Source organism: Crocodylus siamensis, chromosome 1 (assembly GCF_052110815.1).
Source record: "Crocodylus siamensis isolate JL-2025a chromosome 1, ASM5211081v1, whole genome shotgun sequence".
Taxonomy (NCBI): domain Eukaryota; kingdom Metazoa; phylum Chordata; order Crocodylia; family Crocodylidae; genus Crocodylus; species Crocodylus siamensis.
Window position 1 is genome coordinate 74,243,580 of NC_143395.1, and position 72,089 is coordinate 74,315,668.

Sequence of the window (72,089 nt, forward strand, 5' to 3'; positions counted from 1 at the left end):
GTACATGAAACGCTGACTGTGCAATTCTTACTGCATAGTCATTTAGTACTTCTATACCCAAATACGAAATGACTGTGCAGTAACTGGCATTATTGTCCAGTAGTATCCCCACATGGCTCCCTGGTCATGCTGACTGTGCAGTAGCATGTTACTACTGTATAGTAGCTTTGCATCGTAGTTCATGCCCCACAACACTACTGTGCAGTAGTAACAAGCTACTGTGCATTAAGCATCTCATGTAGATGCAGCCACTGGCATGGAGAATTGGGGTTGAGTTACTGCCGACTGATCCAGGGCTATGCCACTTTGGAGTCTATAGTCCATAGAGAACTAGAGTGGAGATTTTTGGGGTGTGAAGAAATGCTTGAGAATCCACAGTTTCACACATTTTCAGTTCTTTGAACATATAAGTGGACACTTGACACTTTTGTCTCTTTTAGAATACCTTCAGTTTCTAGGTTAGATACAAAATTGTAAGCAGCCAAATGGATCCAACACCTTCCTTTACCAGCTCCCACATATGTGGTGAGAGAGAGAGGCAGGTATATGAATGGGCTGAATGGCTTTTATCTGGGCAAAAAGGGTGAGTTCATGTCCAGACCTTGATCCTTTCCTTGGATTAGGTTTTACCAGAAACTCAAACCCAAACAGAGAAACAAACAAACACACCACCAACAAAACAACACTCTGCTAAAGAATCCTCCCTGAACTAATCTGTATCTGCTTTGCTATCTGAATTGCCATCATCATTCTCTCCTAATTCTTAATGTCACAAGGTATTTATGTTTTACCATAGCCCAGTTCCTGGAGACAAGTAATTCTATCAGAATCTTCACTCCAAATTTTAAAAAAAAAGGGTTTGTAGTGTTCATAGCTATGGAGAAAACCTTAAACAAGCAAATCCACTTTAAAGACTTAAGATGCATTAATTAGACATAATGAAAATGCATTTAAAAATACTGTTCTTAAAACAGCTTCAATAATTTAGGGAGTCCTGATGTCTTTCCAGTGTTTAGAACTGAGACTACTGTTGCCTCTATCATTTCCTTTATTACCTAGCTCCCTGTTTTCCTTAATTCAAAGAGCTACAGCCTTATATCCAACATGGATTTAACAAGCTGCACCTGCCACGGTGAGTCAGCAGACTGTCTGCAGCTTGCTCTAAGGCATGCAAGCAAGTAAAGTTAATGGAAAAGTGCTACCACCCAGTTAAAGGGCTCATCTCTAAACAGTAGTCTTAATGAAGTACCACATACTCAGTGATTCCAGCACAATTAAAACATAAATAGTGCCAAATAGCTACTGTCCTTAGAAAACCATCACCCAGTCCACCGAGCCAAAACACCTGCATTCTGTAGGCAGTTTGGCTTCATCTCAGTAACATTAGTGCCATATTTATAACACTATTTTTGGCATCACAACTGCTTCCAAAATAATAGATCCATAAGGGAAACAGAAAATGGGAACATTTAACTAATATTATGTTGCTCTGAACACTGAAGCAGAGCATAATAGGTTAAAGAAGTGTATCATGGTAATACTACATCTCTCTTCACATACCAGAAATACTGTTCCATGGATCATAGCTCTGTTTTATCCTCTATAATTTTCTCGTATTTATTTGCTATCTGAAATTGTTTGCCAATCTCAAAAAACAATTTTTGGTTTATAGATGATTTAGGATAAAATGACTGTGGATAATCAGTATCTAAAATTGAATAGCATTGGTCAGTTTTGATTGAAAGTCTAAGACAAGTTATATTTTTTGTTCAAGGATTAAATCAGCATAACTTTTACTTTCATATTTTGGTGAAATAATTGTGTTTATAAATAACTTTCCAATATGCTTTCCAATACTTGATTTAAATGAACTCCCAAAGTAAATAATCTTCTAGTAAACTAGTTTGCAAAATACTTAGGGACAGTGAACACAAAGAATGCAGGACTGCCAAAGGTCATGTGTTTACAAAACTGAACAAATATTCATAGATATTTTTGCTGCATTCACCCTCCTTATGTTCCCACTACCAGAAATTGACTGCAGAAAAAATTGTAGATATTACCAACAGGAGAGCTCATTAGAAACATAGCATTTTGCTCTTGCTACCTGTTAGTTCAACTTCTACCATCTCGCATATAGAAGGTAGTTAGCTATGTTAGCAAGGCACCTTTCATATTAACTTTCTGAATGAATTAGTCAATAGGGTATCATACTGCCCTGCCTCTACAATACTATTATCTATGAAAAGTAAGGCAACATAAATATTTCTGTAATACATACTAGGATCATGTTATACACAACTTCATTCCAATTCATTCAACTGGATTAAAAAGATTAAAATGTTACTATTCTTTCCTGAGATGATTCTATATTTAGCATGTTAAAAGAACTCAAGGTTAGTAGAAAGGGTCATTTAAATAACATTAATTGTCAACTTAAAAGTCATCAGAGATACTTTGTATCTGACTTATACCCTGTTGGGTCTCAGTGTTTAGTATGTTGTATCTTGGTTCTGAGCAGCGCATATCTTTCAAAATTCCTGCTTGTTGGAAAGAACAGCAAGTACCATATGTACAGCAACAAGAACATCTGGAAACACCAAAGAAGCAGAGCAAGACTTTTGCTCTTTGTTGGCACAAAGAAGCTGCTGGAAAGTTTACAGAAGTACAAATCTCAGGAACCATGGAAATTAAGTTAGACAGCTGGCATTGACCAAGTGACTGATCCCAGTGACTGCAGTGCCAGGTCACTGAGGTAAATGAGAAGTTATTCTCAATGGTCTCTTACTCATTAAATAAAGTTCTGAATGAATAGGTTTCTTTTGTTTTCAGGTGTCACTATGAGATGAACATAAAGCTTTTTTTTTTTTCCCAAAGGTGATGTATTGGCTTTGGTCACTTTCAGAATCATATAGTCAGGGATATGCGAGTACAATTGACATATTTCTTCTTTTAAAGGATTGGTAGTGTCACTCTTGATGACTTCTGACATTGCACTCATCATATCATAAGAATTCTTGTCAGAAAAAATAAAAAAATAAAACCAGTCTCATGCTTTCTCTTTCTGAGTCGAGATAAATTACTTTGTATTAAACTGAAGATAAAAAGTCTTCTAAAATCCCATGACTAGATAAATTCTCAAGTGGATCTAATCATCATTACTTCACTTAAGACAGTCATACTGATGATGTGTCCCTCTACCTGTAAATTCTTTTTCAAGTATAGTCGCCCAGGGTACGCAGAGCCAAGTACTGTTAGCATTAGAGTAGCATTAGAAAAATAATAAAATAACCCTCTCCTGTATCTTTACATGGGTTTGCATATGGGTTTACATATACCTATCCCATCATCTTTATGCAAGCGACATTGCTCAGAATATTCCTGTGCATTTTTTTCCCCATGGACAAAAATGGAACCTGAGAATTTAGCCCAGGAAAAAGGAGTGGAGTGAAATGGAGAAAGGTCTAATACTCCATCACATTTTATTTATTTTATTTATTTATTTATTTATTTTCTAATAAATGCATTTGTTAATAGATGTATTTGCTGTCCTTCCCAAGAAATGCTCAGAGTTTTGCCATAAGAGAATAAAATAACAGCCCTGTTTTCTAAAACGCCTGCCCAGATAGGTATCTATCTTGCAGCACTTCTAGAAGAGGCCCAGGTTCAAGTTCTGGCAGACCTCTAAGGTAAGGGAATTCCAGAGCTGAGGAGTAACTGCTAAGAGAGACCTCCCTTCTGAGATTACCAGTGAAAATGAATCTGTTGGCTTTATTCATTGTGGAAGTGACATTCATCCACATTTTAAACTGATCCCAGTATCCTAATCCTTTTTAAAATCATATTTTGGCATAAATAATATTCATATGACTTCCATATCTGATTGAATTGCACAAGTTAATTACAGCCAGCATAAAAATGTATTTTCTTATATCAATATCATGTTGGTTACCTTTCAACTTTCTTGAAAAACCCCCTTGTTCTATATTATAAAAATGTTAACTTTAGACTAGCTGGCTTTTATTTTCTATAGAATATTCATTATTTGTGTGTTTTTATCATGGCCTATCTTTTATGCACTCCTTTAAACTACACAGACTGAGTCTTTATAGTTTCTCTTTCTGCTGTTTATATTTCTGCTATATCTTTTATGGCATAAAGTAGCCATAATTCAGCCCAATATTTCAGGTTAGTTTCCATAATACCTTTGTAATATTTCTACTATGATTTCATACCCCATCTTCTTATAACTTAACATTTTTCTTTGCATAATAAACAGCAGTTTTATCAAGCTGTTCACATGCCTTCTCATGAGAGACTATGTTTAATATGGGACAAGCATTGTGTATGAATACTTAAATACTTTTTTCTAATGTGCATTAACTTAGATTTGTCAACAGTGAATTTCACCCACCATTACATTGTCCTATTCTCAGCTGTGCTCGGCCCCTGCAAAGTTCCTCAACATTTTTTCCAGTCTTGACTAACCTAACTGTGTGCCCTATGCATATTTGCCATCTCATTGTTCACCCTTATTTCCACATCATTAGCCTATTGTCAGCACCAGACCTACCATTGATGCTTTAGCAAAGCACTTCTTAAGCTTTTAAAACTGCCCATTTATTTCTATTCTTTGTTTTCTGTCTTTAAGGAAATTTCTAATTCATGATCATAGTTTACATCGCACTCCATGGGTACTTAGTTTCTTTAATAGCCTCTTGTGAGAGACTTTGTCAAAAGCTTTTTCCAAAGACTAAGTAAATCATGTCAATTAAAGAGGCGTGATTTTCTTTTATTGAAGCCATGCTGGTTTATCATGTTCAGCTAGATGTTTTGTAACTTGATTTTTTAATGATCATTTAACCATGTTTTCAATTGCAGAATAATAGGTGAATCAAATTCACTTCTATAGCTGTAAAATAGTGTATTTTGGGGTCTGATGTTATCTTGCTCTGCTAGTAGTAGGGGTGTGCGAAGCAGGCAGTATTTGATTCAGATTTGGGCATGGCCCAATTCAGGGGACAGTGATTTAATTCGCTGATTTGCGCTGGATGTACTCAGATCAGTGGGCCCAGAAGAACTTCATCCAAGGGTGCTGAAGGAATTGGCCAGTGTCATAGCAGAGCCGCTGGCAGGGCTGTTTGAGCACTCATGGTGCTCCAGTCTAGAGTACTGGAAAAGGTCCAGTGTGGTCCCTATTTTCAAGAAGGGGAGGAGGGATGAACCAGGAAACTATAGGCCAGTTAGTCTCACCTCTATCCTTGGGAAAACTCTGGAAAAAATAATTATGGATCATATTTGTGGGAGCCTAGCAGGGAAATAATGCTTAAAGGAAATCAACCCAGGTTCATTGCAGGTAGGTCCCACCTGACAAACCTTATTTCTTTTTATGACCAGGTCACAAAATGCTTAGATGCAGGAGTTGAGGTAGATGTCACCTGCCTAAACTTTAAGAAGGGCTTTGATACAGTATTGTATTCTGTTCTTGTAAATAAACTGACAGGCTGTGATATAGATGATTACATGGTCACGTGGGTGGCAAACTGGCTTAGGGGTTGCACCCAGAGAGTGGTGGTGGTTGGGTCAATATGAACGTGGAAAGATGTGGGTAGTGGTCCTTGGACCGGTGCTATTTAATGTCTTCATCAGTGACTTGGACGAGGGCATGGAGAGCACTGTGTCCAAGTTTGTGGATGACACCAAACTATGGGACAAAGTTAACACAGCAGAGGGTACAACACTGATACAGGCAAATCTGGACAGGCTGGAAAAATGGGCAGAATGAAATAGGATGCAGTTCAACAAAGACAAGTGCAAAGTGCTGCACCTTGGCAAAAAGAACCAGTAACACACTTACAGGCTGGGGGATAACCTTCTCAGCAGCACAGCAGCAGAAAGGATCTTAGAACCATAGATGAACATGAGTAACCAATATGACAAAGTCTAACCGCACTTTATCATGCATTAGCAGATAAATGACGAACAGGTCCAGGGAGGTGATCCTTCTCCTCTATGCAGCACTAGTCAGGCCACAGTTGGAGTACTGCATCCAGTTCTGGGTGTTACTTCAAGAGGGATGCGGAGAATCTTGAGAGGGCTCAGAGGAAGGGCACTCATATGGTCAGAGGCCACAAGGAGAGACTGAGGGACTCAGATCTCTTTAGCCTTCGCAAGAGAAAGCTGGAAGATGATCTTGTGGCTGCCTATAAATTCATCAGGGGATGGCAGATGCTGTATTTACTAGGGAACCCCCCTGGAGTAACTAGGAACAATGGCCACAAATTGATGGAGAGCCAATTAAGATTGGACACTAGAAAAAACTTCTTCACAGTAAGGGCCGATGTTGCCAGAATCTGGAATGGGCTTCCAAAGGTGGTGATGCTCTCCCCTACCTTAGGGGTCTTCAAAAGGAGACTGGACAAGCATCTAGCTTGGGTCATCTGACCCCAGCGCTCTTTGCTGTCTAGGGCAGGGGGTCAGATTGATAACCTACTGAGGTCCCTTCCGACCCTAACATCTGTGAATCTATTAATCTATTTGGATCACTGTCCCAATTCAATTGAGCTGAATCTGAAGATTCGATTCTGATTTGGAAAATCACCGATTCAATCGTAGACACAGCTTTATATGTTTTTTTCTATGTACCTTGAGGTACCAGGTGTGGCTTGTGAATGCTGAGATGTTTGGGCAGATTAAATGTCCCATGGGAGCGCAGGGGGGAGGAGTCCCCTGCACAATCGAACCAGAAGTAGTTCTGGTCCACTTCCAGGCCTGCCGCTGAGCAAGCAGGAGACTCCCTACCCCCCGCACTCCCCCAGCTCAATGATCAGCCTGTGGGGGGACTCTGGGTGCTCCCTCAGACCCAGGAGGCACCAGTTGCCAAGCTGGGAATGGTGGGGGGGTGTCCCCTCCACACTTTGTGGCAGACCCAGAAGTGGACCAAAAGTATGTCTGGTCCACTTCCAAGTTGACCCCCTCCCCCATGCTCCTGGGATGCTCCATCTTCCCCACAATCTCAGACTTCATCAGCCATGCCTGGTACCTTGAGGTACATAGAAAAAACATATAAAACTGTGTCTATGGCCAAATTGGCAAATCTCTCTGAATTGAATCAGAGGCTTCTGATTCGACTCAGAGAGATTAATTGGTCTCCTAATCCAATTTGGATCAGAGATTCCACCACCGGATTGAGCCAAATCTCCTCCGTATCAAATCAGCAACTGAAACTTTGCATAGCCCTAGCTAGTAGGTAGAGGCAGAATTGGATGGAGAGTCTGGAACTTATCTTGCCAAACCATGTTAAAAGTTGATGTCATCAGACTAAAAAGATTTATAAAAACATTTTTTCTTCCTTGGAAAAACTAGGCTTTTAATACATTTGCTTACCTCTCTGTCTGAGGACTTTGAAGTATCTGTTTAAATTCCATGTATGAGAGCATGATTGTAATTTTGACTCAGGGATGTTTTAGTTAGCTTCTAAGATTGTTTGTCTAAATACTAAACCTGCAGGTTTCTGAATATGTTGAAGACACTTTATCTTCTAGTTGACCAATGAGTTGACCTAGATGACCACTTTATCTCCTTGTTGACTGAGATATTCTTACCCTTTAGAAGGGTACCCACTGCAGCCATACACATCCTGGCTTTGCTTATATACTGGGGTCTGCCAACACTATTCTGTTTGGAGGATCAGACCCAAGTATGAAGTACAGTACTGAGAACTCTAACTATATATAGGTGATGAAAAACCAAACCCTAAGTTATCTTTCTGAATATTCATTCCTCCAAATGACTTTCAAGTTCTAATCATTTTATAAATGACCTTTACATACATTTTCTGAACATTTTTGTACATTTGCTGAACATCTTTTAAATATTTGAGAAGTATGATTATAATTAAATAATTAGTCATTATTTAGCTTATTACTTGTAATACAGTAACACCTGAGAGTTCTAGCAATGAGCCAGTGTCCCATTGATCTAGACACTGTACAAATATACCAGAAAGGTAGCCCAAATAAGATCATAGGAAAACTAGGCTGGAAGGGAGCTCACAAGATCATCTAGTCCAGCCCCCTGCTTGTGGCTAAACCACCTCAGCTAAGTGTCTGTACCACCTGTTCTTGAAAATGTCCAGGGATGGAGTTTCCACAGTTTCTCTTGTCCATCTTCACATTCAGAAAGTTCCTTCTAATTTCCAATATAAATTTCCCCTGCTGAAGTTTGAGGCTATTGTTCCTAGTTTATTCTTTATGGCCTCAAAGAAAAGTCCATTTCCATCCTGTCTATAACAGCCCTTCAGGCATTTGAAGACTGTTATCAAATTCCTTTTCCCGTCCCCTCTTCTCCAGACTAAAAGGATGCCCCTAGTTCTTCAAGCCTTTCCTAATAACTCCCTTTCCCAGATCTTTCAACACTTGTGTTCCACTCTGTCCACATTTTCCTTGAAGTTCAAGGTGCAAAACTAGACACAGTACTGGTGAGGCCTCACCAGTGCTGAATAGAAGGGAAGAATCACTTCGCTTGATCTGCAAGTGACACTCTTGCTATTTATTCTGTTGGCTTTTTTTGCAACAAGAGCACACTGTTGGCTCATATTCATTTTAGGATCTACTGTAGCTCCTAGGTCATTCTCTACTTTACTGCACCCTATCCAGTCATTCCCTAGTCTGTATTTGTGCATGCAGTTATTCCATCCCAAGTGCAGGACTTTGCACTTTCCCTTGCTGAATCTTATCTGGTTGCTTGCAGACTACTTCACCAGTCTATCTAGGTCATTCTGGGTCCTAGCCCTACCTTCTGTAGCATCTGCAGCTCCACGCAACTTTGTGTCATCTAGAAATTTGCTAAATCCATACTCAATCCCATTGTCCAAATCATTAATGAAGATTTTTAACAATACGGGACCCAGGACAGACCCCTGAAGAACCCCACTTGATACCTCTTCCCAGTTAGACACTGAGCCATTGATGATCATTCATTAAGTCTGATGATGCAACCAGTATCATCCACATTTCAGTACTTCCATCTAACCTGTATTTCAATAGTTTGTTAATGAGAATGTCATGGGAAACAGTGTAAAAAGGCTTGCTGAAGTCAAGGTATATATTACCACTGCCCTTTCTGCATCCACAGAGACTATCATCTTATCGTATAAGGAAATTAGGTTGTTCAGATATGACTAGCTTTGGGTAAATCCATGATGACTCTTCCTGATCAGTTTGTTTTCCTCTCAATGCTTCAAAATAGATTATTTGAGTAACTGCTTCCTGATCTTTCCAAGTATCTAGGTTAGGCTGATCCAGATTCTCCTTCCCTTTCTTAAGGATGGGTATTATATTTCTTTTTGTCTAGTCATCCAGGACCTCACCATACTTTCATGAGTTTTTAAAAAGCCAAAAAAAGATTTCCTTCCTTTCCTATCTTTCCTGTCATTTCCTTTCCTATCTTTGCTGCCAACAGTTCTCATCATCTAGTAGCTGCCCCTGTATGTGAACAGTGAAGTAAAAGAGGCACTAAATATTTTGGCCTCCTCTGCATTGTCTATAACTAGATTGTCTTCTGTATGCCATAAGGAAGCCATGGTTTCTCTGGTCTCTCTGGTCTTTTTACTACTGACATACTTGTAGAATCTATTTTTATTGCCTTTTATGTCCCTTGCCCAGTGCATCTGAGATCATGCCTTGGCCTTCCTAATTTTATCCTTGGATACCCGTGCAATTCTCTTATACTTTTCCCTAGTACTAAGACCCAGTTTCTACTTTTTATAGGATTCAGTTTCAACAGGTGAGGACATCAATATATAGCCAGACTGGCTTCCTGGTAAACTTCCTATTCTTCCATTACTTCAAAATAGTTTGCTCCTGCATCCTTAATATGGCCTCACTGGGAATGTCTACACATGCAAATGCTCTGGGCATGCATCTATAAGTACGGGGATAGAGGAAAAGATTTGCTGCTTATGCAGTCTGCTCCCACCCACTCTGGCCCCTGGCAGGAGCCAGGGGGAGCTGGAGGCTCCCGTCTTTAAGAGCTGCCATCTTTAAAAGGCAGGCCCATATGCTGCTCCCTGGCCACCTGCCTTCCTGGCCCAAAGCAGTGTGTGGAGTGACCTGACCTAGCTCACTGTGCCATCCCAGGCCTCCTGCCCCCATGCTGCTGCTACCCAGACCCTGTGCTGCCACCCAGATCCCAGCAGAGATGTCAACTACATGCTCCTGGATGCCACTACTGAGGCTGCCCATGTACTCCTAGGCTTCCAGCCCTGCCACCTGTAGGCTTACCCAGCCAGGACTGGTGAATGCATGTCACATGATCTGGGCATCCTTGCAGGACCTCGTCAAGAATCTCTGCCTGCACCTGGAGTGGCAGGATACCATGCTGTGGTGTTTCCTTCTCATGGACACCCAGCTGGCTATTATCCTGCTTGAGCTAGCCACACCCAGAAGCCTCTGCTATGCCAGCTAACTGTTCAGCGTGGGCAAGGCCATGGATGTGGAAGCCATCATGGAGTTGTGTGGCAACCTCCAGGATGTGTTGGGGCCCACCGTGATGGGTGTTCATGACCTTCTGGAGGTGGTGATGGGGTTCTTCACCCTGGACTTCCCCTAGTACATCAGGCACCTGGGTGGGACCCACATCCTCATCACCTTCCTGCCTCATAGTGACCAACCCAACTACAGCTGGTGGGCCTTCCACTCTGTTGTGCTCCAGTCATCATCAATGACTGGTGCCCTTACCAACATGAGCACCTTCCAGGTGGGCAGTGCCCATGAAGCCCACATTTTCTGCAATTCTGCCCTGCAAGCCCTGGTAGAGAGCAGGTACTTTGCACTAGGAGTTCAAGTGGGCACAGTGGTAGTCCTTTACCTCCACAGCGGGGACCCACCTACCTGGTCTTTCCCAACTCATGTGGACCTACACCAGCCACCTGGACCCCCACCAGGCACACTTCAATTGGTGTCTGGGCTGGAACTGTGTATTTATGGAGTGTGCCTAAGGCTGCCTGAAGGTATGCTGGCACATCCTCACCACCCACCTCAAGTCTGCAGTCCTGGCCATGCTGTAGGCATCTCCTGCTCTGAGGCTGCCTGGAGCCAGGGCGAGTGGTAGGGCTGGGCCCAAGCTGGGGAGCTGGGTAGTGGGTCCCCTGGGGGGTGGGTCCCCTGGGTGGCTGCTGGAGGTGCTACTATACCTGAACCTGGGCCCAGCAGTGACTCCTGCTGGGCAGCAGATGGCAGCCTGGGGGTAGGTGGGGGGTATGTAGGGCTATGCATGGGGGCAGGGCCGCAGGCAGCATGAAGATGGTTGGATGGTGTCCAACACCTTGTGGTCCTTCTCCATGGCTTCCACTGCCCTGGCTACCAGGACAGCCTGCCACTCAAGGTCTTCTATGTTACTCTCCTTGAGGGCCAGGAGCCTGGCCTGGAACTCCTAATTCATCTGGTCCCTTGCTTCCTTGGGCCATTCCCATGCCTCTTCATACTAGTCCCCTACCTGTTTGTGGACAATGTCCTCTGTGCACCAGGGTTGTATGTCTATCAGGTACTCTTCAGCCACTATGACCAACCAGTCCAGCAGCCAGGTCCCATCCTGCATTCTTCACTGCCAAAGCCAATGCATCTGCAAGGCTTCAGCTGAGGCTGGCCATGATCCTGATGGTGCATCCTGGCTGCCAACTGGTGCCTCTCCCCTGTGTGCAGGTTCAAGGCCTACAGAGCCAGAAGAAAAAGCTTGTTTGTGAGAGTTTGCAACACTTCTGAGATAAGATTCTCTGTACCATGGGGCTGTGTACTGCCCGGCCTCAGATCAGGGATCATACATTCACAGGTGGTGTGCATTCATTGGGCAGGATGATAAAACTTCTCCTCATCACTAGCTTGTAGATTTGGAGTATAGACACTGACAAGGTTGATAACTCCCTTTTGTAGACTACCTCCAAGTGTCATGGTACATATGGACACTGCAATTGGAGCTTCATGAGGTGACTTAAGTCCATTTATGATGGCAAAACCTACACCATGCTTCCTCCTTACTCCTTCAGGTTTGCCAGTAAATGGTATAGTCCTTCTCCTTTATAAAGATTGCCTCTGAAAACTGAGATTCCAGAACAGCTGTAATATCAATCCTGAAATGAGCAGACTCCTTACTCAACATAACCATTTTTCTCAGATCTAAATCCAGATCAATGTCATATCCAGAGTTCAAAGTCCTTATATTCCAGCAAGCAATTCTGTTTGTAAAATCAGTTGAGTCAGGATGTAAGTAGTGAGGCAAGGTTTGTTTGACCTACTGTTTTCTAAGATCACCCTCATATGAGAAAAGCAGAAAAAAGCCTAAATAGGGCTTCTTGGAAATCTTGGTAACCTCCTCAGGGCCATTATGTCTTTTTCAGATCCCTGAGACCATCTGCACATAAGCCTAGGCAGAGTTTTGGAGGAGCAGAGGTTGTTATCAACCTGTCATCCCCACTTTAGGCCACTGAGCCAAAATCCCAAGGCCAGAACAAGTCTAGATGTTCAGTGGCACAGAGTTTGCATCTTTTGCTAGAGAACAACCTGAATATTGCTGCTAGCTGCCTGTGGCTTCAGTGTAAGTGCCTTTTTCTTTTGGGGTGAGGTCCCTTAGCCTTTCTTCAACCACGAAGTGTTCAGAAGGCAACAGAGGATGCAGTTTAATATCATGCAAAGGACAGCACAGTTTGCTTAGTATTTGGTAACTGTAAATATATTGGGGAAAAAACTGTAGAAACATAACACAAAAAGGTGAAAATCTTTTTTACATACTGAATATTAAAAGTAAAATGTTACAAAATAGACCAAATGACTTGGGATGGTTTTAGGACGATATTTTTGTATTGACTCAGCAATAACAAAAGTGTTAGACATATTTTTTAAATGAATATTCAGAATTAATCCCTGGTTAAGACATTGATACCAAGTAGTGTAAAGGAGAAAAGCAGAAACGCAACACTAACTTATTCAACTTATTCAACTAAATTTTCTGTTGAATATTTTGGTTATTTTTTCAGTCTTTTTTCTCAAAGAAGAAAATCCTCTGAACAACAGAATTTATTTGGCCCTTTTATTCTCATTAACCATCCACAGCTGGGAATCTAACAAATCTCTACCTTTTTTATTATTACCTCTGGAAGTTTTCTGTCTCCTAGAATGAGAACCAGATCTGTCCAATGATTTATCCAGTAGTTAAAAAAAATACCCCTCACAAATTTACCAGACACCAAAGGCAAAAATGCAATGCTTAATTTGTTCTAAACATAATTACATTCATTTAAACAAAAGAGAAAAAAAGTAGAACTGATGTTTTGCCAAACACAGATTTCCACTGAGCTGTAAGTGAATGATTAGAAAGAGAAAGCAAATCTCCTAAATGATTCAGTTTCTAGCTGTGATAACATCAGACATATATATAGGTTGGAAATGAGGGCAGGGGAAGAAAACAGCTAATTTTACACCTGGAATAAAATGTTGCATAAATAACAAAAGTGCAGGTGTAGTGGAGAGAGAGAGTATTGCCATGATATCTTGACTAGCAATACATAAAAGTCAATAGTTTTACTTCAGTGGTGTAGCAAGGCAGCTCCGTGCGGTGGAACACAGGGCAGTATCAATAGCTATGTTGTTGCTGGTGGTGCTGTGGTGAGGTACAGGCTTTGACAGTGGCTACTTTGGTGTCCTGTCTCTTCCTGCCCTGAGGCTACACTGGTGGCCCCTTCTTAGTTATGTTATTTTGTTTGACAGCAGTCTGAGAAAATATATTTTCCCAATTTTTTTAAAAATTGAGAAATTTACCATGTGCAGCACTCCTTGTCTCACTACTTTTGCCTTAGCAGGGTGTGAGACATTGATTTGTAGGGTGATGCAGCTCCTGAAATTCCAGGAAAACAAAAATAAAATAAAGTTCTAGAGACTTGCTCTACACCAGCTCATCCATTATTTATTTTGCAGGGTGCTGTCATTTATATGGATAATGAGAACTATCCAGAGCTGTAACATATTAAAAATAAAACAAAAGTTTTGGAAGAGAGGTATACTAGTGCCAACCCCATGCATTTAATAGTCATGAATCAGCCCCCTCAGAATCAGATTGCCTTAAAAATAATTAATTTTAAAAATAAACTAGCATTCTAGCTTTCTTTTACTTTATCCTTTTAGAGGGGTTTTTTAAACCTATAGTGTCAGCTAGGCCAAATTTTTGAGTGTGTTGCTGCCATGAGGGTCACAATGTTATGTTTTTAAAATAGAAATGAAAATTTAGATTCTGAATAAATCGCTTGTCTACAGGAACTTGAACTTCAAGGGAAGCATGAAATACTGTGTGATTCATGATAAAACTATGGAAGTTGACAGCATTAAATGTATTTCCTCATACTACAGGAGGGCATCATTCTCTATAGATGATGGGATTTAGGGGTACACTTTCTGTATGGGCACATTATTCAGGGTCTACTGAAAGATTTGTTCCCCTGAAGTTCCTGGTAACAGCTTTTCTCTGAGATGGGATACTGGACTCAGTGGATTCTTGGCTTCATCATGTATGGAATATCCTACATTTCCGATCCAGCATGCCTGCAACTACTGGTCTAAGAGGGTCCTGTTACATGTTCAAATTAAAGCTGGATACAAACAAGCTATGGAGGTATACTAACTTGATATCTAATTGGCTCTTTTTTATAACTGGATGGATAATTTTATGGTTTGATAATGACTTTGCATGTGTGACAGGTCTAAATTTATTGCATGATTGATCAGTTATTTGTGTAATATGTGTAACATATAGCAGGGGCCTCAGAATATATTTTCAATCACTTATGTTATAGATTCCTACTAGTATGGCTAGCAGGACTGCTAGTATTGAACAATCAAAAGGGAAAAAAGTTCTAAATAGATTTTCATGGGAAACTAGGACTGGAGGTTGCTTCTTGGGCCAACAAGTCTTGTCACCCTGTATTCTCAGGCAATCGTTAACCCAAGGAATATTTACTTCTCCCTTCAATTTCTCATCCACAGCTGGAGCAAAAATGTCAAAAACACCAAGAACAACTTATAACATGCCACAGGTAAAAGTAGGAGACATGAAGGAACTGTCAATGCCTTGCCACTGCAAAAACAAGGAAATAGTTAATATAGCCTCAGAATATACATGGAAAAGGACTAGTGTCCTAACGCTACCTCTCCATTCTGACTTTCAGTCCTTTGCTATTTTATTCTCAGATCTCTTTTGTCTTCATGAAGTGTGTACCCAGTTTAAAGTAGCAGTAGCCATTTGAATTGTGGTAGTGCTTAGGAATCCCATTTGAGAGTCTGTGTGTTAGAGAGAACAAAGATAGCCCCCTCTTCCTGAGAAGTCATTCTAGTTGGATTTAACAATACTCTGTATTTTTGCGTCTGTGTGTGATAACTGGAGAGCAGACCACTCAGCATGCAGAGAGCCAGTAGTGTGAAGAAGAGACAGAAGAGGATGCCCTTCATAGACAGCATAACTACAGGGAAGGTGAGTATCAGTAGGGCACCACCTCTGGGTGCTAATGCAGAGGGGGCACCATCGTGATGGCCTTTGGGGAGTCTGCACTGTAGTAGCAGCCAGGGTCTTTAAGATCCCACACTGAGCTGGCAGTCAGGTAAAAGCAATAGCATAGCTAGGACTCGGCGAGCAGGGGGTTGATTTAGCAGGGGCATTGGCAGCATGCTGTGCTCCCCACACTGCTCTGCTCCCTAATGCACAACAGCTTCTCTACCCAGGGCACCAAAATAGCTCATTACACCTCTGGTATTGTCCCCTGCATTGTGGACCAATCAACAAAACCCAACCAGACCCTCTTACACTCCTGAAAAATCAAGCAATAGCAGTGCTCTAAAAAGGTAGTCACTGCAGCACTATTACAAACCTCCATACTATTCCTTTCCCACAACCTGACACTGGCTTAAATGTCTGAATGCCTGCAGCACAATAACATGTAAAATTTTGAGTATGGTAAACTAAACGAGAAATGATTTAAAGAGAACAGTACCTTTACAGCAGGCAAAGAAGAAGCAATTAAAATGCACTTGATGACAAACCTATTACATTTTCCATGACAAATGTCTACCAGTAATTAATTCATTTTGCGTGATGGGCTTGAGGAGTGAATGTACTGTTCAGTAACAAATGTTTTTTTTCTCCCATTAATTATTAACATTTTGCTTCTTGGCAATGTCCTGTTTTCCTTTCCTAAATATGACTGCTCTCCTTATTTGCCTAGAAAGGAGATCTCTTAATTCCACTACTCAAATATTGTCTATCACTATGTCTTTTCTTTTTCTTGCCTCACATTATCACCAGGCTGCCCTGAATCTATTCTTTAAAATACTTTAGACAACTCAGCCTAAACTTTACATTAAAGGTCACCTTATCAACCTATTCCTGCTTTCACTTATTTAGTTATAATCAAAACCTGTTCTGACACATGAAAGATGTTCTCATTATGCAAAAAATATCTGGACTGGCATAATAATTTGAAAGACATCCAAAAACTTTACTTCCTGACTAACACTGAAGCGCCTTTTGCTATTCCCTCACCGATTACTTCTGTGTACCCTGAGGTTTAATACAAATACCTATAGTGATTTTTTCCCCCTTTCTGCTGCCACCACACAATTCTAGAGCACCCTGGTGATGTATCTGTAGCGTACAAGGTATCAGATATTTGTGGTTTACTGAGCCCATCTACACAAGATGCCGACTGCACAGCAGGCAAATAATACTGTGCCTAAGCACGTCACAGAACTAGCAGTGCCAAAACATCACAGCGCTGTACTATTAGGCTACTACACAGCATTATTGTTTAAAAGATGTTTGCTGGTGTTACTGTGCAGTAACTCCAGTTACTGCACATTTATTTAGTACTTGATTATACAAGTACTAAATAAATGTGCAGTAACCACTGTGCAGTAGCATCTCATTTAGATGTGTCCTCTGTTGTTTTGCCTAAAAATATAACTAAATTCAGCCAGAAAACAAAAAGATATCAAAACAACTTTTTAAAATGAAATATATTATGTACTGACTTTTATTCTGTGCATTAATTAATGTTACGAATTTAACTTTCAGATGCTGGTGGCCAAGAGCCATGCTCTGATTAGCTTGTTGGAGTTTTTTTGAAGGAGTTGTTACTTGCTGTTAGATAAGAAAGGGTCTAATTTAGCTTCTAAAATAAAAAGTTAAATACATCCAGCCACTTTTGAAGAAGTGATAATAATACAGTAAACACAGTCTTCCAAAGGAGGACAGCAATATGGATGTTTAAGTATATTCATCTAGACTGAGCATGTACAATAAGTTATGTCCACCAGGTGAACAAGCAAGAGCCTTCCTTCTTTTCAAAACTGTTATGAAACACCAGTTTCTTACAGAGAAACTGAGGAATTTTGTGCAAATATGGAACTTAAATGAATTGGCCCATTAACATTATTCTTCTTCCCCAATAAAATCATAAATTAAAAGCATTATTTTCTGTTTCAGAATCACTACAAGTTCTATTTATTTCTTTGTCTTAGGTGCGTTTGTTCTTCTGGTGTAGAGTGATCTCGCATGATTGTAATGTAGCTAGTCAGCAAGTTTGGGCTCCTAAATAGTAACAGGCAGCAGACTGTTCTGATGGGAATCAGAAAGCTGCAGGTAATGTCATATCATTCAGCAACTCTGGCATGTCAACAGGTGCATTGACTGCACAGTAAGCAGTTTTTAAGCTGGCGTCTACACAAGTAGGAGTTACAGAGCAGTAATGCTGTGTGTGGACTGACTTGGGACTAAAGTTAGTCCCAAGCCAGTTCACACACACAGTGTTACTGCGCAGTAATGTGTCTATACATGCGTTACTGCTCAGTAACTACTTGGGTGTATATCTGCTACCTGCATCATGCAGTCAATTTGCTACCTGCATCATCCAGGCAGCAAATTTACATCCAAATCGGCATAAGTCACCAGAGGTATTATGCCATAACCTAAATTACTGTGCAGTAAGTGTGCATGTAGACATGCTTTCTATGTACCATGTACCTGTTAATAAAAGTGTATTTAGGCCAAGGTCCTCTTAGGATGTGTATAGAAGTGGCTTTTTGCCATTTAAAGTGTTTTATTCCTGCGAATCAACAGAAATGCACAGCCTTACAGTGCTTTAAAAATCGGTACAATGCTTTAAATTAATGCTTATTAAATGAATTATTAAATTTGAGGTGCTGTATTTTACAGCACTGTAGCAACCTACAATATTTTATATAACTTCTGTATACTGGTCAAATTTCTGACCTGTCAAGAGGCCCCAGGAAGGCTCAGAACCCTCCCCACACACCTGCATTCCTCCTCCCTGCCACCACTACCAAATATTGCATTGCTATCCTGCTTAATAATGCTGTAATTTTATACTGCTATAAAATGTCCTCTAAACTACAGCACTGTCAGACATGCATGGAACACTTCTGTACACACCGTTAGGTACCTCTGAATGGATTTAAACCTGTAATTCCAAAATTGTGATTCTCTTACCTAGGTTCCACCTAACTCTGGAGTGACAAAGCTCTGTTGGTGCCTAAGTTTTCTACATTAATATATTCCAGCTGGCTAAAGTTGTAACTACTTACGCACCTAAATCTAGACCTGGCTCACATGAGAGATTGCCTCATTCTGTACCATAATAGTTGGGGCATTTGTCTGGGAGACTGGATTGCAGTCCCTGTTCTAAGGTCTTTTAGGTATTTTATGCAATGACTCTTTAATATTATCCAGATGTGTTTTAAAAGACAAAAGCCTTGCTTTTTTTAAATGTGGAGGAGAGGTGCCAACTTATGAACCCTTTATAGGTTCATAGCTATAAATCGCAAGAGGGTGGAGGTGTCTCATATACTGAGTAAGGTACCTAAGTGCCAGAATGGGGATATTCAAGATGCTCCCCATTCTTCTGCAGATTTCTATTGACTTGTATAGACATGTGCCCACTCTGGTATTGTGGGCCACATTCTGAAGTGTTTAATTATTTTATATACATTATGGGGAGATAAGTCATCTAACTTGGGGCTGTGATACACAGTGCTAAGCATCATAGTGATATGGTCCCTTTAAAGATGTAGGCTTTAGTCCTTATCTCTGTAACTGCACTTTGTCTTTATCAGATTATTCAGTGTGAGGGGAAGAAAGGAAAATGGACACATGGTGATGATAAGAACAACAACTGGTTTGGCACTCAGAAGTGATGCCCTGGGGCTTTTGGTGGGGTATGCCCAATGAGACCAAATAACAGGAAAAGCTAGCAATAGCAATCTGTTTGATGCTGCAGATCCTGAAGAGAATGTTAAAGTAAGACCTATAGCATTAGCTGAAACAGTTATCTCTTGTGTCACTTTTCATTCATCAGTATGTTTCAGTTCTCTTGACTGAGCATTTTTTCTACACTGGTATCCTATTTCAATAAGATGGGGAAAGAACACTTCACTGAAAAAGTTATTTAAAGGAGGAAAAATGAGTGTGTGGACATTTTCAAAAACACAAATGTTAGATAGCCTGTGAAGCTGTAATACAATTAATAGCATCTCTCTCCAATGTTCCCTGCCAATATTGTTAATGGAAAGGTGACCATATTAGGCACAAACTGGTATTTTAGAGAGATTGAAGGGTGAAGGGAAGGAGGGTGGAAAGATTCAGCATGCCACATGCTTCATGTAGTGCACTCTAAAATTTTAACCATCTGAACACAGACTTCCTCTGATAGTAATATCAGTACAGCATAACTGAGAGAAGACATTAACATACTACATTATTGCAGTGCAGTTTGATCTAGCTTCCAATTAGATAGCTTGCATTGCTATAGTATAGAGTTTTGTGTAGACTTTCTGCTTTGGTTACCAAAACACTTCTTTTTCATTGTCTTTTTTAGCTATATAATGACTAGTGCCTCATTGCCATATGTTATATGTATAAACATATAAACTACTAAATTATTTGACACGTATTTTCCTTCAAACTTTTATTTATAAAAATGTTCAAATGCTTTTCACCTTCAGAGATTGTACAGTCATTTATTATATAAAAACTACAATATAGAAACTAAAAATAAAGCAAAGCTCAGTTACCCTTAACACGTCTTAATTGATTTTCAATAAAGACATACAAAAAAGGAAGCATTAAAAATGCTGTTAATTTAGTAGGAATTTTATATTCAACTTTATGTTGTCAGTCTACCATATGTCTTATTCAGATGGGCTACACAAAATTATCATTATGGTAGGTTCCCATTGGTTTGTTTGCCTCATATGGGTCATGTGTTTTATAGTCAATATGGGTGTGCAAAGCAGGCTGTATTCGGTTTGGTTATGGATTCAGCCCAATGCAGGGGACAGTGATTTAAATTGTTGATTTGGATCACTGTCCCGATTCTATTCAGCCAAATCCAAATTTGAAGATTTGATTCTGAGTTAGAGAATCAGTGATTCAGCCATAGACACAGCTTTAAATGTTTTTTCTACACATCCTGAGGTACCAGGAATGACTTGTGGACCCTGAGATGGTGGGGCAGATGGAGGGTTCCACAGGAGCACAGGGAAGCCCCCCACATGCTTGATGGTGGACCCAGAAGTGGACTGGAAGTACTTCTGATCTACTTCTGGGTCTGCCAGAGAGTGTATGGAGGATACCCCCTGCCCTCCATAGCTCAACGATTGGTCACAGGGGGATTCCAGGTGCGTCCCCTGACCCAGGAGGCACTAGTTGCTGAGCCAGGGGGGTTGGGGGGCTCCCCCACATGCTCCCTAGTGCTTCTGGTCCACTTCTGGGTCACCTGCTGAGTACGCTGGTGCCCTCCCCCTCCCCTCCCCCTGCCACTCCTGTGGGATGCTCCATCCACCCCAGCATCTCAGTGTTCATGAGCTGCCTGGTACCTTGAGGTATGTAGAAAAAACGTACAAAGCTGTGTCTATGTCCAAATCATCAAATCTCTCTGAATCTCTCCGAATCAAATCAGAGGCTTCCAATTTGATTTGGAGAGATTAAAAGGTCTTCTGATTTGATTTGGATTTGGAGATTTGGCTGTTGGATCAGGCCAAATCAAATCAGTGACCAAAGCTTCACATAGCCCTAACAGTCATGTTTAGTGTTGGCTACATTTAATTGACTTTATAGTTGGCTTTCATTACTGAGTACATGCTGATTTTGGTAGCAGCTTAATGATAGGCAATGTGTCTAATGAGGTTTCCTTGTATGTGATTATAATATAAGCATCTTTTTCCCCCATACTGATTGAGAGGGAGAAACCTCATTTTGTATTCAAGTAAAAATGGTATATTGGATTGAGTAATAGAAGTTGTAATATCTTTTCTAAATTTGTAGCAAGTTACAGGATGTTCTTTTGTATAGTTCTTTTGACCAGTTCTTAAATTTAGTTCAAGAATGTATGTACAGACCTCATACTTCAACTAATGATCAAGAATGTCCAATTCAACAGACTAGCAAAGAAACTGAAGCTGTATTTTAATCAACACTAAAAATCCCTTGGTAAAACAGAATGGTTTTGTTTATAGGAAACATGACTATCTACAATGAATCCTCAGAGAACTATATATTGAACAACTGAAGCAGATTATTTTATGTTAAGATTAGGTAGATGACAAAAAGGTACCTTTATTCTTGAGCCTTATTGGATATACAATGTAGGTACTATTGCTCACAGTCAGAACACCTGAAAACTAAAAGATTAGAGCTACACCAAGATTAGACCTCTTATGAAAAGTAATTTGTCATAGCAGGTCAGTTCTGGTTCCATAAACAGAATCAGTAGACTGTGAAGCCCATAAGAGGAATATGTAGCAGATCTGGGGAAATTAAACCAGCACTGTGAATTGGAACATGTTTGGATCAAGTCCAAAGGATTATTTGGTGTGTGACCTGAAACATGAAGCTGTACAGATATGTTTGCTAGTAGAAGCTGGACTCGCATATACTTGAGTGTTGGATCTTAGCTTGTCAATGGATATTGCAGCTAGAGCTCGCCAGAAAATGACATTCCATCTCATGACAAATCTGGAAGTTTTGACATTTATTTTTGTTCTGATGCAAAATGAAACAAGGACCTTTTAAAATTATTGCAAACCACCTCTTGCCTCTTAGTAACAGGCTCAAGACAGTCAAATGCTAATTGATTACAGAACTTGTCTTGGATGTGAGCTCTAGAGGCTCTGTGTGGGTACATCTACTGCTAAATAAAGCTCTTTTCAGGCACCTTTAGCCCAAACTTGCTGACTAGCCATGTTACAATCATGCGAGATCACTCTGCAGCAGCAATTCAGCCTTTCCCTAGCAGATCTCCTGAGTATCAGGTCAAGTTTCTCTAGCAAAACCAGTACCCCCACATTGCAGTGTGTGTTCATCCAAGTCCCACACGAGGTAGCACAGGAAGTCCACCAGTGGTCCTGTCATAGCCCACTTCTTTTCTCTATGGCCTGTACTTAGAACCAAGAGCAGACACAGAGATAAGTAGTGCGTGTCAGTCTTTGAAGGGAGCAGTTTTGCATTTCCTTTTTTCTAGTACAGGGTTTTTCTACAGTCCACAATAACTGTGTTATTTCTACATACCACCACTACTCTGTGCGCTTCCCGACACACTACCACAGTAAGATAACTTTGTTGGGAAGGGAAGGCTTAAGTGGTCTGAGAGCACTGAGTGCAAAACTTCAGGTCAACCCTAAAGAAGATGTAGACCAGCCAGCTCAATATCTCTATCCTGCATCTGAGGATATATATTTTTTTTGTCCAAATTCTTCTGTTGTCAGAAAACATTTCAGTTCCAACAAAACAGCATTTTTTTCTACAGGAAAAAGGTGACCATGTCTAATTTGGGAGGTGGGGGGAATGAAATGACCAAGTATGAGAATGGTCTACTGCAACTTAATTCCAAATTACCTATGGAAAAAAGGAGCTAACTAAATGCTTTCATTGTGGCAATTCAGACAATAAACCACAAAAGGGAAGCTGTTTTGTAAGTGCCAAAGAATGCCCAGTATGCTTCTAGGTATACATCAAAGCATAAAACTACCAGTGGCAACAGATAAATGTGGGTTTTAGGAGACTTGCCCCAGTCAAAAGTACCTTATTATGACAATGCCTATTCCACTAACCATAATTACTTTGTATGTCATCTAAAAAATCAGTGCGTATCTTAGCAAAAACTGATATTCCTGAGTGGTTTGTAAGTGATAACCACCTATAATTTATGCAAACACAATTTCAGGAATTCATAATGTTAAAGTGAATCATAAATCTAACCACAAACTCCTAATACTCATTCTTTGATGGCTGGTTAAGTAGTGCATTCAAAAAAAAATGAAAATAAGATTACATTTATGAAGGCATAAGATGAAACCCGAACAAGAAACTGGCTAATTTCTTATTTATCCATCAATCCAGGCCAGCCATCATGTGTTTTATTTTTTGGATGAAACCTCCATGTATGGCTTGGTTTTCTAAAACAAGCCTTCAAAGACCACTTGAAAGAAGCAAACAAAACAAATCTTCTAGTAAACCACATATGCCATCCCATGTCATTTATAAATCTGGCTAGGAATTATCCTAACTTTTTTTTGGTCAGTAAATGTTGATTCATCAAAATGAGAAAGTTTTGTGAGAACATACTGACTTTAATACAACTTTTCATGGGAAAAGCTTCTTGCCTCTGGGATGGAATTTTGGATGAAATTTCTAAGGTAAACAGAGACTGACTAAGCAGAGGGCCTGGGACTGGGAGCAGGGGAGGGAAACAAGGCAAGGACTGGGACTGGGAGCCAGAAGATTTACAGAAGACACAGCAAATGAAATGCTAGTGGGGAAATGGGTCTGAGCAATGACACTAAGACTGAAAACCAGTTTCAAAGCAAGGTAATAATAGAGAAGGGAGACAGAACTGACAAGGAGTCAGTATGAGTAACAAACTGGCAAAAAAAAAAAGATGGCCAAGGGCTTAGGGGAATATTTGGAACTAGTAAGAAAATGGCAAGTGTGGGGAGGACTCTGGTACAGGGAGTCCAAATGGATGAGATGAAGACTTGATGGGGCAGGAGACTGGGTTAAGAATCTAATGTGTAAATGATGGGACTGGCTAGATAAGATTAGAACTGGGATGAGGGGATAGGTGTGGGGAAAGAACAGGACTAGGATGGGACAGGAAGAAGGGGATCCAGTTGCTGAGGACTGGGCAGAGGAGCCTGTCACAGGGTACCCCCAAAACCCTGAGATATCCTGAGCTATGGGAGCCTTGATGTTCGTTGTTATACAGAGTGCAGGAAGCTGTCCTGGTCTTATTACAATGACAACCCAGATTGTGGTCCTGGCCTTATGGGCCAATTGCATGGCTCCATACCTCCCCTACACCATGCCCCAAGCCTTGTAGATGGCTTCCTTATAGATGTTCTACCAATTGCCAGTGCAGCTCCACTCTGGGACTTTCAACCCCTCAGCCTCTCAGACCCACTCCAGGCCCTCAGATCTCTCAGTCTCTCCACAAGGCCCCTTCATGGGCCCTCATCCTAGATCCTTCTCAACTTCCTTGGCCACTCTTCAGGCCCTCAGACCTGCCCAGTCCTGAACTTTATTCCTGGCCCTTCATTGCAGCACTGGACCCTTCTTGTCCTACTACATTTGCTGGGTCTCACTATATGGCTCAGGCCCCTTGCTGGGTCTCACTATCCATGCCCTTGAAACTGTCTGGTCCTGCACTACTCCCCAACCCCTCAGTGGGCCACTGAGCCCATATGGTCCCAGTTTTGGGGACATCACATGCCCTGCCATAGAGCCAATGTCTATGACAGTACACTCCTTTCTAGAACTCAAAATGGATTCCAGCCTTCTGAGACCTCATCATTCCTCTGCTTTGAGCAAATATCTGTGTAACCTATTGGCAAAACAAACAAAAAAAATTCTTACCTTCTTTAAGGATGTGGTCATATGACATATTTACAACATAATAAATTTATTTGCAAGCATGTACAAACACAATAAAATGGGAGCACACACATACACAGCCCCACTACACAGGTAATATGTGAACTCTAGAGTAAAACTACCTCTCGAAAATGCAATGTTGAAATGTTTCTGTCATGTGTCTACTCTCTTAGCTTTAGTCCACATAAAGATGAAAGTTTATTCCTATTGCCAACTACTCCACTACTCCATTAGCTCAAGTGGCACTGGGATGTACACTGGATCTAAGTGTTTATGAACCATGCCATTTTCAAAATGATGCCTCCATAATGGAACTTTATTTTATTATTTTTCAGTTTAAAAAATAAAAGTGAAATTATGGTCTACCATTTGCACTGAAAAATATTGCAATAAAATAATGTGTCATGAAAGCTAGTGTTGTCTATTGAATTCTTGCTTTATGCATTACACGATTTGGAAAGTATACAGTTAATGAATAAGGGGAGCACAGGAAGATAAATATTTTCTCATAGTTTGGGTTGTTTAATATTATGGAGATTTTGATTCTATCCCTGGTTCTACAAGAGATCTCTTATGTTATTTCAGGCAAGACAGTTAAGGAAAGCTCACAAGTGATTAGTAGCTATGTGCTTCTTATTTTTCTGGTCAGTCTTAAGACCCAGGGGTCTGATATTCCATGCTGACAAGTCACTGCTAATGCTAAAGTCAATACATAGTGCTGCATTGTGTTAACTGTTCTGAAAAGTTAGATCTCAATTGGGTGCCTCAAACTGGGTGCCCAATATCACTGATGTGCCATTCCTGTCCCCTCCTAGCTGTACTTCAATTCCTCATTTATAATATGGGATAATGAAACCTCCTCCTTGCACATAATATTGTAGAAAAATAGTCACACTATAAATGTGCATGCAGAGACATAATAAATAATGGAAAGAAATCAAAATATTTAATAACTGCTCATTAAGTAAGCACTATCCATCCTGTCTACTGCATGAAATAAGTGTCTAGTAGGACAAAAATAGTGTGATCATCCTAAAGACTGTATTGAGTAGGCTGTGTTATACAAGGAAAAGGGGATTGAAATAAGATTTTTCAGTCATATATAAATATACATACATATGGATCTGTTTTGTGATCTCCAGTTATTGTCAATGAAGTTAGTTCAAATAAACCAAAGTTATATTCTACCTAAACTCATTTAAGTTCTACTTCTATGTCCAACTGTAAGCATGTAAAAGGCTTTATTGTCAGTTAGATGAATCTTAGATCTTATATCCATAAGGCTGATTTGACTTGTTCTTCTACGTATGCTTAGGTGGGATCTACCACAGCCACTTACTCTCTGTAGTGGTTCTGTTCTACCATGAAAGTCCACAAAAATGTAGCTAGAGAAAAATGAGGCAAATAAGCTACTTCATGAACAGTAAGAGGCACCCTGCCCTTCAGCTCAATAGTAAGGGTCCAGAGACCCAGATTCTAGGCCCTGCATACCTGAGAAGGTTTGAACCTGTGTCTCCTACTTCCCAGAAAAGCACCTAATCACCAAACATGGGTTAGACTGGGTCAAGTAGAGCCTTCAAACAAAACTGGCTCACTGGGTAACCAAGAAAGGATAGATGTGATGCCTCAAAGAAAGCAAGTCAAAAGGAGGCTGCTACTGTTTCTCACTGAGGTGGACATTGCCGTGGAAGGGAGGGGACCTGTGCCCCAATTACTTTTATTTTACCCTTTTATTAAATGCAAAATGCACAAATGCCCATGGGAACATTTGGATATATGTCAAACTAAGTTTAACCTAAAACTCACTTTTAGATTATACTGATTTGGCTCTGTGTATTTATTTCATGCTCCAACTTCTTACTATGAGAGATCAAAAAAGAAAATCATGATATGTGTATTGCAAAGTAAATTCACTTCATTTTTGTATTAAAGAAAGGTACATAATCAAGTAAGAGTGTTAGTGGTATGTATCTAAAATATTGCCCTTTCCATTGTTAAACAGTTCTTTAAGAAGATAAAATTAAAATACATTTAATAAATCTTGAAGTATATGCTCAAGATTAATATATCAGAAGAGATAAATAGCTATGATAATGTTAAGTAAACCTTTAGGTTACTTAAACAGCTTTAAGTTACTAAATCAGATAAAAAGTAACACGTGTAGATACTCTGCATTTCCAACATAAAATTATCTAGTAAGTCAGAACAATTCAATTTTCTCCCCAAAATGAATACCACAATACTCTCTTCCAGGATTTGAAATTAAACATTACACAAATGTAACCAGGTGCACAAATGATTTGTAGCTAGAAAAATATACGCACTCAAAATCTGATTTTGAATTGATTGCAACTATAGAATTTGACATTTTAGAGATTATATCACATTACAGAATGTACAAGCGGAAGAGTTCTTGCCATCTGGTATTATATAGGTGTACTGTATATGAAGTGACAACATAAGTAACAAGACACCATGAGGCAAAATTATAATCCAAATACTAGACATTGTAATGGAAAAAAAAATCCACAGATTTTCTGTTTTAATATACACGGCTCATGGAACTTGGGATTTGGCTTAGGCACTTCAATTTTCTTACAAATGTATAGAAGGTGCCTAATGATGTACAATAAGCTGTGATGCATACATGTACTGAAATTACAAATAGCAGTTCAGAGGATTGGGACTGAGATGGATATCCTGGACTCATTTCATATTAATTCTCTCTCTCTCTCTCTCTCGCTCCCTCTCTCTCTTCCCCCCATTTTGTTTAAAAAGGAAACTCATTAACAGAAAGAAGACATGTATACAGTACTTGGCAGCTAGTACTAGTGATTTGAAAGAAATACTGGAGAGGTACAGGAAAAATTAAACATCACCAGGGACCTGCTCTGTGTGAACACAGTAAAAGTTTAACATAGAAATGGTGCATTTAGTGTTTTTCTATGTTGGCCGTAGTTAAGCAATGGAAGAGTTGATGTAGTGTCATGTCAATTAAAAAAACCTCCCTCTATAACAGTATGGTCTCGTCATATTTAAAAGTCAAGTAGTCAATTTTAAAATGAGTTTAAAATATTAAAAGTTGACATGGTTCTCTCCCCCAAAGGTCAAATATGTTAAGACCTCCAAAAAAAGATACTGGCCTATGTGATCCTTCACAATGCTTGTGAAGCCCAAGCATTGAAATCACTGGATTTTTGTGACAGTGAGAGAAGTTGTCCCAGTTGCTATTTTTTAAGTATATCCTTAAATTACTATTTCTACTACTACTCTTTCTATTTCCTAGTATTACATGACTTTCTATTATTAGGATATGCTTTTCACATACTCTTAAAAATAAATATCAGAACATTTTTGTAAGATGCTTCAATATTAATAGTAACTAGAAAACTAATGTCTCTGTGTTATATTTGTAGTATTTTATGCAACAATCAGTACAAAGGTATTGGTATTATGTGTGTAAAATTCTCAGTATATTCCATGGATCAGGCATATGCATCCTTTTGAACATGTGATTGTGTGAGGACATACTTAGAAAATATTGACTTGAATATAATACATTTTGCACAATGGCTGTGGCATCAGACAACTTTTTACTGAAGACATTTGTGTTAGTTTATGATAACCATACCTCTTTGTCTCTGTTTGCTAAATATAAGGCAAAGTCATATCCTTATCTAAGGAACCTACCCAGAGGAAAAATGGACTGGTTCCAGCCATGTGTCTGACCTAAGAGCTATCAGGTAGTTGTATTATAATATAGCTCAGGAGAGGCCACCACAAAACACTGCCACATGCTATTTATAATTCCTCTGAAAAGAAGCACTTGTAGTATACCTGGCCAATGCACGTTACAGCTTGAAGCTTGTGCATTAGCCAGAGAGAAGTAAAACAGAACTAAACAGAGATTGCCTCTCCAGCCTATTACATTATGAATCTACTTACCCACAGGGTGTGGGGCAGAGGATAGTGAAAGATTCTTTGTTTCTCAGGGATGGGGAAGAGTCTCCTTATGTTCTTTTACCCATCTCCTTTTCTGAGTAAATGTTCAAATACTTTCTTACCTTTTAAAAAGGTTAGAATTAATAAAATTAAACCAAGAGCTCTTATATAATCTCTATACTTAACCAGCTTCATGAGATACAGTCAGCTAGATCCTATTCCATTTGTTAGGCACCTTAGTAGACTTAAGCATCTAAGTGTTATCCTATTCCTATTTATAACCAGCAACATAATAATATTTTGGTGCCCTGGGCAGGAGAGTGGGGGGTGAGTGATGAGGGGATGTCAAAATGCAGTTGTCACTGTCCAGAATCCTCAAGGGCTGCCATTTGACATCAGTACTTGGAGTAGATACCCCACTCACCTACCACTAATTACTAGGGGTGTGCAAAATGAGTCATACACAATTTGGATTTGGCCCAAATAGGGGACAGTGATTCGATTAGTTGATTCAGATCACTGTCCTGATTCAATTCGGACAAATCCGAATCTGAAGATTCAATGCTGATTCGGAGATTCAGTGATTTGGCCACAGACACAGCTTTAAATGTTTTTTTTACATACTTTGAGGTACCAGGCATGGCTCATGAATGCTGTGATGGTGAGGCAGATGGAGTGTCCCACAGGAGCATGGCAGGGGGTCCCTGCATGCTCGATGGCAAACCTGGAAGTGGACCAGAAGTATTTCCAGTCCACTTCCAGGTCTGCCAACAAGCACAGAGGGTGACCCCCCACACCCTGTGCCCCCGCCTGGCTTAGCAATCAGCCTTGTGGGGAACCTGGGTGTCCCCCCAGACCCCGGAGGTACCAGTCACTAAACGGGGGGGGGCTCCTGCACACTCCCAAGCAGACCCAGAAGTGGCCCAGAAGTGCTTCTGGGCCACTTCTGGGTCCTCTGCCATGCTGGGGACCACCCCCCCCCCCCATGCTTCTGTGGGACGCTCGATCCATCCCAGGATCTCAGCAATTATGAGCTGCCTGGTACCTTGAGGTATGTAGAAAAGACATTTACAGCTGTGTCTATGGCCGAATCATTGAAACTTTCCAAATCCAAATTGATTTGAGAGTTCTGATTTGATTCAGAGAAATTAAAGGGTCTCCTGATTCAATTTGGATTTGAAGATTCAGGTGCTGAATCAGGCTGAATCTCCAATGAATCGAATCAGTGACTGAAGCTTCACACAGCCCTACTAATTACACTAATGTTTGTAACACTTCACCATTTTAGCAAGCTAGGAGTGACTTTTGTGTTAGCAATTTTTAAACACTTACACAGGGTGGAATGGATGTCACTTAGATGACTAAAGAGGTGGAAATGATTCTGGCTTTATGAATCTACCTGCTTTTACCATTACACCATGCTCACCCTCTGTGTACTATACAATTTTATGTGTTTAAAATAACTTTTATTTATTTAATCAGGGTCTGCAGTGCCCCCCTCTAGCACCTCAGAGACGGCCACCCAGACAAAGCCCATGGTTCTGAGCTCCATGCAGACAGAGCCCCTGGCTCTTGGCTGCGAGGGCTGCCTGTCCCTTTTTCAGGCTCTGGGGCCCAGGAGCATGGCCATCTCCCCTTGTGGGGTCTGTTCCCTACTGGGATCTCTGGCGCACCAGCTGGAGGAGCTCCAGGCCACAGTCCAAAGACTGTGCCATCACAGACTGTGAGCAGGAGATAGACTCCTACTGCGAGGTCCTTCTCCCCCGGGAGGCAGAGGGTAGACCACGGTCTCCCTCTTGGACAAGGCAGGATGCAGGGACCTCCCCTTCTGTCCAGTCATGGGGTTGGACCAAGGTGGTCAAAGGCCCCTCCCCCACTGGAGCTTTGCAACAGGTTCGAGCCTCTTGCAGCCCCAGCAGAGCCTGCTGAGTTGCCAGCTTCCATAGGCAACACAGAGGACATTGTAGCTACCCTCCCCACTCTCCCCAAGACCAAACACAAAGTGTTTGTTGTGGAAGACTCCATCCTGAAGGGGACTAAGCGGGTAATCTGCCACCCCGACCCCTTAGCCTGGGAAGTTTGCTGCTTCCCAGGGGCCTGCATCTGAGACACTGTGGAGAAGATCCCTAAGCTCCGCATTCATGTGGGCACCAATGACATGGCTCGGAGTGCTCCTAGCCAGGTCATGAGGCGCTACAGGGATTTGGGTCTGGGGGGGGCATAGGTGGTGTTTTCTTTGATCCTCCCAGTCTCAGGCTATAAGCTGAGGAGGGAGAGGAGGATCCAGGTAGTCAACCAAAGACTGGGGTACTCGTGTCATCGGAAAGGCTTTGGCTTCCATCACCACAGTCCGCTCTTTGGAGAGACAGGCAGTGAGCTGTTGGGAAGGGCCTCCACCTCTCTCCATTGGGGAGGAGGCTCTTTTCAGTTAGACTGGCTGACCTGCTCCACTGGGCTTTAAACTAAGCCTGCTGGGGGATGGGAGGACTACTGCCACTGCTAGCCCACTGAGTGGCCCTTGCAAAGCCAGTAGAACAAGGCACATAAGGGATCCCACCCAAGCCCCGGCCCTGCAACAAAATGTAGGCAAGGCAAAGGCCCCTAAGGGGACACTTGTGTGTCTATACACAAATGCCAGGAGCCTGGGGAATAAACAGGAGGAACTTGTTCTCCTGCTAAATGCAAATAACTGTGATGTCATTGAGATTTTGGAGACCAAGTGGGACTTCACTTATGACTGGACCATGGGTATAGATGGCTGTACCCTGTATGGGAGGGATCAAGTGGACAAAAGGGGAGTAGCTCTCGATGTCAAGGAAAGCTATGGGTCCCTGCAAGCTGACATTGGCACCCATGGTAGATGACTTGAGACCTTCAGTGTTAAAATCCACAGGGAACATGGCACAGGGGATACTATGGTGGGGGTCTACTACAGACTTCCTACCCAGAGTCACAACTTGACCAGGAGTTCACGAGGGAATTGGCTGAGGCCACACAATCCCAGTGTATGGTTGTCATGGGAGACTTTAACTACCCAGACATCTTGTGGAAGGAGCACTCGGCCAAATCTGAGCAGTCGCAAAGCTTTCTCTCATGTGTGGACGACCTCTATCCGATGCAGGAAGTCTATGGGCCAACAAGAGGTAAAGTGCTGCTTGACCTCATACTGGCAATCGGGAATGACCTAATCAGTAGCCTAACAATTGAAGGGAAGCTGGGTGACAGTGATCATGAACTGATCACCTTCACCATCTGCCATAAAGCTGGCACCTCAGTCAATAATACAGAAGTCCTTGACTTCAGGAAAGCTGACTTTGACAAGCTAAGGAGGCTCGACAGAGAGGCCCTAAAAGGACACAACCCAATGGAGAGGGGAGTACAGGATGAGTGTTTGATTCTCAAGGGAGCAATCCTGGATGTGCAAGCAAAGTCCATCCTGTCTCAGAGGAAATGAAGCAAAAAGGCACTTGGCTCTCCAGATTACTGGGGGACCTTTTGCATTTTAAAAGGAAGACCTACAAAAGATGCAGGACTGGAGCTGCCACCAAGGAGGAATACTCTGCTTTATCTGGACTTGCAGAGAGAAAATCAGGAAAGCCAAGACTGTGATGGAACTCCAGCTAGCTACAAATATCAAGGACAAGAAAAAGTCCTTTTTTAGATATGTGGGGAGCTGGAGGAAAAGCAAGGGCAACATTGGCCCCCTGCTAAGCCAGATGGGGCAACTGACAATTGACAACTGACGCCCAGGAAAAAGTGAACTTGCTAAATGGGTAGTTTGTGTCAGTTTTTCACCAGTTCCATGGGACAGCCCTGCCCACTATGGGTCAGAAAGGCCCAGGTGAGGGAGATTCCTTGCCCTCTATCAAAGCTAATCTCATGAAGGAACACCTTGACAAGCTGGATACTTTCAAGTCAGCCGGCTCTGATAGGTTACACCCGGGGGTACTCAGGGAGCTGGAGAGCTTCATAGCTCAGCCCATGGCATGGATCTTTGAGAGTTCTTGGTGCTCTGGTGAAGTGCCCAATGTTTGGAAGAGGGCCAATGTTGTGTTCAAGAAAGGGAGGAAAGTAGATCCGGCAAACTACAGGCCCATCAGCCTGACCTCTATCCTGGGAAGGTCTTGGAAAAGATTATCAGGGAGGCTATCCTTAACAGATTAGCTGAAGGCAATATTCTGATGGATACCCAGCATGGGTTTGTTGCGGGTAGGTCTTGCTTGACCAATCTTATTTCCTTTTATGACCAGGCAACTTATCACCTGGACAAGATAGATGTTGTATATCTCGACTTTAAAAAAGCTTTCGATCTGGTATCCCACGATCACCTCTTGGTTAAACTGGCTACCTGAGGCCTTGACGTCACCATGATCTGCTGGCTGGGGAACTGGCTCTGCGGTAGGACCCAGAGGGTGGTGGTCAATGGGACCCAATTGTCTTGGTGCACTGTGACCAGTGGGGTCTCATAAGGCTCTGTCCCAGGGCCTATACCGTTTAACATCTTCATCAATGATGTGGACGTTGGTGTCAGAAGCGGACTGGCCAAGTTCACCAACAACACCAAACTCTGGGGTAAAGCATCCACACCTGAGGATAGGAGGGTGATCCAGGTGGATCTGGACAGACTCATGAAATAGGTGGACGAGAACCTGATGGTGTTCAGCACCGAAAAATGCAAGGTTCTCCACCTTGGGAGGAAAAACCTGTACCATGCGTATAGGCTTGGTAGTGCTACGCTGGGTAGCACTACGGATGAAAGGGACTTAAGGGTCATGATTGACCACAAGATGACCATGAACCTTCAGTGTGATGCTGCGGCTAGTAAAGTGAGCAAAATGCTGGCTTGCATCCATAGATGCTTCTCAAGCAAATCCTGGGACGTCATTCTCCCCTTGTACTCGGCCTTGGTGAGGCTGCAGCTGGAGTTCTGCATCCAGTTTTGGGCTGCACAATGCAAAAGGGATGTGGAGAAGCTTGAGAGGGTGCACAGGAGAGCCACGAGCATGATCAGAGGTCAGGAATACAGACCTTATGATGAGAGGTTGAGAGCAATGGGGTTCTTTAGCCTGGAAAAACGCAGGCTTAGTGGTGATCTGATGGCCACCTATAAGTTTATATGGGGTGCTCATCAGGATCTGGGGGAACGTCTGTTCACCAATTTGAGGTCATATAACAGGAATGTATAACTATATACACACATATGTGCTTTTCAATTGCTAAATGTACATTACATATTTCATTGCAAGTATTTCAAGGTTTTTTGCCATAAAAGTAGATCACTGAATATGAAAAAAACCCCAATATTTCTTTGAAAAGTTAAATTAAATAGCTTCTTTATATGAGTTTTAAACTCACAAAGATGTTTACAAGTCTGAAAAGGCAGAGCAGTTTGTTGCTTTATAAGCCAGCTCTTCTTCCAGCATTAGCAAGACAAGATGTAGAGAACACCAATTAGAAAGACAATGAAGTGAGAGTATGTAAGAACACCTTCAGCTCAAATAGAAAGGAATCATACCACAAATATTTATACTTCTGCTTTTCTTGGATAATCAAGAAACTAGAGCACAGTCAAACTTTAAATCAAATTAAAATGGAAACAGCAAGTGTAAATTATAAATGGCATTTCAAGTCAAGAAGCATTGCTAATACAAGTGATATGAACCATAGTAAGCACTTATGCTACATGTGATTTGCATTATTATTTTTTCTGACAAGCAATCTAAAATTTCCACTTATTTTTTTTCTTTCTTTCTTTTATTTTGAAAAGGTATTATTCTTTTGCATTAATAGAAATAGAAACTGGAATTATTTTGTTCATTTATTGTTTCATTTTATAGTCGTGCCAATTACCATACAATGTAAAAAGCCATTGAAATAAGACATGAAACCCTGAAATCCTAATATTGTTTCTAAAAACAATGACATTAACAGATGTATTGAAAAAGGTGAATAACCTGACAAAATGTAGCTAAAGCAAAAGCTAAACAGGGGATTGAAACAGGGTTTTTAGTTAGTCCTTAGCCATATCTACATAAAACAATACTACATCAAAAATCTAAATAATGTTTTTATGATTATTTATTTTGTAAGGAACAATTTACTGCTTTCCCTAATGTCTTACTGTTTTGAAGAGAAATATCCAAATATGTTTCGCTGTAAATATATTTACTTTATATTTTTCAGAATCAATAAGCAATACATAAAAATAAAAAACATAATTTGACAAAGTGATAGCCAAAGGACAAAAATAGTCATGAAATGATGAATCTGGAACTGGAACATAAAAGAATAGCAGGTAAGTGTTGACTCCAAGAACTGGTGAATAATTTCCTAAATGTACTCACTAAGTTGTATTTTAGAAAATTTACCAGGCTTTTTAATGATATATTAACAAAGTTATAAGACTAAGCTGAAAGGGAAAATAATCAAGAGATACTGCAAGTGTGTTTGCATGTGTGTGATAGAATAGTGATGTAATTTAATGTATTTCCTTATTCTTCTTCTTTTGCTCATCTATACTGAATAGAAAAATATAAACCACAGTCTAAACTGGTATCAAGCTTTGCATTATAAATTTTTTTGTATTTTTTCTTCTGTTTTATTTGCAAATAGGGTAATTGTGGAAGTAGGAAAATCAGGAACTACTGCACTGAAAATAAAACAATCAGTTGAGATACAGGTGGGGCCACTGCCTGCTCTGTCACACAACCTAACCTGGTAAAGTAGAGGGACAACAATGGCCAATTCCTGGCTGCTATGATGTTTGTTAAAATAAGCTCAAGAGATCTAAGGAAGAGGGACAATCCAGAAAGCAAAAAAAAAAAAAAAAAAAAAGCAAAACCACCCAAAGTCCATACCAATCTGACCATAAGTTAAAATTCCCTTTTGAGCCCAAATGTGGTGATAGGTCTGACCTTGGGCATGGGCACAAGATTCTGTAAACAGAAACTTTTGGGTTTTATTCCCAGCAGGAGCATTGACACACTCCAGTCAATATTGCAAGACTTGGCTGCAACCAACACCCAGAGCTTCTGCAGAAGGTGGAAAAAGAAAAACTGATACCTATAGAAATAGGAGGGTTTCCTTCTCAGCCCAATCAGCAAATCACAGAATCATGAGAAATACCCATAACGTAGGCATCCTCAGCAGTCCCTAAATACCAAGCAGGAGACTTCCCTTTTTACTAGAAGACATCAATGAATCTGTGGATGCTGATGAAGCCAATCCAAAATCTGCATGTTTGACTGTAAACACGGAAAATAGTTCTGGAAGAAAGAAGGTAGACCTCAGTAATACTGGATCACAGATCTTTCCCCTTGAGTCTCTTGTCTATCTACTTCCATAGCAAGGCAACTTGACTTGAAATGAATGATGCGTTCTTGCACATCACAACAGCACTGGGGACAATTCAGTGCTTGAGTCTCCTTGGTATCAGTTTTATTTCTTCAGATTGGCCTTCAAGGTGTCTTTGAATCTTTTCTTATGCCGTCTTCTACAATGGTGACTACTGGTGATTTGCGGGTATAGGTCCTATTTTGGGAGATAGTTCTCAGGCTTACTTATGCCATGACCTATCTAACATCCCTGGTGCCATATAAACATGACTTCAATGTTTGTGGTGTTTGCTTGAACCAAAATGCTGGCATTCATTCTTCTTTCTTTCCAGCTGATATGGAGGATTCTATGAAGAAATCATTAATGGTTAAATTCCAAATATTTCAGGTGTTTCTGATGTGTCATCCAAGCTTCGCACCCAACATGACAACAGCCTGGTAGAAAAGAAGTTTGGTGTAGATGTCATAGTCATGGGAAACACAGTTTGGAGATGTCTAAAGGCAGCACTGGTAGAATTTTACAGTGTCAAATATTGTTGTCTATGTTTAGTTTTTGGGAAAGATGGCTACCCAGGTAGGGGAAATGCTAAACCTTCTCCAAGGATTGTACTCTAATTGTACTATGTGGAGGAGCAGCTAGTTGGTTTGGTGAGGGCTGCTAAAGGTTTGTCGGTTGTTTTTCCAAGCTGACAGTGAGTCTGAGCATTTTGCCCTGCTCCACAGAGCAATCAAGACTGACTAGGGGTTCTTCAACTGAGTAGACACACATGACACAATCTTCATCGTATTGAAGGTCATTAACGAAGGTATTATCTTGCTGTGATGTCACCTTGGTGTTATCTTGGATTGGGAACATATCCAGATCTCATCAGGATCTTCCACAGGGTCTCTCTGTTGATTGGACCAAAATACTTAGGTCAATGAAGACCATGTAAAGATTTCAGTGTTGCTCATGGCACCTCTCCTCCTGCAGCTGTCTAGCAACAAAGATTATATCCACTGTACCTCTGAGTGGTCTAAAACCATACTGGGACTCTGGTAGAATTTCCTCAGTGAGGAAAATGAATTTATTGAGAAGGATGTGGGCAAGGAACTTTTCAGCTGTGGATATGAATGCAGCATCAATATAATTGCTCTAATCTGATCTGGCTCCTTTCTTGAATATGGTCATGATATTGCCATCCCTCCAGTACTGTGAATCTGTTCATGTTTCCAAACCTAGGTGACTGAAGTTTTCTATTCCACTGAAGTCTTCATCTGCCATTGCAGACATTGTAAAGTATTATTTCTTTGTTTGCCTTCTCTGCTATTGAGGACTTTCATTTATTATTATTCTTTTTTGGATTGCTATTATTTTGGAAACAGTGCTCTCAACAACGCCTAGTACGTACAAATCACTCTCAGTCACTGGTAGCACATAAGACTCTCCCTTATGTCAAGGTTGTGAACCTTGGGAGCACAGGCATAGCTACTCCTAAATTATCCCTGACTAATTCTTATCCAACTCTCTGAACACTTGTGATGGTCTGCAACTCCCTTAAGCAGTCTATTGCACTGTTTAACTTTTGTAACAGCAAATACTGTTTTTTTCCTGATACCTAATCTAAACCTACTTTGTTGCAATTTCAAACCATTGGTCTGCATCCTGTTTTCTGAAGAAAAAGAGAAAAGGCATTCTCCCTCTTCTTTATAACAGCTCTTCAAATATGTGAAGATGCCTGTCATGTCCCCTCTTAAACAGGTTTTCTTCAGCTTCCTTTATATGGCTTGCCTTCCAGACCCTTTGTCGCTAACAAAAAATGTGTGTCGCTGGACCCTCTCTAACTTGTCCGTGTCATTTTAAAAATATGCAGCCCAAAACTGCACACAATAATCTAGATAAGACCTAAACCATTGCCAACTATAAAGGCACTATCGCCTCCAATGTCTTGCACCTAATGATCCTATTTATGCAGCCCAAAAATACATTCACCTTTCACGAAGCTGCATCATGCTGAAGACTCATATTGAGTCTGTGCTCCACCAAGACTCCCAGACCCTTGCCCATTGCCTTCGCATCCAGCAGGTTTTCAGTGTTGACCCACTGAGGTCAGTGGAAAGATTCATACACAAACATACCTCCTTCATCCAACTTCAGTGAGTTTTGAATAGTATTATACCACATGCACACACAAAAATTACTAAAATTTGGTCAAATTGAGGAAAAAACATTCAGCAACCTCTTGTCGCAAACCCCACCAAACCTTGGGTTGTGGGGGTTTCGTCAGGTGTTATGTGGATTTTCTTGTATGGAGTTTTGGGGGTTTTTTGGAATGATATGGCACGTGTTGCAAAGCCAATTTTATGCTACAGTCATTTATGCCACTGTAATCACTCTATTATGCGGTCTGTATAATCTTTATGATTTTGGACATGGTTTAGTCAAAAGAATTGAGGGATCTGTATTTAAGGAAAAGGTAGTAGGCAAAACTGCTAAGTATCTGCCAGTGTGTTCTAGGGTGTAATGGACTGGGTCATGAGCACTCTGACCTAGTGCTTAGGCAACCAGTGAAGGACTGGAAACAGAGGCACTGTCTAAAACAAAGGCCCAATTCAGGGTCAGGGAACAGATACCAAGTTACCAGAACTAGGGAAAATCCAAGTCCAAATCACAAACTGAGTCAAAATTCAGGAGTCAGGTGATGAATTACCAAATACAAGGGAAATCCCAGAAAACAGAGTTCAGGAACAGAGTGATCAGTGTCAGAAAGCCCAAAACCAAGGCCAGTTGGAGTCATTACCTGGGTTAGGGCTGCCAGGAAAAGCCCCAGGCAGGTGTGGTCCACTGGGCAATTAGCACAGGCTAATTAAGGCCCCTGTAAAGGCCCCTGACATAGGACAAGGACAGTTGCTACACACAATTGCAGACAGAAGGAGCCATTCTTGGGACTGGCACACAACATATTGTCTGCTTGTAAAGCCCCTCAGTAGCAAAGTTATCTGTGAGAAATAGCCCATTAGCCAGAGGGATGCCAAATGTCCCTGAGAGATAAATTTGTGGAGGATTTTAAGGCAATGAAGACTCGTAGTAGAGGTGATATATTTTATTAGACCAACAAGATTTCTGCAAAAAAAATTCTTTAATTGCAAACTTTTGAAAACAAACACCCTTCATAGATTTCATAGATTTCATAGACTTTAGGGCTGGAAGGGACCTCGGGAGATCATCGAGTCCAGCCCCCTGCCCAAAGGGCAGGAAGTCAGCTGGGGTCATAGGATCCCAGCAAGATAAGCATCCAATTTACTCTTGAAGGTGTTCAATGTAGGTGCTTGAACCACCTCCGCTGGCAGACTGTTCCAGACCTTGGGGGCTCGGACAGTAAAGAAATTCTTCCTTATGTCCAGCCTGAAACGGTCTTGCAGGAGTTTGTGACCGTTCGACCTTGTCATCCCTTGGGGTGCTCTGGTGAACAGATGTTCCCCCAGATCCTGGTGGTCACCCCTGATAAACTTATAGGTGGCCATCAGATCACCCCTGAGCCTACGCTTTTCCAGGCTAAAGAGTCCCATGGCTCTCAGCCTGTCATCGTAAGATCTGTTTTCCTGACCTCTGATCATGCGCGTGGCTCTCCTCTGGACTCTCTCAAGCTTCTCCACATCCTTTTTGAATTGTGGAGCCCAAAACTGGATGCAGTACTCCAGCTGCGGCCTCACCAAGGCTGAGTACAAGGGGAGAATGACGTCCCGGGATTTGCTCGAGAAGCATCTATGGATGCACGCCAGCATTTTGGTGTCTTTACTAGCTGCAGCATCACATTGCAGGCTCATGTTCATCTTGTGGTCAATGATGACCCCCAAGTCTTTTTCTTCTGTAGTGCTAACCAACGTAGCACCACCGAGCCTATAAGGGTGCTGCAGGTTTTTCCTCCCAAGGTGGAGAACCTTGCATTTTTCAGTGTTAAACACCATCAGGTTCTCGTCCGCCCATTTGCTGAGCTTGTCCAGGTCAGCCTGGATCACCCGCCTATCTTCTGGCGTGGATGCTTTGCCCCAAAGTTTGGTGTCATCGGCGAACTTGGCCAGTCCACTCCTGACTCCAATGTCCACATCGTTAATGAAGATGTTGAACAGTATAGGTCCCAGGACAGAGCCTTGAGGGACCCCACTGGTCACAGGGCACCATGATGAGTGACTGCCATCAATCACAACCCTCTGGGTCCAACCACGAAGCCAATTTCCCAGCCAGTGGATCATGGTGGAGCCAAGGCCACAACTGGGCAGTTTGGCCAAGAGGTGATCATGGCATTGGAGAAAAGATTTTAAAAATTTTCCTGGGTAGAAATGAAAGTTCATATTGCATAGGGTTTCACAGAGGAATCAATAGATGGAAAACTCCTCTGGGCAGGCAGTTCTTAGCTGGTATGAAGCCTCTCACCTCCTGTGAGGATCTCTGATGATGCAAATTACCTTGAAACAAAGGCAGGAGCAGGATCTTAGGTTTCAGGTGGTCACAGTTGCTTCCTGCTTGGGAAAATATGAAGATTTCATTTTAAAAAATGAGGATTTAAAGACTCATGAGGAATTAGGACAGTGCTGATTGTAGGAGGTGGTGAGAGGGGAGAGGGCAATTTTAATCCAAAGGGATTGTTCAAGGCTGGGGGGGGGGGGGGCAGAGCCCAGGTCCCCCGCAGTTGGGGCTAGCAGAATCAGCAGGAAAGCTTCTTTCTGAAAATACTGGCAGGTCTCTTTGAAGGAGTAGGTTACAGTTGTGTAAGAAAGTAAGAAACTTTATTTGTCTTTTTGTTCTGGGTTCAAACTTATTGCTTGTATTATTCTTTTCTCCTGTATAATAAATCCTTTTTTGCTTTGTCTCCTTACTGAATGCCTGTGGTAAAAAGTGATCTCTGGGTGAATATTTCAGGCTGATGCTGTCTGTGGGAGGGAAGACATGAAACTCTTTCACAACTCAAAGAGAAGCCACCTGGAGCTGCCAGAGATTCCACGGAGGCCCAGTATAAGGGCACTGGAGCAGAGGCTTCCTGGGATGAGGCAAACCAGGGGAAAACATTGGTCTGTTCCTTGGGATGAGCAGCAGGACAGCAAGAAGAAATTCAGGACTCCAGGGCTATCCTGAGTACTGATTTCTGACACAGATATTCATGTTTATTTTCTAGGCTGCCTTAGAAATCACAAATGATCATTGAAACTTTCATAAAATAATATTATTGTAAGCGCTGTCCTGTAACAGTTAGTTTATAAGACGTCAGCTAAGACCTTTTGACTTATTTCCTACTCAAACTTCATAAAGACATTCTAAAGACCTGTACTTTTTGTGTTTACAATATTTAAAAGATTTTTTTTCCTTGAGTTCAGCCTCATTGTAAGTTTCTAAACCCTAGTGCCATATAATTGACTTTGGGTTAATGCTTGTTCTCTGCAGTATATCAGAGTATGCAGAGATCCATGGGTGTTCTCTATTTCGAAACACTCAAGCATGGAAACATGAACTCTTGAGCATTAAACATTTGATCAATATGAGAGTTGCAGTGAAAAAAGTAGTGTTAAAAGTTTATTCATTCACTGCACTCTTTAGAGATGATTAACTGTCTTTATTATATTAAAGCAAACCCAAAGCCATCTGCCAAAGGCGATTGTGTCCAAGCACTGAAACCATTTCATGTGAAAACTCATTTTCAAGCTCCTAATTATTTTTCATTATAGTGGCAGTGTGGAATAGATTGGAATTGGACAGTAATTGCCAGGTCTGAGTAGTGTGGACCATTGCAATGTATCAGTTTAGATGAAGTGTGACAAGGATACATCTAGCTACTATATAACTTCCATTAAGCAACTTCCCTGTCCCTGATCATGTAACACTTCATAGAATGTGGTCAGCACAAGGTCATAATAATGGCTTTCTGTCTGACTTCAAGTATTTTGTACAAGCACAAGCTGTTAACCCCCTCTGTTAGCATTGTTCTAACAATGTCCAGTTATTACAGTTGTCAAGGATATTTACAGTATTTCTACAGAAGGAACAGAAAAATTTTAGAAGGTTTCAGCTTCTAAATACATATATATATGGTTAATATATATGACAGTTAATCATATATATATATTTTCTCTCTCCCTCTCTCTCTCTCTCTCGTGTTGCACAACGTTGACATGTTCCAAAAGGGAAAACTTACAAATTACTATCAATATAGCAACATTTATTTCTGAATCTCGCTACAACATTTCATAGTTTGTTCCCCAAAAATAAATTGAAAGAATAAATAATTTTAGGTTAAAATGTACAGAAGAATCTATGCTGCAGTAGTCTTTAATCGTATATATCTCACTCTTTTTGCTGACTATACTCCTTTATAAAGACCCGCAAGACTTGATCCAAATCTTGTTAAAGTCAATGGTGGGGGGGGACTTCCTTGACTTCTGAGGACTTTGGAATCAGGGCATACATCTTTATTTTCTGACTAGTGTTTCTCATTTTCCAGTTTTATTTTCCTCCGAGGTGTTAGACTGAGTCTAAGACAACCTTTACTTGCATATCTCTATTGTATAGAACTCTGGTCCTTACCCTTGTGCTATTTTTACATGGACCATTTAGACATAGCTATTATACCCTCTAGCTGCTATTACTTCTGTGGCATCATTCCTGGTGCACATAGATTTGCATTTTCAAAAGCACTTTCTAGTTTGGGGTAATTCAGTTTCTAGGTGCTTTCCATGTGGATTTGAAAAGGTGCTGAAGCAAGCTGAAGCACCCCAAAGAACTTTTCAAAATGGTTTCCTTATTACGTTATCATAGGACATGTTCATTTTATTATTACTGTTTAAACAGGGCATTTTGCAAAAGTTCTGTTGAAAATAATCCTGGATATATTGTTTTCATGAAATGCAGACTCCTTCCCCCACTTACCCCTCCCGCCCCCCCACAACACTTTGTTTTTGTGGCAGAAATTCAAGCACATGAAGTTAATTTCCAATACCTAAGTCTAAAACTCATCCTATCTGGGGGTTTTTTCTTTTACATGGAATGCTTCTGCACCTAATGAAAATTTGTGCCCAGTATTTCTGTAACATGAAAAGGAAATTGTACTACATTAGCAAACATGTCATAACACTGGTTTGGATATTTCTCAGAGGAATACTATGCCATACACATATACTCTTATGTTAGAGTGTGTTTTTATCACCTAATACTTGATATTTCAACACTTGAAAAGTTATACAGAATACTAGTGCAAGCATTGTTTATTGATTTTTCTTTTCTAAATAGTAGTAATCTCAAATTTCAAGGATTAATTATGTAATAGTTTTACAATACCATTCACAATAACAATATAAAAAGGAGAGACAAAAAATACAATTAATGAAGTTATCTGTCATCAGTGAACCTGTAAATTGGAAATACTTAAAATGTTTCAGAAGGTACAGAATTCATAATATTATATTCTAAAATTAGTAATTTTTTTCATCTCTCAAAGCTGTGCCAATTAATTTAACTATTCTAATTATTTCAGAAAGTAATTTTGATAGAGGTTGAATTTAGTAAAATAATATTTGATAAATAAAATATCAAAAGAACTATTATGTAAGCACTACTATATTTATTTAGAAATATTTTGAAGAAACAAAGGTCACAATTATTAATACAGATGAAAAAGTATTATCTTTACAATCAAAATGACCCATTATAGAAAGGTCATTTTTAGAATGGTCATTGTAGAAATAGCCTTTGTTTGTTTTATTGTAGAAATTGTTCTTATAGTACATTTCAGAATATGTTCTCTTGGAAACTTGTTTATTCTTTGAGTACACTAATGGCACTCTCAAGTATTTTACACACAATTGTGAGTACATACATAGAATCACTTTTTATGTATGAGGTATATCTGTTTTAGTTATTCTTTGGGTACTTTCTTCTGCCATTAAAATAAATCACCTGTGATAAGATTCTGTAGCATATGGGTGAATGTTATAAGGCATCCTTTTTATTTACTAGTATTCCCTATTAGAAATTAAAGTTTGTATTATACTGAATGCCAGGAATAATGCAAATCAGGAATTCTGTTCACTGGAAAAAGATCCCAGGTTTCTATGTCACAAAAATAAAATTACTGTCATACTCACCTGGCTGATTCAGTCCAAATTACAAAAAAGATCTTTTCTTTCTCCCCCTTCCTGGTAACATAATGTAGCATTCAGGAAACATGATAATTTTGAGAAAATTCAATTTTGGGGATAGTATGCAGACCCACACTGGAGTCAAATGCAACACTCCCATTGACTTCAGTAGGACTAGGGTTTGTCCTGGGTGCAAATAGGTTTGGTCATTGGGAACAGATGAATGTCCCACTTCTTCTAGGCACAGACATTCAAAAACCCTGAGGTGGAATCAATCAACCGTATGCATGTTTCTGTAAGTGGAGTAGGTTGGATTGGGAGCAAACAGAACACATGTTCACCCTTTGGTTGGGGAGCAAGCAGGCTACCTGTGCTGGCCCAAGGCCAGGAAGTTGGGAATGCTCCTGCATGTCTCCCAGCAGCTGGAGACTGCAGAGGGCAGCCGAGCACAGCAGAGAGGCGCCCCCCCACCCCATCCCTCAATTGGCTGCTGTCACCGTGTACCCCCCTGGTACCCAGACCTAGGTTTCCAGGGGAACATCAGATCAAGTCACCATGGTGCACCTCTGCCTGCTGTCACCGGCTAAGCTGCTGGCCATGCCATGGTGACCTGCTCTAGGGCTGCTCTGGAAGCCCAGGGCTGGGCATAGGAGAGAGTCCTCAGTGATAGCAAAGGTCTGGGGGAGTACTAACCCATGATCAGCAGCCAATCAGGGATGCCCTGGGCACTCTGCCAAGGGAAGGATCAGGTCCCTTGGAATGAAAGTAATAGGCAGACTGTGTCAGGAGGCCAGGGACTACCCCTTTTCCCACTGCCCAGCAAAAGCCTCCTGACTTGCTGGGCACATCCTGCCACTGGCTGCCACTGGTTGCTGAGCTCCAGTCCCCTATCCTTGCTGCCCAGCATGAGCCTCTTGCCCCCACAGTCCCCTATCCTTGCTGACAGCTGGCAGGAGGCAGGAGATGGGGATGTGGAGAGTCTGTGCTGGCTGGTTCTGTGACAGCCTGGATGCAAGGCTCACTGGGCACTTGGCCAGAGCAGCCAAGTGCTAGGCAAGAGCTAATATATCTCCCTGTGAAGAGGGGCTAGCAGGGAAGGCTGCACAGGCACCTGTAATGCCAGCAGACAGCAAACCAAAATGAGTCAATAGGGGACCTTATACAGAAGATCAATGCACCAGGCTAACCTCAATCAGTTAATTTTGAGTATACATTGATCTAAGTCTATCTTAGACTGGATTATAACATTTTTTAACTTGTCTACGTACACCTAACTTCTGCTGTTAGGAGCATAGACTGTTTTTTGGTCATTTATACTGGTTTAGGCATAATGTCTGTACCTGGCCATGTCTGACAAAACCCAAACATGGACAACTCAGATAGATAGTAGGACCTAAAAACTACCACCATTAAAGTATCTAGTGCTATATGTTACTATATTATGAAAAGGGGATTCAGTTATAATGCCAGCTGCTATTTAGAGTGTTCCAGGAAGACTGATTGCCTTTGAAACTTTCTTACCAGTCCTGTAGCTTATTCCTAAACTCTTTAGTGTCTCTTTCTTTTGGGATCTTAGTAAAAGGGAAGAAATAACATAAAAACTGGATAATCTATTAGTAGAATTGAAGAATCACTGTTTTTATTCTTACAGATCTTAATGTTACTAAGCATGCATTTGCATTGTTTCAAAACTGCTTAAGAAAGTTCTTTTTTCTTATTCATTGCTAGTATAAAAATGTCTAACACTAATTCTCTTTCTCTCTGTTTTTAATATAATATTTCTGAAGTGTTCTTTCTAAATTAAGGTTTAGGATAAATGGCATTTCACATACAATACTTAAATGCTGACTGGCACTTTTTAAATGACTGTCTCACTTAGAAATGCTTATTTTACCACACAGTGGATACATCTACGCATGAGCTTTACCATGGAGTAGGCTAATTACCTCTGCAGTAAGACGTCACTGTCTACATATTTGCTTGTATAAGGGTCTTCCACCATAAGATAGTACTCTCAGGAACTGTATTATCTTATGGTGGAGAAATTAAGAGCAATGAAAGGCAAGTGTAGATGGTGACAAGGGTGGGCTGGGGCATGAGAGTTCTGAAGTGTGGGGGTTTGCCTGCTGCAAAGCTCCACACTTCAGCACTTTTGTGCCCCAGCCAGCCCCTCCAGCCTGACACCACCACCTGACTGAAACCCTGAGTCTGATGTCAGCCCAGGGCTGCTCCATTCTGGCTCAAAGTGCTGTGGTCCCAGACGCACGTGTAGATACTGCACCCGGGAGCAGCTGACTCTGGCTCAAACTGCTCCAGAGTTTTATTGCATTGCATTAATTTCAAGTGTAGATGCACCCTGTGAGTACCATACTTATTAGCAATTCTGTAACTCAAAGTATCTAACCTATAAAATCTAATATATTTGTAGGATTGTTTTGAACAGAATGTTTATCTTCATAAAGCTATTCTTCTGAATTATTAACTTAATTAAAATGGACAATCTGAGAATAACTGGGAGGGATAAAGTAATTAAGATCATTTAGGTATGTAGTTCACAGAAATAGTTTCCTTGCTTCCTTGTTTATTTTGAAAGTGCATAAGTGATTGAATATGATTGCTAAATATCTCTTAACTAGTAGTATACAGGTCTTCAATTTACAATATAAAGGAAGCTTATATCAAAAGACGTATAATACCTATTTTAAGAAGGGTTCAAATCCTGCCTTCTGTTTGCAGAAAATTCATTGAACACACGGGTTGATTGAGGTAAAGAAGTTGTGTAGTATTAATTGTTTTACTCAGGCCTGGCCACATGTACATGAGCCACTGGGTATGCAGTAGCTTGAGACTACCGTGCAGTAACATTGAATGGCAGCAACCATGACATGAAACTACTGTGCAGTAGCCTTAGGTTACTGAGCAGTCATTTAGTACTTGTTTATAAAAGTACTAAATGACAGCACAGTCAGCTTTTCATGTAGATGTGGCCACTGTTATCCATCATGCCATTCAAAGATCTAAATGCAATATTTTATATATATGTAACCCAGGTACACCCAAGGGTGTGCCCTATTCTCAACTGCATGGGATGGATAGGCAGGAGCGGGTGCTATGAGAGGGATGCCAGAATTTCGAGTAGATCACTCTTTCCTCTATAGAGTTAGCCCAGGCCCAAAATTCTTAACTATACACAGTTTATTGAGTTATAATATACATAATCATAAAACTAAATATCATATACATATATTTACACAGTGAACATTAACCAATAACCAAGGTCAAACCCTAAACAAGACCTATTCCTTAATATAGGCCCTGGCCCATGGAAAGAGATAGTCCTCCTTCAAATGGGGTCCCTTGGGGGGTGTCCAGGAAGCACTAGGGGCCCCTCCCCTTAACGCTTAGACTAGGCGGGTGGCCTGCTCACCCAGCCCCTTCTCTGGGTTTGCCCGCCCCAAATGTCTTACCCCTGTGGGACGCAAGAGCCCAATGACTCACGCTTCCTCAGGTGGTGGTGCTCAGGGCACAGCTCTGGGCACTGTGGGCTCAGCTCTTCTCAGCTGCTGCACCAGCGCTGCTGGCTCCTCGGTGCTGGGTCTCACACTGCAGCACTGCTATTTCCCCATGGCCTGACTCAGCACTGAGGGCTTTTCTAGCATAGGCTCTGGCCGGCCATCCTTATGCTGGGTGGCTAACCCAAACAGCCTCTGCTGCTCCCTGGCTCTGTTCACTTTTATGCTGCTTGCACACCACCCTCCCCACCTGCTTGCCAGGGTTACTCACAATGATGCCTGAGTTGCCCTGCCATGGTGTCCAAGGCTCATGAGCCACCCTGCACACTGTGGGGCTGGCTGGCCTTCCGGGGCTTGCAGGCTCGAGCTGCCACTTGCAGCTTCCAAAGCCTCAGCTCCATACACCAGACTATGCACTATGATGGGCCCAAGCAATCTCACGCTGCTTCCAGGGCCGGGTCTCTGGGTACCATCTCTGTGCGCCATCAACAGCCCGAGTGGTCTTCCACTGCTTCCAAGGCTGCTTCTCCAGTGACAGCTTCAGGAGTCTTGGGCCTGTTGCCTGCTGGGGGAGAGCTCCCCAGCTTTTCTTGGCTCTGCTCTTCTTGAGTCCCTCACCGCATCTGCCCCTTGTGCTGGGCATGCAGCTCATTTTATATTCTTCAGGGCTCTGCCCCTGAAGTCTTCTGGATTTGACAGTTTACAGTCTTCAATTAGGTCCAGGAGAGCTCTTCTCCCCCTCCCCTCAGGAAAGGGGCTTGACTTTATTTCTCTTGCTGCCTCCTGATTGGTGGATGGGTTTCAACAATAAAAACAGCAGGATCTCAAGCCTGGAACTCAACCCAAAATCTGAAAGGTGAGCCTGCTACATATATATGCCTGAGCAGTAAGCAGAGAGCCTTCTTCTAGGATAAGCAGCTCATATGGGGAACTACCTAGAATAGGCTTTTCTCTGTGCTAGTGACTCAGGGGGTGCATCCCGATGAGTGCATACATGAAGGGTTGAATGTTTCCTGTGGGACAGAAACTGGCAGCACATATTTGTGCTGCTGCTTTTTGTCCTAGGGCATGTCCCTGCATGTACACTCCAGCAAGCAACAAAATTACCCAGGTAGGGTAGGGGAGACTGAGGCCAGCACTTGTGAAGGTCCCAGCAGCCTTACCTAGGGTCCTCCAGGACTCCCAGGAGAGAAGTGGCACTGAGCCAGCTGCTCGGAGCCTGACCAGCAGCCAGTGTGTGGCTCTGGCTGGGTAGGCTTCATTTCTGGCAATGTACACTGCTACTGCATGTGTCTCGCTGCATTTTTAGCATTGTTTTATTTTTACACTGAATTAGCAACATAGCAAACAGGTACACATGTACCACGTGCAGTTTCTGGCACCTCAAATGGGTTTGTGGTGCTGCAAACCACACATGCACAGTTGTTGGGATGCACCCCGGGTAGCTGACTTGTGTTAGAACATTAGCTTAGTGCCTGATATATGTATTTTTGGGGTCTGTTTTCCCCCCTCCCCCCATGGTATGCATTTTCTTTTCTTTTCTTTCCCCCTTTGGAATGACTGAGTTGCAGGGCTTGCTCTGGGTGGGGCTGGTTTAGTTAACTAAATTGTGGAGCTAATCTAGCTTTATTAAAAGGGAGACCCTAGAAAACAGAAGGCAGTGAACAGAGGGAGTTTGCCTAGGAAGTTCACCATAGGAGGGAGCCAGGGAGAAGAAGACTCTGTTCAGGTGTGTGAGGTCATGTATAAGGGTCTATGCGTGGATGTTTGGAGTGCAGGTTCTCATGGTATGGATTTTTCCCCTTCCACTTCCCCCCCACCCCTTTTTTTTTCTCCTGGAGAAAATTCTAAGTTTTGAAGCATGGGTATCCACAGTGCATTGCATCAGGGAACAGGAAAATTACTTGGACACGAGTTATGAGGGGCTGGTACTAGAGAGGCCAAAAGGCAATGAAGAGAAGTAGCAGCATGTGATTACTCAAAGAAGGAAGGTTCCCAAAACTGAAGCAGGTCTGACTGAAGTCAGTGATCCCCTTCAAGCACTCTGTGATGGAACTGATGAGGAAAAAGCAGAGGAGAGGACATCTACAGTCAGGGGGGCAGAGGAGTCAATAGCCTTGAGAGAAGGAAGTGCAAGGCCTCAATGACAGAGACTATAGGAACACTGCTCCAAGAAGGAAAGGAAATGATGGTTAGTGACTCCCTCCTGCAAGGGACAGAGGCAGCAATTATTCACCCCAATTTTGGGGCCCAGAAGGTGCGCTACCTGCCTGGAGCCTAAGTTCAGAACATCACAGAGAAATTGCCAAAAATTATCCATCCTTGGATCACTACCCCTTCCTGCTTGTCCATGTAGGCACCGACGATACTGACAGGATGACACTGAGCAGATCAGAAGTGACTATGTGGCTCCTGTCAGGAGAATTAAGGAGCTTGGAGTACAAGTGGTGTTCTCATTGATTCTTCCTGTGGAAGAAAAGGGTCCAGGCAGAGATCATCACAAGGCTGAGATGGTGGTGTCAATATGAAGGCTTTGGCTTCACCAAAAATAAGCAGATGTTCTTAGGAGAAGGACTGCTGTAAAGAGCTGGGTTCCATCTGTTGAGCATGGGGGAAAGCATCTTTGGCTATCATCTAGCCAAGTAAGTAAGGAGGGCTTTAAACTATGTTTTAAAGTGGATGGTGACCAAAACGCTCCAGAAACAGAGACCAGAGACCAGCAAGGAAAGAACTTAAATAAGCAGCTCAACTCTGGGAAAGGGCCAGAGAGCTAAAGTGTAGCAAAACCCACAGTTATTTTTTTTCTTTTCTTTTAAAATGCATTCCCTCCCCTTCCCCAACCATTTATGACTTTTTCTCTCCCTCTCTCTTCCCTATAAATAAGTATAAGTGAGGTAAGACATAAGATAAGCTTTAGCATTTTATTTTGGTAGCAAGTTGTATTTGTTTTGTTTTTTTTCCCTTCTTTATATTGTATAATTATTATGTTTATATTGATTTTTACTGTCCTATATTACTGTTTTACTGATACTATATCATTTATGCCTACATATGTAAGTTAGCATAAGTCATGTCAACTTTCCATTTTGTTTGTCAAATCCCCATCTTGTCCCCTTGCCCTGTTGTGTAACTATGTTGTAACCTAGGACTCATACGTACCCCCCCGATGTAACTTGGTTCCTGAATGAATGGGGATGAATGAGGGTGCTTGAGAGACAATGGCAGTAGGTCTAAGAATAGCTCCCTCTGAATGACCGAACCATCAAAACCAATACTTTGACCAATGACCTAGCCATTCGAACCACCCTCAGCATTCAAGAAAGAAAAGATGAAGCAACCCACCATTGTGCCAAGGCTGCACATGATCAGTAAGAACACCTGGAACCCTCTGGAACAGGGCTGACATTGCCTGGATATGCCCTCCCCATACGAGATCATAGGTAGTCTGCTCCATAAAAAGGGGTAGTGAACAGTGACTTCTTGGGATGCCCTCTTCCTCTGGACCATGCCACACCACTTATCCACCCAGAGGCCCTGCTGGTGACCCTCCTCTGGACAACACATGTGGGACAAAGACCTCTTTCCAAGCTTGATAGGTGGCTATCCCCCCCACCCTCTTGTTAACTGAGAACTTGGAGTCTATTTCTCTTCCCTACCCAGACTTCAACCCTTCCACTGAGTCTCTTTCTCCTGGTGCCATTGTGAGTGCTTGTGTGTGTCTTTGTGGGAACTAAAAACTTCATGGGGCAGTGTAGTGTGTTGTCTGTTTAATAAGCCTATTATTTTGAAACCCTGAGTTGGGTTTTTGTCTGTTTCTTGACTGTTTCCTTCTTGCCACCACTTATCTGCCCCACAAACTCCCAGCTGTCTGCTTCAGTTTTCAGCCCTAATCTCTCAGGTGTTTTCCTCAGTTTTCAGCCCCAATCTATCAGCTGTCTGCCTCAGTTTCCAGCCCCAAGCTCCCAGGCTTCTGCCTCTCTCTCTTTCCTAGCTGTTCCTTCCTTGCCACTGGGCTTTTTCCCTTGCACTGGTGACTTTGAGTAATCCTGGGGCCACTTGACCTTAAGTAATCCCAAGCCTCAGTTCCTCAGCCCAGCTTTTCTCTAGTCTACCAGTTGTAATCCTGGTTCCAGCAACTTTCACGCCTTACACTTTTTCTCTTACCTTAACCTTTCCCCACATATCCCAAGTACTCCAAACACACACATACATACTGTACCATCCAAGTTAGGAACTCACCTGTGTGTATGTGTAAGTAGGTGGTATGTATGTGAACTGGTGATATACTTAGACATACACACACACACACACACACACACACACACATATACACACACACATATACATCATGATGTGCATGATATATGAATTAGTGGTCCATGTATGTTGTCCCGGAGACTGGGGTGACACCGGCAACTCACCTGCAGCAGGAGATGACGCTCCCGGGAAACCCGTGCAGCTTGTGAGCTGGCTTTACATACAGCTGTGGCCAGCCGGTGACGTCAGCAACAGACACCAGCCAGCGAAGATAAAAATGGCAGCGGCTGTGGCGGAAGGGGTGGATGGCCCTGGAGAGGGGAATCCATCGGTGTCAGGGAAGGAGCACAGTGCCCGACGGTGTCCAGAGGATAGCAAAGAGATGGAACAAGGAGAGCCAGGGAGAGGGAGCCAGTGACAGCCTCCGGGAGCCGGCGAAGGGTGAAAGGGACCCGAACAGGACATTGGCAAGGGGGAGCAGCTTCAGAGGACGCGCAGGAACCAGGTGAACAACCGGCTCGGAAGGGTGATGAGGATGCCGAAGGAGGGTCGCGATCAGGGCAGGGTTGCCTGGACTGCGGGCACTGGGATAGACTGGGCTTAAAGCCCCAGGGATGGGGGTTGAGAGCCGACTCTGTATTCAGAGGGGCTCAACCCGAGATGTACAAGGGATAGGGACCAGGGAAGGAGCTAGACGGGTCAGGAGTCAGCTCAGGAAGGTGGCATGAGGCCGGGGTGCAGGGGTGGTTGAGCCCTGTGTACATCCGCCGGATCGGACCCGGGCAGCAAGGGACTCGCTAGGCGACCCCCCCCATTGACGGTACATGAAGACATGGCAGGTGAGAACGGGTTCGGTGATGTGGGGAAAGAACAACCTCATTGCCTTCAACGGCCCCAAGGCTTGGCTGCAACAATAGGGCCATACCCTCGGGGTAAATAAAGCCCGGCGGGCACATATGTGTACAGAGTGTGTGGGTATTGACAACTGATTGTTGTCTAATTTTTGGTGTGTGTATGTGTTTGAATTGGTGATAGATATCCATGTGCTTAGGCTGGTTTGGAGGTGTATGTGCCTGAGTTGGTAGTGTGTGTGTGTGTGTGTGTGTGTGTGTGTGTGTGTGTATGCACCTAATTGGTTTGTGTTTTTGCATATGTGCAATTGTGTCATATCCTTCTGTCTAACAGTGCAATATTGAGATCCTGAGAGTTGGCCTGACCCCACAGGGCAACAAAAGGACTGTAACAAGGGGTGCAAAAGGGAAGTGAGCATATCAAAATAATTGAATCAGAGGTATTTTGCATTCAAATGTAATAAGTATGCGGAATGAAGAAGATGATCTGGAAGCTGCAACCTGTGGAAAGAACTATGATCTAATTAGCTTCACAGAGACCTGGTAGCACAGCTCTTTCAACTGGAATAGTGATATGGAGGGTTACACTCTGTTTCAGAAGGATAGGGCTGGGAGAAAAGGTGGTGGTGTTGCCTTGTATGTCAAAAATATATACGGGCTTCCCTCACTTTATGCAGTACATGTGTTCCTCAAAAACTGTGCATAACTTAAATTTGCATAACTTAAATTTGCATAAAGGGAACCCAGTTTATAAGGTAAGAAACAGAGATACATTCCCAAACTGGTGAGGGAGGGAGGGAGTGAGGCTGGGGATAAGGAAGAGGTGGGGGGAGGGGCATGGTGCAGCCCAGCAGCTGCAGGCATGTTGCATCAGCTGCTCCTGCAGCTGCAGGAGGGAGTAAAGTGGAGGCAACTGTCAGTTGGTATGGGGTGTGGGGACATGGCTCTCACTGTTATGCACACCCTGGGAGGGCTGTGGGCTGCAGGGTTGCACCAGGCTCTTCCTGGGGGCTGCATGCCCTGGATCTACACATGGGATGAGAGCAGGCAGCTGCTGCAGGCTGGGGCCAGAAGCATCACTGGGCTGTTCCCAGCACTTGGGGTGGGTGGCAGCAGCACTGGGAAGGCAGGATAGTGGGGCTACAGTGAATGTTGGGGTGGCTGCAGCCCCCCTCCCAGTGCTGCCACCACCACCCCAAGCACTGGAAAGAGCCCGGTGCCATCACTGGCTCCAACCCTCAGTGACAGGCTGCTCTCATCCCACATGTAGATCTGGGGGCACACACCCCTTAGGAAAAGCTTGGCAACCCCCCAGGCCTCTGAGGGTGTATGTAGCAGCAACTACCATAACCCCACCCCCTGACAGTGCCCTCCACTTTGCTCTCAGCTGCACCCCAGAAGTGGCCCATGCCACCTGCCTGCAGCTACTGGGCTCCACTGCACTCCCTACCCCCACCCCTTTCCCTACAGACTTACCTCACATATAACAAATTTACCTCACATATAATAAATTTTGGGTGTAAAAAGTGTCATTGTATACGAGTGAATCTACATGTAGAACCTGCATAAAGTGAGGGAAATCTGTACATTTGCTCCCTGGTTCAGGAGAAAGAAGACAGACAACAAAGCAGAACTGAGGTGAAAGACAACAGGTAAAGGTTCTATAAATATGTCAGCTAGAAAAGAAGGACCAAGGAAGCTGTGGGTCCTCTGTCCATAAGCTAGGGGAAACTCCTAACTGAAAGTGGAAAGAAGGAGGATCTAATCAACAGCTACTTTGCCTCAATCTTTACAACCAGACACCCACTAAGGATTATTTGGCTATGGAAGGGGGAAAAGCTGGGGGAAGAGATAAAAAAAAGACTGTCAGAGAACTTTTGCTGCATGTGAATGAATTCAACTCATCAGGGCTAGTTGAAATTCATCCTAGGGTCCTGAACGAATAGCAGAGGAGATCTTGGAGCCCTTGGCAATGAAGTGCAATGAAATCATGGAAGATGGGCAAGATACCAGAGGACTGGGAAACAACCAACATAGTGTCCCTCTTTAAAAAAGGCAAGAAGGAAGACCGGAAGAACTGCAGATTGGTTAGCTTCACCTCAATACTGGGGAAGTTACTGAAACGTTTCCTAAGGAAGGCTATTTGCAAGCATCTGAAGGAGAAAAGGCTAATTGCAAGCAGCCAGCATGGAATTATATGAAATCATGTCAAACAAACCTGATCTTCTTGGACAAAGTAACTACTGGGGTGGATAAAGGGAATGTTGTAGATATAATGCATCTGGATGTCAGCAATAAAAAATCTAATAAAAGATAGCATCTCTACTACGAATTCTGATCGCCTTTCCCTCTAGACCAATATGGCTACAACCTGGATACCTGGACTTCAGGAAGGCTTTTGACAAGGGCCCACATAACCTTCTCATAAACAAACTGGAGACATTTGGGCTGGATAAAACTACTACAAGGTGGATAGATAACTGGCTCAATAGCCATAAGCAAAGGGTAATTATTAATGGGTTCATGTCAGAATGGCAAGAAATTTCAAGTGGAGTCCCACAGGGATCTGTCCTGGGTCTGGTGCTATTCAGCATTTTTATTAATGATTTGGATGCTGGCATAGAAAGTTTCTCAAGCAAATTTGTGGATGACATGGAACTAGAAAAGACTGCGAACACATTGGAGGATCTGACCACAATTCAGAAATATCTCAACACATTGGAAACAGAATTAACAGGATGAAGTTTAATGTGGACAAATGCAAGGTGCTGCACTTTGGAAAGAATAATCAGCAATACAAATATAAAATGGGTGACACCTGGCTGGATCACAGCTCTGTGGAAAAGGGTGTGGGAAACTTAGTAGAGCACAGACTCAATATGGGTGATGCAGCCTCATGAAAGGTGAACACAGTTTTGGAATGCATCAATAGAAGCACTAAGTACTAGGCATAGGAGGTGATAGTGTCTCTCTGTGCAACACTGCTTAGTCCTCACCTGGAGTATTGGATAGATCTGGGCTCCACATTCTAAAAAGGACATGGAGAAGTTAGAGTGGGTCCAGAGATGGGCAACAAAGATGATAAAGGGCTTGGAAAGCAAGTTGTATGAGGAGAAACTGAAGGAGCTAGATATGTTCAGTTTGTATAATAGGCACTTAAGAAGGGACATGATAGCACTCTTCAAATACTTGAACAGCTGTCATAAATAACAGGGAAAATACCTTTTCTTTCTTGCTGCAGAGAGGAGGACATGGACCAGCAGACCAGTGGCTTGAAGTTGCAACAAAGTAAATTTAAGTTGGATATCAGTAAATACATCTTCATTATTAGAACACGGAGGCAGTGGAATAAACTGCCTATGGAATTTACGACCTCTGTATCACTGGAGGTGTTCAAGAAGAGATTGCACAGCCACTGGTTGGGGATGATCTAGGCCTGGCTATGTCTATGTTTCACTCTAGGTATTTCCCATGCTTCTGGACTTTGCTGGTTGCCCACACTCCCTCCCTCCCTCCTGTGCATTCTACAACATGTCAGAGTGCTTTTAAGTCTCCCTCAGAGACAATGGTGTTGGCCAAAGTAGAGGATTTTGACCAGGGTGTGCTAATGTTCCTGCTGGGACCAAAGACCAGGTTCCTGGATGGAGAGTCTTGCCTTTCCAATCAGGGTCAGACCGATCACCATACCTGGGGTCAGGAAGGAGTTTTATCCCATGGTCAAATTGGTGCAGACCATGGGGGTTTTTGCCTTCTGTTGCAGGGGGAATGGCCTTCTACCTGGGATCTCTTGAACATATATTGGCAACATTTTATGGAAGCAGAATATTGGCTGCCATAGTTGCCCTGCTTTACTTGTGGCAAGTTATAGTGTTATGTCTGTGTTGTGTCATAGTTGATGATAGTCTTATGCAGAGTTTAGATTTTGGATTGCATAGGATGGTTTGAATAGAGATGATCCTGCCTCAGACACGGGGTTGAACTACTTTACCTCTGAAGGTCCCTTCCAACCCTACTATTCTTTTGATTCCTTTAGTAATGTCCATGTTGACTGATGTTTTAAAGCCACATCCTACAATATGCATAAACAGCAGATTTTCAATATACTAGTCAATTTCTTCCCGACTACTCCTCCCTTTCCCGACTTTCTATCAGTTAAACCACTTTGTGCACCCCCGAAACACCTAAAACACATTGCTATGAACACAGGGATTACATACTGCTGTATTTTATTCTGCTCTGCTTTCCATGTGTTGCAACGTGCTTTTTATCACTATGCAGTGTCTTGAAATGAATGGCATAATCAGGTCTCAGGAGTCTAAAGGGGAGGACACAAGAAGATGAGTGAAAAGAAATAATGAAGATTGGGTTCACTAGCCTTGTATTGTATAATAGCTGTCAAAATGAAATAGAAGTTATCAGAATGATCATATTAAAGGAGATAAGCCCCAGCCAAAGTCCTATACATCAGTGTCAATGCAATATCTGCAGTGAAAGAATAAAAGTCAGACAATGAATTTCCCAAGAATGCACTTATCCTTGCAATATAGAGGAAAAAAAGCCCCTGTAATTTATGTAAACTATTGTCCTAATGCTTTACTGACCTGATGACAGCTGTATATTCAGTTATCTTTATTCACATTCAGGGTTATAACTACTACAGGAATGTAAGGGAAATACTTTTGAAATCAAATTTCTGGATGTAACAGGGAAGTTGACTCTCATAATTGGTGTAGAAATTAATTTATATATATCTAAGATTCTAATCACTAGAGTTTCTGAGCACCTCAGAGTCTCTGAAGTATTTATCCCCTCACTCCTTTGACATAAAAAACTTACATGAGATGTCATTTAGGAGATGACAATCTGTGTACTATATGGTAATTTTATAACCATATGGTAGTTTTCTAACTTGGCACTTGCCCTGCACTGTGGATATATCGGCATGTATGTGCACGATGAGAACATTTGATAGGCTACACACTGACTGTGGTCATATCTGAGTGTAATTTGGAAAGGGGAAAGAAGAGGAAGAGTTCAGGCAAAGATCAACAAACTTTCAATGTTTTAGCTCTAATAGTTTCCTGGATACTTGCCCAGGAAGCAGGAGACCTGGATTTCCAGCCCACCACCTTCATCCAGAGGGTGTTTGAACTTGCACAGAGCTCTAACTAACTAACCAGAGATTTGGCAATGTCCGAATTGATCTCTAAAACTCCTTTTGAAGTTGGAACCTTTGGCTCTGAAAAAGGAGATTTATGAGGGTGTGCAGCTTATTAAAACAGCAGCCACTTTTTCATGGGTTCTTCTTCATGGGTTTTTGGCCAGCTGCATTTTTCTGACATACCCATATGAAGGGGTTCAGAATGGGTTTGGATACACAGATCTGTGCCTGACATAGTCTGTGAGCACATTGCTTACACATTTACAATGTGGAGGCAACAAAATCACAAACTGCATATATATACCAAAACTGCAACATATACAGATAGAAAGCTGCTATGTAGGTGCAGAAAGAGATGCAGAATTCCACCCAGAGAAACTAAGGCATGATGCTACTTTTACTAGTAAAATTTCAAATCCTGCCTTCTGTTTGCAAAAATCTCATTGACTCAGTAGAGAGCAAGATCTGGTACCTAAATCTAAAATGCTGATGATAGAAAACCAGTGATCAGATGTAGTTTACCTCCATAGATGCCTCAAATTTCAACATTAAAATTCCATGGATACCTAATTTTGGCTTCTGCACATGGCCAGAAACCCATCTCTTTTCATCAGGGCCAAGAATCTCAGGACCTAGCTTCCATCCAAGGCATAACAAGTTTCACAAACTAAATATTTCTTAACCTTTCTAAAATGAGGGATTTGATTTGACAGACATTCTGACAACACATTTACAAGGTTGAGTACCACACAAAATACAGTGACAACTACCACTTTCCTTTAGACATGTTGGGGGGTGGGGGGGAGAAGGGATCCTTTTTATGTCATAAAAGTAATAATTAGCATCTTCAGCTAGGGTCTGGGGGATCTCATCTGCCTGGAGGAGTTCAAAACCATGTATATTAAGAAATTGTTCTTATCACTGAGCCGTAAGCTTTTTTAAGGAAAAAGGGTGCATTTATCACTGACAGGAGACAAATGGAGATATGGCTAACTATTATAGTGGTTAAGTCACTACTCAGTGAGTTGGAAGATCTAACCTCTCATCCCTGCTCTGAAGAGTAGATATTTTACATTACACTTGCACTGGATAAAAACCATAAACATATGGAATATAGTATAAGGATATAGATCAATATATTTAGAATATAGGGATAGATTTTGGAGCTACTTTATGTTTTATGAAGGAAGAAGTGACACATTATAGTAAAAGTCAAAATAAGAGAAAAGCTTAGCTGAGACTGTTTTCATAGATATGATACAGCCTTGAGCAGGGAGTTGGTTTAAATGACTTCCTGAGTTTCCTTCCATACTAACTTTTCTATTATTCTATGATTTAACTTGTGGGAGCAGTGTGGAGACTGATTAGCAATGGAAATCTAAGTGGAGGACAAAGATAAGGCTTTCCTTGTAATAAGCCAAGGCATCAGCTGAGGCAGATCCATTGCCAGACCGCATTTGGAAGCAGTCAAGAAATCAGGCTGGGGCATCCCTCCAGAAGAGGGCCCCACCTATACTGGCCTATATAAACTATAGCCAGACAGAAGTAGGCTGTCTGAACAACATACCATTTTGCTGTAACTCTGGCCTGGTTGTAACTCCTAAACCTGACTTTATTTTCTGAACCTCTGGTTTGGACCCTCTTGCCTATTCCTGCTTGCTCCTGGTCTCATCTTGGACATCCCACTCTGGATCAAAAATATCGTATCTTTTCTGAGGACACATAACAGGACTTGGTCAAGTTTAGAATAGAATTCTTCTTTTGTTTTGTCATCTGCACCAAGAGTCAGGGCATGTGCACCAATATGTACCAGTGACTGTTTCATGTTGTCTGTTGGTCAGTTGAAGATGAAGGGTCACAAGATGCCTGTTGATGCTAACTGGACATTGCAGCATCTGAGTAGCAGTCTTGGTCTTGACAGTAAAACCAATGCCCTGAATGCATCTGTCTTTTTCCACTTTTCCTTTCCAAAAGAAGATAAAGTCACCACCATGCTTTGAGAGCTGCCCCTTTCCTATGCATCTGCTTTCACTAACTACAGCAGCATTAATAACAAATTGAGTAAGTCCTCTGGCCACTAGCGCTGTCCATCACTCTGGTTGTTCATTGTTAAGGTTGTCCATTAGGTTCCAGGTTGCAAACTTCATTATTGATTTGGGCTGCAGATAAAGTGATCTCAGTGGACGCAGTTTTCCAGTCAGGTGAAATGAGACAAACTATGGTTATGGCACCTTCTCTAGGCCCCACTTCATAAGTAGTGAGTGAAGTGGAACCTAAATAGTCCTGTTCAGCTGTGATTTCAGCTGCTGAATTGCATGGCTGTCTCTGTCCCAAGTACAAAATTATCTTCATAGAATCACCACCTCCACATAGCTCCTTGACTAGAGTCTTCCGGTAATCATTAACACCTGCCCCCAGTGCCATTCACAAATTTCTGTAGGATTTTTTATCAAAGGGAGATGTTTGCATGTGTCTTCTTTAAACATGAGAATGTCATTCTGCATCAGCAGGCACACAATTCCTTCACAGGAAGGAAACCTTAATCCAATGGCAAGGAAAACATAGACAACCAGAGGTTTCTTTTTTTGTGCAGCCTTCATCTGTCATTGCAGTCAGTGTGAAGTATTCTTTCTTCTTCTGCCTGCTCTGCCATTGTGGACTTTTATTTTGATTTATGCATCACTGTTAGTTTGGAAACCTCAGTCTTGACCTCGCCACCATAGATATAAGACTCCTAGCATCACTCTCAAAGTCACTGATAACACACAACCCTAGAAAATCACCCTACAAAATAGGACAAACAAGAGAGATTATAAAACATATTGTGGTATACAATAAGGAGTCTATGAAAATAAGGTCAAGAATGTTTCAGATTCTCAAAATATATTTTTAAAGGATAAAATATGCCATTTTCCAACTAACTGTAATTAGAAGAATGGACCTCAAGAAGAGTTTGTTGGATTCATAAAAAGTCCTTAGGTATGTTGATGCAAATGGACTAAAGGATTTCAGATTGGAAGAAGTGTAGTTGAGATATTAGCTAGAAGCAAGGAAAATATTCTTAACATATCCCTCAATATTCTGATTTATTGTGCAATTTTTATTGGGTAAAATTTTAGGCTTTTTGTCTGCTTTCCTTGGAAGTACTCAAATCAGAACCTGGGAGTAAACAACCATAGGTCTTGTTCAGCTTTGCAATTCCTATCTTGTTAAAATCATCACCCCACCTTTAATATGTCACATCACTGAAATTTCATACCTAACAAGTAGAAAATGTAGATTTTCTCTCCAAGGTATGACATGCTTAATTTACATATCCTTACAATCTGTAAAAAAGAGTTTAAAGTTCATTCTTCACTATTTGTCACTCCTTTTATTAAGCAAAACCAGATTATTAAAATTATTTTAAACATCATAAGTAGGTAGGCATGAAATTGCCTTCTGTGACTATGCAAAGTATGAATCAATGATGAAGATTACTAATACAGACTGACCCTATAATGTTAAATTATCTGCCATCACACATTACTGGGAATGATTTCTGTAATTTGGGTTGGAACAGTCTTCAAAAGTGCTTATTAGCAATACCAACTGGGAGTTGGATATACTATTGCACATGTGCTAGAAACAGATTTTATTTCCATTTTGAAATACTACATTATTACAAGAATTATACTAATAAGATAAATAACTAACACCCATACTTCATGTTTATTACTTTCCTGCATAAATTTTAATTAGTAAGCTGTGTTATTCAAGCAACCACAGTAAAAGCAAAGTAACAATTAAATACCTGTTAATGCAATTATAACCCAATTATCTCTTTTAATTACATGAGTTATTCTTTATTAGAAAAGTGGAATCTCTCTGAAAGAGCTGAAAAGCTTCTCCCAAAACTTTTAAGTGAGTCCTACTGATCAGAATCCAAAGGTAAATCAATGTTCTTGCCTTCACACTTGGTTAAACTACTCAGTGAAAAATACTAGGCATATCTTGGAACAACAGGGGGTGAACTCTACATGAAGGTACTGTTCTCCATTAACAAAGATGTTTGCTTAGAGATCAGAAGGTAATGAATTGTCAGCACCTAACAAACAAAGTTAGAAATACAATATAAAACAGGGAATGACAAAATGTATGGGTAGGCCTCTAGAGAGCTCTTCACTAACAGAGAGATGTGCAAATGAGATATTTGCACAAGCAAAGAAAAAAAAGGAGACAAATAGGGATGAACTATAAGAGACTCGTCACAGAAGATGAAATCATGGCCTTACTGAAGTCAGTGGTAAAATTCACTTCACCTTGTTAGGGCCCAGATTTTGCCCTCAAAAGTTTATATAATGTGTGACCACAATGATCACACATAAATAGTGTTCCTATCCTTTAAATAGAAAATATTGCTGGAACTGCTCTTTTCCTTTCTTTTTAAAAGATTATGCTCTGAATTCTATTAAACCTCAAGAGTGTCTAATAGGGCTATGTGAAATTTTGCAAGGTGTTTCGTTTTGATGCTGTTTCTACTTGTTTTGAGCTCTAAACAGCAAAATTAAAATTATATGAAGGGCTTCGAAACAGCCTTAAAATGAAATAAGGGCAGTTGAAACGTGTGAAGCTGGGCCTGCCTGGAAGGAAACACAAAGTAAGGAGAGGGAGGGGGAAGTGGGGTAAAGACTGCTTTGATATTGACTGAGACTGTTTGGCTGCCTGAGATGCTACTGGTGCCACTGTGCTGCTTACTACGTTATTACCTGCTGTCATTTAGGGTGATGGGCCAGAATGAGGCTGTAGGGGAGGAGGTGGCCTCACTGGGGCACACTACCGTGTTGTGTAGAGGTGCCAGTGTCAGTGAGGGTGCACCTTAACACACACACAAAGCCACACATCACGTGTTTTGCTTGTCAGCAGCTTTAGGTGCAATTTCCCAGAAATCCCTGCACCCACCTCCTTGAAAGCTGGCAGACTTTATGGCCTCAGCAGGGGCTACCATGACTGCAAGTTTCATCTGAATCAGGCAAGAAATGACAAAATTATAGGCGGTTTCATGCTTCCCAATTACAGCTTATGGGAGAAATGTCAAAACAGAGTCAAAGCAGCGAAACAGTTTCAACAAAACATAGATTCACAGATTCATAGAAGTAGGGTCGGAAGGGACCTTGTAGATCTTCCAGTCTGACCCCCTGCTCTGGGAAGGAGAAAAACCAGGGCTCAAACGATCCCAGCCAGATAAACATCAAGCCTCCTCTTAAAGACCCCCAGGGTAGTGTCATGGAAAATTTGTGGGTATATGCTGACAACACAGGAGAGCTGAAATTGACATGTGCATACCAACACTGTGAGTGGAAAATTCCAGGGCTTACCCAGCACGTGCCCCCTGGGTGACCTTGGGACTTGTCAGTCATCACTGACCTACTTTCCTCACAGATGCATGCTCAGTAACAGCAGCAGCATGAGGTCATCACTCCAAAAGTTTCTTGAAGGAAAGCAGCCTGAGTGGATGAGGCTGCCATAAAAACTTGTGGGCCCCCTCCCTCGGAGGGGAGAGACTGGAGACTGGAGACAGGGGACAGACCCGCTCGACTGGTGGACAGAGGCTGCTTTCGCAGGGACTGGCTCACCAGGAGAGATCCAATCTGAGAGTAGAGGCTGTGCATACAGGGACTGCTTCTCAGAGGGCTTCTTAGCCTATCAGTCTCCTCCTTGCTGCAGTTCGCAGACCAATTCGATTCTATTCGTTTTCATACCAATTTGATTCTTTTGGCTTCTGACTGAGTTGGCACAGGCTACGACCTTGGCTTCAATCTTCTTGACCTGACCCATGAACTCTCGAACTTACTTCATCTTCTCGGCATTCAACTTCGGTCTTCATCTTCGACCATCCATTTGTCCAGTTGGACTGGTGTCACACCACTTCATTCTTCGTTCATCATTTCATCGTGTTACAGTTGTATCTGTCGTTCGTTTCCCATTGATGAGCCCTGGGAGTAGCGAGTGGGCAGCCGCCCCTAGCCCTCCAGGGCTAGAAAGCAAGGGCTCACTTGTGAACCTCGTGGGTCAACAGACCCCTTTGTTGTTTGTTTCACCATAACTGTAACTGAAGAAAGAATTGTGCCTCCACTTCAAAGCGTGAGTAAATAAAATCCATCTTGTTTTGAAACCACTATGAGTTCCGTGCCGCTTAGAACTCCTTGCCGCTAATCCCGCCTGTTCATATCCAATACCACCCTCAGCCCACTGTGACCTTTGGGGCTTTAGCACCCAACAGGTAGGAGCCAGCACCACTCCCCTTGGAACTTGGTTCCAGATCATAGCCGCCCTGACTATAAAGTAGTGCCTTCAGATGTCTAGTCTAAACCTACTCTCTAACAACTTGTGGCCTTTATTCCTTGTTAACCCGGGGTGCATCTGGGAGAACAAGGTCTCTCCCAAACCCTGCTGGTTCCCCCAAGTGAGTTTATAGATGGTCACCAGGTCCCCCCTCAGCCTCTCTTGCAAAGGCTGAATAGGTTAAGGTCCCATAGCCTCTCTTCATAGGGTCTGCCCTGCTGTCCCCAAATCATGCAGGTGGCCCTTCTTTGGACCCTCTCAATGTTGTCCACATCACTCTTGAAGTGTGGGGCCCAGAAATGGACACAGTATTCCAGCTGTGGCCTGACCAGTGTCGCATAGAGGGAAGGATCACCTCTTTGGCCCTGCTTGAGATGCATCTGTGGATGCACGACAAGGTACAGTTAGCCCTACTGACTGTGACCTCGCATTGTCGGCCCATGTTCATCTTGGAGTCACTAATGACTCCAAGATCTCTTTCTGCCACCATGCTCTTGAGGAAGGAGTTTCCCAGCTTATAAGTGTGCTGCTGGTTCCTACTGCCCAAGTGCAGCACCCTGCACTTGTCTGTATTGAAACCCATCCTATTTTCATTAGCCCACCCCTGCGACCTGTCCAGGTCCTGCTGTAATCTGTCCTTCCCTACTAGCATGCCCACCTCACCCCAAATCTTGGTGTGACAGAACAGAGACAGAACAGTGGTTTTAAAATGAAACAAAACTCAAAACGAAACACTGTCCCATTGACAGTTCCTCTTACTAGTCAAATATTCTAACCATTAAGCTACAATGTTGACTCCCTCTTGCTTGCTTCCTGATTATGTATGCATTTTGAAATATATAGTCATTGAATAAGTACCATAAGAAAGCAGGGCTCAAATAGTCCCTCCTTCCCAGAACAGTAGCAGCCCTGCTCCACTGAAGCAGCCCTGTTCTGCTATTTCTTCTGTTCTCCAATCTGGGATGCCTATGGCCAAGCTTTAATAAGAAGGGTAGTGGACTGATGCAGCTCTACCTAGCCTATGGTCTTTCTCTGGGATGTAGGGGATCTGGGTTCAAATGCCCCTCACAGTGAGGGGGGTCTTAGAACCTAAGTTTCCCACTCCCTGGGCAGGTGTCATAACCACTGGGCTACTACTAAAAGATTACCCATCTTCCACTTTCTCTCAAGTGCCAGTTAAGCCCTCTGCCATTATGTTAAGTACAGTCCTTGGTTCTAAATGAATGCCTCCCAATTTAGTGAGTTTGAGCAAGTAGAATTGTAACTTGGCAGGAGTGTACTGCACAGCCCATAAGTCTTCCTAGTGGTATAATAGGAGAGAAAAACATCCATCATAATAAATATTAAATAGAGGCATGAATACATAGATCCATATAGTAATTTTCCCACATAGTAAACTTCTTACATTTCCTTTGCAAACTTGTTTGCTTCCTTTGTACTATGTAGTAAATACATTGTGTGTGCACCTTCTTCAACTCAGCTAACGTCTTTAACACTAAAGTAATACTAATATATAACAAAATCAAATACCTTGTTGTGATTTCTTAAAAATATACTTCTGAATAGCTTACTGCAAACCATACTTGAATTTTCAGTTCATTACAAACCTTGATTTTTTTCATGCATGGTACAGTAATATAATGTATTTACTTTCCTCACCTCATGCTGTGTCGTGCTAATATACAAGTAGCCCCATTTCAATGAGATGTCTGAGCAGAAAAGCAGTATTCAATGTGGCTTTCACTATCAGAATATATCCCCTATGGATTATAAACTTTAAAGTCCTGATTCAGCAAAGCATTTAAGCATATACTTATATTTAACCCCCCCAAAATTGTTGAATTAGCCATTCTTGAAAAACAGTAATTACAGTTTATCCCACAGAAGTCAATTGAACACAAGAACAAGCGTAATACTTGCTTAAATGTGCTGATAAATTAGAGTGTAATTCATGAAGGTGTATGGTTACATTTCTGTGGATAAAGTGTTGAACATATTTGAAGACTATCATCATCTTTTGCAAAAGATCCTGGTCTTTTATCCTTAAATATATACTTACTTGTCCACGTAGAGGTAGGGCTGTACAAAATTTCACCGGACATTTAATTTCAAAGCTGTTGCAACACATTTTAAACTCAAAACAGCAAAATCAAAATGAAACAAAAGGCTTTTGTGTCAGACTTCTGCTGATGCGAGCCCCCAAATCTGCAGCCAGATGAGAGTAGGCTGCTGCTGCTGGCAAGTGTCAGCAGTTGTGCTTTGAAGAGTTTGAGGTGTAGTTTCCCAGAAACCTCTACACCTATCTCCTTGAAACATGGCAAGCTTCATGCCCTTAGAAGATGCTATCCTCCCTTCAATTTTCATCCAAATCAGGCAAGAAATTATGAAGCTTTAGGCATTGTCACTATAGCCAATGGGCGAAACGTCAAAATGCGTCGAAACAGCGAAACAGTTTGGACAAAATGAAATGGGACAGTGCTTCAAAATGAAGTGAAGCCACGAAATGAAACACTGTCTTTCAAACTGGTGAAATGGATTTCAAAATTAAATGATGGTGTTTCGCACAGCCCTACTTACAGGGTCTTCCCCTGGCAGATCAAAAGCCCTTTAATTAGGTGTCTTTTTCTTTCCCTGTTCTTTAATCTGTTGAGGATAAAATGGATGTCCTATAAGTCAAAATGAAGCACTCTCAGGATTTAGTTTCAGGAGCCTGCAGCTTCTCTGTTACTGGCATTAGAGGAAATCCTATTGCCTGGTGACCAGAGCCTGGGGACATTAAGGCTTACCTTAACAAAGACAAACATTTCATGAAGGCAATGTCCGAAATTGCCTTTTCAAATTAGGCTAACAGGAGTGGTGAAAAAGTCTTGAATTAATAATAATGTTAATTCCATCACATTTTCATGGTTGGTCATTTAAAAATTTAAATAGATGAAAAAATATCTATGCTTCATTGATTTCAGATGGATCCTGCACATAAGCTGTGTTGGCAAAAAGAAAATGAATCACAAGTTAGATCCCTATGAAACCACTCATGACCTGAGGCCCCATTTACACCACCTTTCTTTGTACTTCATTTTGCTCAGGGGATCAAGGTGCATACAAGGTAATTCACATTGTTCCCTTGAGGGAACTCGGGGTACATACAAACATTACATTTAAATCACCCTGACCAAGGTTAGGGTGACCTAAATGCCCTGGTATACAAGTGTTAACCTAGGAAGGATTAACCTGGACAGGTGAATACTTGTACATATTCATTGCATAGCCTTGGGACTGGGTAACCCCAGCTACTCTCTACAGCCCCAAGGTTGTGCTGATCCTGATCCAGCTATTTCTAACCTTTGTCCCCCACCCAAGGACCAAGCAGTTCCCTAGGGACATGCCAATCCCAGTCACAAACCCACCAACCCCTTACCGGACCAGCTAGATCCCACCATAGAACCACCAGCCCCTCCCCCTCGCTCGCCCCCCTAACTAATTTGAACCCCGGCCACTGGTTCTTCCTCTGAGCAAGCAGCACATGCACCCAATTCAGGTTTAGGTAGTTTAAACTAAACTGCCGAAACCTGAACAAGGTCCCTTGAATGCTTATTGACACCCTCAGTTGTTATTGCCTACTGACTACGCTGCTAGCTACTTTTATGACTTTTATTCTTCTTATTCACCTTTCCATTTAAGCGTAAAGGAAGACATGTTCATATACTTTTGCAAAGATCTGAAATCTAATTTCAGTCGCTTTGTAAAAGTACATTTGGACTCTTTTAAAAACTATTTTCTATTTGGATACAAGTGCCTCAATGCAAACGTACTTCCTCATTCTCTGAAGTTGTACAAATCAATTCTGTTCCTCTCTGTTATAAATCCTGTGCAGTATAGCTGAGGTATTTGGCCTAGCAGTAATTGGTGTTGTTAATAAATGCAGATGGATCAGCAAATTGTTTGTTCTGTGAAGTTCAAGATTTGGGAGATTATTCCCAAATGCTCCTGGTGCTATCAGTGTAATCTGTTCAGCAAAAACAAAGAAAATCAAGACCAGTTGGCAACTCTTTAAAAATAAGTTATGACACCATGTTAATCCCTTTTGGTAATGGTGAATTGTTGAACTCCCTGGTTTAGCTCATTTGAGATTAACAGGGATATAGTATATAATGCAAAAGGAATTTCATTTTAATTTAGTTTTCATTAATATGCACTAATTAGAGATCCACTTACTATGAAAATGTGATGCTCTGGTGGGCTTTGGATCAGTCTTAAATCAAGGTTTGAGGAAGCTGGTTGAGTTTCTAGCACATCATATTCTTTCATGAAGTAAAAAGGGAATTGTTTAAATTTCTTCAGTGAGCTAGAACACTTCAGAGACATCCTTCAGCAAGAAAAGAGAAAAAAGAAATGAGAGTTAGACTATATTGTGATTTTAGGAATTTACATCAAACCATGTGGATGGTAAAATTATTATGCCTTCTTTTCTTTTTCTTTTTAATTTAACTACTAAGGCTGCTAAGATACTCTCTATCGCCCCCTCTCCCCTCCCCCCCCCCGGAGGACTGGATCATTAGTTATCAGAAATTATATAATATTAGGCAGTAATATTTTCATTGACATGTAAAATATCTGAACTTTTTTTTCATTGATCTGAATATTGTTTTTAACCAACTCTTCATTTTGATTCTAGGTCAGTTCCTTGTGATATACCTGAATATTTCTTTCTTTTCCTGTCCCTCATTCACCAAACACATGGTCATTGCCAGAGCAAACTTTGTTAATTTTGTGAAGATTTAGGAGGAAGATTTAGGAGGAGAAGACATTGGTGCTATGCAGTTAGAACTTGTACTAATACTGAACCTTCTATTTCTGGTTGGTCAATGTCCTGTACAAAATGATTTTCCTAAATATTTTATCACATCTCAAGCAAAGTGGATCAAACTTGGTACATGATTAATATAATCCCCAGGTATAAAAATTAAGTTTTCTAGACCACACATTTCAGCAATTAACTTTCCCTTAAGTTTGAACTGGCCTTAGGATAAAGCCAAACCTCACTGAAGTCACCAGAAACTCCTATTTTCAAGATAAATATATCACTATGTATGCTGCAGAGGGGTGTTTTAGCAAGCTAAGCAAGGTAGCTTATGTACTGAAAGTAGTACAGTATATCTGAGTTAGCTTGGTGCTCTGATCATATCGAGAAGCAGGGTAAGTCAGAAGGACACACAATCACCCAAATGTAGAGCTGACTTGAGTATAGCTACAGAATGGTGCCATGTAGACCTTCCTGGCAGAACCTACAACAAAAAAATACTATATGGGTAAAGGAAAATAAGTATGCATATAAATATTGAAATAGTCATTGGACATGTATATACTGCAGATGCTTTTTTAACAATTTAAAAATTATTATTAGAATACGATTGTCTATTCTCTCTTAACTACCAGTTTCTTTTCCAACTTTCCTTTTTATTGACATAATTTACAATTCATTCTGAAAAATATTTATAAGTGTCTTTTAAATGCATGCTTTGTAAATGTGAGGAACAACAAATGTCATTGTCAAGCTGTGCACAGTGAAAATAGCATGAAGTCAAAAATATCTTTAGTATAAATTACTATATTATTAACACATGAGTAAATTTGGCCCTTGCTACAAGATTCTCATTAAAAAAAAAAAACAACACCAAAAAAACTGTAGTCCCTCATTCTGCTTCGACTGAAGTCAATGGAGAAGAAGTTTAAAAAGATCTAACTTCTGAGTATCTAAACTCAGTATAGCTTCTTACATCTAGGGCTGCCATAGCTGCATTTTAGTGCATCCTGACTAATAATTAATAGCCAGCCCATACTTTTGGCTCTTTGCTTCTCAGGTTCACTGATCTCTCTCCTACTTTGTTCCACAGAACAGTGAAGAGATGAGCATGCAATGCTATCTGATTTGTTCCTGTAGGGAAAGAGGAAAGGAGCAGGAGGCAGCTACAGGCAGGTCCCAAAATGGCTTGAGACAGAAATCACAAGTCTGGATGCCTGGCTGAAGCAAAATGATGAGTCATGAAACAAAAATATTGAATTCTAAGGTTTCTTCAAACTAAAATCAAATTTCATAGTTGAATAATTATGGCATTCTCCAGGCCCTAAAGCAGATCTGTCTCCTTGGAGATATTGTTTCAGATAGATACAGATTGAGGCAGGTATCACTTTACACTTAAGTATTTAAGCATTGAGTTAGGTTATCTTTGCAGCAATACCAACTACAGACCTTTTTAATGAAGGATGAAGTTCTGGAGAACCTTTGTGAAGTGAAGTACGATTTTGCTGACAATTCTCCATGTTTTCTGATCTCTCAGGGGCCCTCTTCTCCAGGTACTTCCTCAGCTCTTTAAGTTTTTTTATTGCTTCTGTGGTAGCTAGGTTAAATTGTATTTAGTTACTGGATCAGAAAAGGAACAAAAAAGATGAGGCAGAGAATAAATTAAGTACAATCATTTGCAGAAGTGATGTTCCTCCAGCTTTTTTACTTTTGGTTTTGAAGAGTAACTTTGAAGATTTATATACGGTTTATTTTTTTCACATTTTCTCCCCTTTCTGAGCCCCTTTTTGGTTCTTGTTCTGAGTATTCAATTGTTTTGTTTAGAATATTCCCCCCCCCACACACACACACGCTCAGGCGCCATCCCCCTTCCTTTGCTCTCAAAAAGGACACAATTGCAGATTTGTTTTTTCTAATGTATCACATCATCCACTTGTCAAATTGCTCCATTTCCAGGGATAAACTTGCTTTAGAGCTAATATGGGACCTGACATGCAAAATGTGGAGGTAGTGGATGAAAATCTAACCCCCCAGAAATCAGTGGGAGTTGACTTCAGTGAAGACAAGATTTCAGCAATTATATTCTAGGGAGGGACATTTTCAAAACTCTTGGGGACTGTTGCTGCTAGGTTAACCCTGAGACTGTATTTTTGTATCTATTGCTGTATTTTGTAGTGTGGAAGAGGAAAGAGAGACACTGCTCTCTTTTGCAGTCTCCCTGCTTGAAGTGATTTCTCAGCTAAGGTTAATAAAAAGTCATAGAGCAGAAACATTTCAAATTTAGCCTCACCAGATCAATGGTTACATGCAGACACATGCAGAATTTTTTTTTCTCGACTTCACTAAGCTGCGTTGGTTTTATTTGTTTCATTTCCTGTAAATTGACAATAAAATCAAATTTATCTACAACCTGAATTATTTAATGCAAACTTTCTGTCGTAGTCAGCAGTAGTTCTTTCTTTGTGCAATGGTTCAGCTCAAGACTGAACCCCAACTGCCTCCATATGACAGTTTAAGTCATAGCTTACAGTTAATTTAAAATAATGAAGCCACTTCACCTGCATTCTAATAAACTTTGCTCCATAATCTGTTACTGTACATAAAGCAAATTAATAGGCCTTGCTTCTTCAGCAATATTCTATAAGTGTAGTAGAAGTTCAAATAACTTTTCAGAGGCAGTAAAATCAAGTTTTGACTGACTAAAATCAAACAGCAATGGCCACCAACTTCATTCTTCAAGTCAGACCCAAAAAAGCCTATTATCTCCATTTGGCAGTATACCTGCAGACATATTATGGACTATATGAGTAGATGATTGAATGC